The sequence below is a fragment of the Mauremys reevesii genome, linkage group 3 (genome assembly GCF_016161935.1).
Source record: "Mauremys reevesii isolate NIE-2019 linkage group 3, ASM1616193v1, whole genome shotgun sequence".
Classification (NCBI taxonomy): Eukaryota; Metazoa; Chordata; order Testudines; family Geoemydidae; genus Mauremys; species Mauremys reevesii.
The window spans coordinates 28528264-28600352 of record NC_052625.1 but is presented as its reverse complement, the minus strand read 5'-3'; the positions used below and the strand labels follow the sequence as shown (position 1 = coordinate 28600352).

The 72089-nt window shown below is 46.2% G+C and overlaps 1 pseudogene; it reads left to right on the top strand.

The window, feature by feature from the left end:
- Positions 1–16956: 16956 nt before the first annotated feature.
- On the top strand, positions 16957–58055 carry LOC120400529 (annotated as a pseudogene).
- Positions 58056–72089: the final 14034 nt, after the last annotated feature.

The following is a 72089-nucleotide window of genomic DNA, read 5'->3' as shown; positions in this document are numbered from 1 at the left end:
GTCAGCGATTTGCAGACTTTACAGCTGTGTGGGCACATTTAAGCCCCCCTTGTCTTGGTTGTTAGCTATTTTTCCTCAGTTAACTCGTTCTTCTTCCTTTTTCCTGTTTGGCTTCTTTTAACCTACAAAGGAAACTTAGCCTTCACTTATACATCTTTTTCTAACAATGAACACATATACATTGCCTTTATACAGTACATTAGTCTTATTATTTAAAGTTTGTCACATATATCCTTTCACTAAAATAACTTTTTCCAGAGCTTTGGGACAACAAGCTAGGATAAGCACACCCACTTTGAGTTTATTTCATACAACCTCTAGTCCAATAGTTCCCCACCATCCCCAGCCCTCTGGCTAGAAATCTGAGATAGCCAGAAGGATTCCATGTACAATATGGGGAGTGGGTTAACTTTCCATGTCCTTGCTTCCAAAAACTATTGGTATGCAAATTTTACTAACAATTTTCAATTAAAAGATTTGGCCAATAAAGTTTCTCTTTCTCTTACTTAAGGAAATGTATTAGACTTTAGTATATCACATTTTTCCCAATTTATCCAAGCACTTTGTATTCTAAGTTGAACAGAACCAGTATCTGCATTTCAATCTAACCCTTTCGCCTGATTCTAAACCAGACCATCCCATAAACAAAACAATTCTGGCCACGAGACAAACACCACAAGACAGAACATAAAACACAAAACATAATTTTTACTGTGCCATCAAAGGCATGATATGTTGAATGCTGTTCAGCTAGCATCAGTTTTCTCTGATTATCTGAAAGACAAAAACAGGGATCTACCCTTTCTGGGCAGTCAATCATCACTGAAAATATACAAGTACCTTCGTTGATTTCAGGTAAAACAGGGGAATTACCCCATATTTTCATATATATGTTTCATAGGCAGCTTAGGTCTCAGTGACTTCTACTTTATCAGTTAGATAACTTGCATCAATACAGATGCTTCCTGGCTTGCTTTTTACTTTTAATTCCTGCTTTTAAACACTGAAAGAAAACATCACCACTTATAGTGCCTTTAGAACCTAATAAGATTTCAATTACATAGCACTATATAAACATTTTTTAGATAATTCAACTAAATGGGTCATAACCAAATGATTGCAATCTAATAATTTCTTTGCCTGAATTTATTTACAAACATTTCAAAAACACCAAGAATTTTTCTCTTCAGCATTTTTACAAAGTTCAACTGCTATTCCCTTCAGCAACTACGGAGTTAACTTTTCATTCTGCCTTAAATCACTCACTTGTTTCTCCAACAACCACTTTTCTCAACTTAAATCACTATTCCAAGTATCCTCCTGGGTATTTGAAATTCCCATGTTTATACCTATTTACCCCTTTCTTCCACTAGACCCTCAAAAGTTTCCAACCCATTTTCCAATCTCTCCGTCTGTTGCCTGCCCGCCTGGGCCCGATCCTTCTTTTCTAGCTGAACCGTTCCTTCCATAGACACCAATTTGCTCCACTACCAGTATTAACTAAGGGGGGTTGGCTTCTCAACTAGCCCCCACCCTTCTGGTTTTTTCCCTAAAACATTTGAACTCACAAGACTACCCGAGTCCTCCCTTGTGAGGCTTGCCACCTGGGCAAAACGCATGGCCCACTGGTGTTTAATTATTTAATTTCCTCTTGTAGCAAACACACTGCTGTTATGACTGAGCACAAATAGTTAAATTTTGGCAAGTCCCTGAAGGACTGGTACTTGCTTAGCCAGGGCTTCCTTTTCTAACTGGAAATCCTGTCTCAAGGCCTGCAACTTGCTCTGGGCGCAGGTTTGAGTTGCTGCCTGGGTCATGATCTATGATCTTAATTGCTCAATTCTAATTATCAAGTACATATTTGTTCCTTTTTCCAACTACTCTATTGCCCAGTCCTGCTGCAACTGGGGGTAGAACCCCTTTCCAGTTCTCAGACTTACTGCAGCTGAGAGTAGGCTCACCTTTAATCATGTTCCTTAACATATAACACCAACAGTACCAAACAAAAGAAACACAAAATAACAAAGGTAAAACAGATAGATGGTGTAAATTCTATAGGGCTCCCCCATTCTCAATTGCTCACCAAACTGTGACAAATCTGTTACCAATTTATCTACTGCAGGACGTTAGGGGAAGGATAAAACACACCATATAACCAAACCCCAAAGCTTCATCAAAAATAACAAAACAACAATGGAGAGCATTGGGAACGCTCCACATCTCTCAAAAAATATAAATGCCCCAAACCTTAAGCCACTTTAATACTCACACATATCCAGACTGACCACGTCTGTATATAACATTCAGAGAAGGGGAATAGGTGGACGGGAGATTATTCTGTATACCGCTTATCCAGAATTTCCAACATGCTTCCACTCTTGGGAGAGCTGTTCTTTTACACCCTGGAATCTTCTGCAATGTCTCTTTCAGAGATTCCAGTTCAGGTCACCAAGCCATACCAGCTCTGGGATTGCAAAGACTGTTAAATCTCACTGAACAGTTAAGCTTTGCAAATGCAATCTCAGTTCTGTAACTTATATTACCTTTAATTTACCTCTGTCTATATTTCCCACGGCCAGCTGGGGCCAAAAGCAGTTTTTCTTTGTACTTAGCATAGTCTGCATTGATTCTTGACCTTATACGCAGAGCTGCTCTCTCTTTATCTCTGGGCTTAGCCGAGTTTCAAATTAACCCATTCCTAGACAAATTGCTCACACTGTGTCAGAGGCTTTTCCTTTGGTAATTAAAAGCTCCTCTGAGATATATGATCTTATCTAGATTGAAGGTACCTTCTAATGGACATTGTTTAGATGGATTTTCACGCGTGTAAAGATTCCAATTCTCTAAATACCTGCAGGTTTCAGGACCATAATGTACGTATATGTACTATGTTGGGGTACCCTTAGGGGGTGAGGTGGAATGTTTAGACTGTCCCTTCCCCCATTTTCCACTTACACACACAAAGAGGGTGCCCTGTCCGCGCTAGCGGCTCATAAACTAAGGATCTCTCCCTACAGGACACTCACACAGGAGAGACTAACGAGGATGACTGACTTTCCTACACCTCCCTTCAGCAAAGAGCGTCGGCTAGTCTCTGGGAGAGGAGCCGCTTACTCTGATTGCATCCAGTGAGATGATCAGACTGTCAGTAGCCCACATGGAAAGGAAGGGGGGGAGGGAAGATAGGTTCACACATTCCTAGACCCAGGCAGCTTCCTCGCCGGACGATGCCAGGCCGAGTCAGCCCACCGTAGGTCGGATCTCCTAAAGATCCACTAATTACCGGGCTTGCATTAGAATACTCCTGATCATTAGCATTTGCTTCACAGGGTAATCTGGGCGTCTTCCAGTAACGGACACTCACACTGGTATACACACACACACACACACACCAAGACCATTATTCCCGATGTAAGCAGAGTCAGGATGAGCCCTACCCTGACCTCAGCCAATGATTGGGCACAAGCACTGGGGCATATATTGGAAAAGATTGTGTTGGCCTATGCTACGTCAAACTCTTGTCGTAAGTTAAGGTTATTTGCTGGGGAAGAGGAGTTTGAACCCTGGTTGGAGCATACCACTGAAATGCTGCGGGAGTGGGCCGTACCTGATGTAGAAAAGCGAAGATGTCTAATAGAGAGCCTTAGTGGCCCAGCATTAGATGTACTTCGCACCCTGAAGCTCATTGACCCTAAGGTCAGTGTGAAGGACTGCCTAGAGGCCCTTGATAATACCTTTGGGAGCGTAGAGAGCCCTGAAGACAGTTACTGTAAATTCCTTGATTCCCGACAGGAAAGGGGTGAGAAAATTTCAGCCTATATACAGAGGCTGGAGAGACTGCTTCAGAGAGCTGTTATGAGGGGAGCAGTGACTGCTGAGCAGATGGATCAGACCAGACTGGCTCAAGTTGTAAGAGGGACTCGGTATCAGAACCCGATCCTACTTCATCTCCGACTAAGAGAACGGCAGGATCATCCCCCAAGTTACTCCCAGCTGATAAAGGAGGTCAGGGAAGAGGAAGAAAGGCAGGCTGCCAGCGAGTGTTGGGAAGCCCAAACATTGGAACCAGCCAGCACAACGCCACTGCAAATGGCCAGCGTACTGATGGTGAGCACTACAGAGGAACTTGCCCAACAAATGCAGGTCCTGACAGAACGGATAGCTGAGCTGCAAAGCACCATTGACCGAGCTAAGATTTCCAGGAATAAGGAGCCTCAAACTGTGACAATGGAGAAGTCAGTATCTAGAGCCACTGTCCCACCCCGGCGAAGGGGGAAAGGGCAATTCTTTTGCTATCGGTGTGGTCAGGATGGGCACAGTGCTACTAACTGCCATAAGGAAGAGAACCCCTCCTTAGTGTATGAAAAGCTGAGGAGCAGTTGGGAGAGACCCAGTAGCGGCCAGAAGGTCTGGGGACAGAGACCACCTAGACCTACAGGATTTGAAGATTCCCCCAAAAGAGACCGTCCAGCTGGGATCCCTGCAGGACTGATAGGGCCGCGAGCAGAGGTCATGGTGAGGATTGAAGGGGTGGAGTGTAAAGCCGTGCTTGACACTGGATCTCAAGTGACTATTATATTTCAGTCATTCTACCAACAGATGCTTAGGCACCTGCCTATACAGCCACTGACTGGCATTGGTCTGTGTGGCCTCAGCATGGATGAATACCCCTACCAAGGGTATGTCATAGTGCACCTGGAATTCCCAGAGGAGGTTGCTGGGGTAACGGAAGAGGTAGACACAGCTGCCTTAATATGCCCTGACCCTAAAGGGACCTCCGATGTGTCTGTGCTGATAGGGACCAACTCCAGTCTCTTCAAGGTGCTCGCGAATTACTGCAGACGACGGGCTGGAGACCAGTACCTGAGTACCCTGATGATCCATACGCTTTGTGCTGAAGCCTATAGGAAGATTGAGAGTGCTAAAACGGAGACATCTGAGCTACCGATTGGGGCACTGAAGTACATGGGCACAACCCCCTTAGTAGTGCCCGCAAGGACAGAGCAAGAGGTGCTTGTCATGAGTACCAGGCTGAAAGGCAGTAAAGGGGCATTAGCAATGATAGAGCAGCCAGTTGAAGGAGAGCTCCCGGAAGGAGTGCTGGTCCCCAGTGGAGTCATAACCCTACCTGCTGAAGCCCAGGAAAAGGTGACTATACTGATTGCTAATGAAACAAGTCGAGATGTTGTTGTGAAGCAAGGACAAAAGATAGCAGACCTCTTCGAGCCTGAATCAATTGTGAAACCCCAGTGCGAGACTCAAGTTCCGACAATAGACCCAGCAAAGTTTGACTTTGGAGATTCACCATTGTCGGAGGAGTGGAAAGATCGTCTGAGGAGGAAACTTTGTGAAAGACCCAAGGTGTTCTCACTGCATGAGTGGGATGTGGGATGTGCAAAAGGAGTAGAGCACAACATCAGACTACATGACTCCCGACCTTTCCGAGAGAGATCTAGGAGGCTTGCTCTCTCCGAGATGGAAGATGTGCGACAACATCTTCAAGAGCTGGCTGCAAATGGCATCATTACAGAGTCCCGCAGCTCATACGCCTCACCCATTGTGGTGGTCCGTAAAAAGAATGGGAAAATCCGGATGTGTATTGACTACCGCACCCTGAACCACCGTACAGTGGTTGATCAGTACACAATACCTCGAGTCCAAGATGCTTTAGACTGTTTACTGGGAAGCCAGTGGTTCTCTGTGTTGGATCTTCGGAGTGGATACTACCAGATCCCTCTGGGTGAAGAAGATAAGGAGAAGACAGCCTTCATCTGCCCATTAGGATTTTATCAGTTCGAACGCATGCCCCAAGGGATTTCTGGAGCACCTGCCACATTTCAACGTCTTATGGAGAAAGTTGTGGGAGACATGAATTTACTGCAAGTGTTAGTTTATTTGGATGACCTGATTGTGTTTGGAAGAACTTTGGAAGAGCATGAAGAAAGACTTCTTAAAGTGCTTGATAGGTTGGAGGATTATGGTTTGAAGCTTTCAATTGACAAATGCCAGTTCTGCAGGACCTCAGTGAAGTATGTGGGCCACATCGTGTCCCAAGAGGGTGTGAGCACTGATCCTGATAAAATAGAAGCACTCACTACATGGCCACGTCCAAGCAACTACAGAGAACTCAAGACTTTCCTTGGGTTTAGTGGCTACTACCGCAGATTTGTAAAAAACTATGCTACAATTGTAAAACCCCTCAATGATCTTACCAGGGGATATCAGTCCAGCAAGAACAAATCTAAGACCAGGAATAAAAGGCCTTCCGTGCAGAGACACTATGGCCCCTTCGAACCCTTTGGGCCACGGTGGAATGAGAGATGTGAAAAGGCTTTTCGAGAAATCATTACTTGCCTAACTCATGCCCCTGTCCTAGTCTTTGCTGACCCAAGCAAGCCATTTATCCTGCATACAGATGCCAGTTTGGAGGGTCTGGGAGCAGTACTGTACCAGGAAGCGGAAGGCACGCGTAAACCTGTAGCCTTTGCCAGCCGAGGACTGTCTGATAGTGAAACACGCTATCCCACCCACAAGCTGGAGTTCTTGGCCTTGAAATGGGCCATCACTGAGAAATTTCGAGACTACTTGTATGGTGCTCAGTTCCAGGTGTGGACAGACAACAACCCACTGACTTATGTGTTAACAAGTGCTAAACTGGATGCTACAGGGCAAAGATGGGTGGCCGCTTTGGCTAGCTATGACTTCAGCATTCAATACCGATCAGGGAGAAGCAATGTAGATGCAGATGCATTGTCCAGGCGTCCACAAGCACCAGGAGTTGCTGTGATACCCACGGATGGAGTGAGAGCTATTTGCAGTGTGAGTCGCCGAGAGCCAGAGGCCCATGAGAGCCTTCATGGATGCGTTGCTGAAGCTTTGGGACTGCCCCCTGAATGCGTGCCTTCTGCTTCAGTGAACTATATTGCTTTGGACCAATCTCCCTTGCCCGTGCTCAATGCGGCTGACTGGCAGGAAGCCCAGCTGCAAGATATTGACATTCGTGATACGCTACTTGCCAAAAGGGAGGGGCGAGGCCCAGCTGCGGTTGTCCCACCTACCCCAGAGGGCAAACTACTATTGAGAGAATGGACCAAGCTAAAACTGATTCAGGGAGTGCTACACCGTGTGACCACAGACCCTCTACAAAGGCAACGGAACCAACTAGTGCTGCCAAAAGAGTACAGAGGCCTGGCCATGAGGGCCCTTCATGATGACTTTGGACATTTAGGGATGGAGAGGACCCTGGAACTTATCCGAAGTAGGTTTTATTGGCCCCGGATGGCTGAAGATGTTCGCAGGAAATGTGAGACCTGCGCTCGATGTGTTCAAAGGAAAACTCTACCCACGAGGGCTGCATATCTGAAGAACATTACCAGCAACAAACCTCTGGAGCTCGTTTGCATTGATTTCTTGTCTTTAGAAGTGGACAAGAGGAATATTGGGAACATTCTGGTCATGACCGACCATTATACGCGATATGCGCAGGCATATCCCACACGTGATCAGAGGGCCACCACTGTCGCTTGGGTACTTTGGGAAAAATATTTCTCAGTTTATGGATTCCCAGCCCGGATACACTCGGATCAGGGACGAGACTTTGAGAGTCACCTTCTGAAGGAGGTGCTGAGGATAGCAGGAATTAAAAAGTCGAGGACAACGCCTTATCACCCGCAGGGTGACCCTCAGCCAGAGAGGTTCAACCGAACCCTGTTAGATATGTTAGGGACTTTGCGGCCAGAGCAGAAGGCAACCTGGAGCCAACATGTTGCATTTCTGGTGCACGCCTACAACGCCACCAAGAATGATGCTACGGGAGTCACCCCATATCTCTTGATGTTTGGGCGAGAACCAAGATTACCCATAGACCTGTGCTTTGGTGTATCAGAGGATGGTGATAGCTATGAAACCCATCAGCAATATGTATCCCGACTACGAGAAAAGCTGCGGGATGCTTACCACTTAGCTGCATCTGCAGCTCAGAAGAATGCAGATCGTAACAAACATCGATATGATGCTAGAGTACGTCCGCAAGAGCTCCAGCCAGGGGACAGAGTCCTGCTGCGAAATTTGGGTATTGCTGGCAAACACAAGATAGCTGACAGATGGAAGGCAATACCTTACTTGGTGATGGAAAAGCTAGGAGACCTGCCAGTCTACAAGATCAAACCTGAAGAGGGTCCAGGGCAGACAAAGACCGTGCATAGAAACCTTTTGCTCCCGGTGGGGGAATTGGTAGGCAGCCCTTATGAGATGGGCCACAACAGGGCAATTGGGCAGAACGAAGGTGCTGTACCAAAGCCACCTCCCAACGTGGACAGCCAGCTTCCTGCAGCTAACCTACCCCTACTCAGCACATCTGAGAGTGAGTCTGAGGAGGAAGACACAACCATGGTGTATCCTAGGATGAAGACAAGATTGCAGTCTCGATCAGGTGAATCAAAAGAGACTACCTCCTCTTCCGCCCTAAACCCTATGGCAGAAGTATTTAGGCCCATTCCTGACACTCCTGGAACCCCCGTGTAATGACTTACACAGATTATTGGACAGTGGCGACATACAGATGGAAGATGTCCCAAGCACCTTCGATCCTCCACGGTTAGAACTAGAAATGCAGGGGCCTATGCCAGTATCCGAGGGGAACTCACAGGAAACCTCCCCATCCGTCACTCAAGAGGATGTCCCCCCTACCACAGCAACAGAGTTTCTTCATAGGCGAGACAGAGTAATAAGACCAGTGAAACGGCTAACTTACGATGCACCTGGGGTGATTAGTGAGGAGCCAATACATTTAGCACACAGGTTTGTGAAAGCTAACGTGGGCTATCTGAGGCCCTTTGGAGGGGACCAGTAAGTTGGTATAGTAGGGAATGTGATTTGTCGGGACGACAAATTCTCGGCTGGGGGGAGGATGTAAGCAGAGTCAGGATGAGCCCTACCCTGACATCTGGTGGTACATTACGAGGAGTGGGCAAAGGAATTTTAGGAATGTGCATTTGCATTGGTAAACCCACTCCACTTAGCATAACACACAGCAGCATGGGAAGGTTATTTTCACACTGTGGAATCCCCAATTTCTTTGTTATTGGGGCAGGAAGGAAAAAAAGGGGCTGTTACCTTAATTATGTGAATGAGGAACTATGAGACTGCTTTATGACAGAAATGACTCAACCTACATTAAGTAGTACTTGCTAGACAAGGGACAGGGGTTCCAAAACCCAGTGAAGGGAGAGAGGCTGGGGACTGGTGTGTGTACCTGATGGTATGGGCCCCTTTTGAGGGCCTGGAACACCAATTGCACTTCCTCCTCTCTCCACTGTTAAAGAGCAGAGCTAATTTTGAATCCTTTAGGAGTCCATCTAGAGGCTGCTGACCTGAATTCATGTTGGGCCATGTGGCAGTGGGGCTCTCCTACTACAAGTTGAAATCACTAGGAGCTGAAATCACTAAAAGAGCTAAGCTTACTAAGCTGGGATCACTGAGTGCTGTGTTAAGTAGTGGGAGAGCCTGAAGATCTATCACCAAGCAGCTGGCAGAGCGGAGCAGTCTGCAGCACGTTGGAGCAGCCCATGGAACAGTGAGCAGTGTGGAGCGGTTTGTGGGGGACGGCTGACGTGGTTCACGGGTCTGCTGGAGGAGCGGCAAGGCTGGTGGAGTGGAGCCAGTCGTGGTGAAGGCTGCAGCAGAACTCCACGGAGAAGCGGGGCAGTCGGCCCTGGCCCACGTAAGGTGTCCCTAGCACCCTGTGTGTGTGACCCCCCCCCCCCCATTTCCACCCAGGCTGGTGGAAACTCTGCAGATAAACTTTTGAACTCTGGGGTGGCACTGACCGGAGACTGAGACTTTTGGGTTGTTGGACTTTGGGGTGATTGGACTTAAGACCCTAAGGACAGTGCCAAATGTACTTGGAGGTGGGTTTTTGCTTATGGTTTGTGTATAGTCCTGTTTGTGGTGTCTCTCCAACATGATGCCATGTTGTTTCCCTCCTTTATTAAAAGGATTTTGCTACACTCAGACTTCGTGCTTGCGAGTGGGGAAGTATTGCCTCCTAGAGGCGCCCGGGGGGGTGGTAGGTAATTGTCCCAGGTCACTGGGTGGGGGCTCGAGCCGGTTTTGCATTGTGTTATTGAAACGGAACCCCTGGATACTGAACCCGGCCCTTGTTGCTGCCAACTCAGAGGGGCAGAAGGGTTACACCTATTACCACGATGCATCTTATCTTGCTGCACAGTCAATAAATTCAGATGGCATGAGCCCAACAAAGACAGACATCCCCTCGGGCAGTTCTCCTCCCAGTGCAGCTCTGGGGCATATGATGGGGGATTTTTTACAAGAGCTCTCTATACAAACAGCTTCAGAAGCTACCTGTTCGCTGACAAAACAGAAGTAATTGAAGGATCATGTTGTAATTAAGTGATCCTTCTGGTGGCCACCTTTCCTGGCTCTCTAGTTGATATTGAGGCCAGTCAACTGTACAGAACCTTTTTAGTTTACTCTTAGTCATTGGATCCAAACCAAACACTTTCCAATTTGCTAGAATGCATTCTGGGGGCATACACCGTGCCCTGCCTGTACTCTATCCCTGCCCCATACCTATGGGAAGACATTGGGCGTCCCCAGGTCTTAACAGGCAAACAAAAGGTTAACAGCACTGGACTGTTCCTACCTTATCCACAGGACCGGTTCCTCACCGTCGCCCGCAGCTGCTTCTCCACTATCTGAGTGCGTTGCACCGTTGTGCCTTCCAAGGTCAGTCTGACGCGTCTCTGCCGAGGCCCCCGGTAAAAGCACCAGTGCGCGCTGGGCGTCGGCTGTGACTGTCGTCCACCAGCCATTGGAGGAGTCCGGGCAAGGCACAATTTTTGCCTCGAGCCCACCCAGGGACGCCAAAACTGTTGCCGGCCCAAAAGGCCTGAGGCAGCAAACAGTGGTTCGTTGCCCGGTGTGCTTCGTTCCAAATAACACACCAAGGTGGAGAATGCAGAAAAAGTTTATTTGAGCCCAAATAAAGGTGCAAGGGAGATATTACAATCTCAAATCCTGCACACAGACATAAGCTGTGTGTCTCTTCTTATACATGACTTCAGCCAGGCATCCTCATTACCCCCCACTATTCTCCTCCCCCCTTTACTCCCCTCCTATATAGTACACACATTGTATAGTTAACAATTAAATCATCCTTGACAGCAGACAATTCATCTTGTTAGTAACTTTTCAAGGCTGTTACCTTGGTTTACTTTCGGATTTATTACTTTGCCCCCCTCCCCTCCTCCTCCTCCTAAGCTAGATACAAACAGGCTTTCAGTGTTGCACTGATAAGGAGCAGTTACACATTCCATTCTCAATTCTAACCTGGGAGTTCAACTAAAGTTTAATATGGAGGCACTCTGGACAAGCATAAAATAACTTTGGTCCATTCAGGCCTAGTATAGATGCCTGATGACACCAACAACAGGAAGTATAAAAGCCCAGCCCCAGTGCTCAGTTGACCACTGGCTGCTGAAGAAGACAGACGCTGGTGCCCTAGCTCCCGCTGGGCCGAGCCTGCCCCGTGCTCGCCACCCTGAGGAGGACTGGCCGAGCCTGCCCCGTGCTCGCCACCCGGAGGAGCTGCCTGAGCTTCCCCTCGCCCAGTATACTGAGGAGCAGCCCGGCTTACCCAGCGCTCAGTACCCTGAGGAGCCCATGGTGTGGGACACTGCGGAAGACGCTGGGGATGCACAAGTACCAATGGAGGGGGAGATTGGAAGTGGCACGGGGGTAGCCGACCCTAGTCTGGCTGCAGCAGACCCCGAGCCAATGTCAGTGTGTTGCGGCCAGGATCCCCACTGACACAGCAGCTGACTGACTGCCGCTGTTAGGGCCCTGGGCTGGGACACAGTGGAGTGGGTGGGCCTGCGTCCCCCTTGCCACCACACTCACGGGTGGCAGTCTCCCACTCACCCCCAACGCTCAGGCGTAGGAGCCTGGACTTACCTTAGTGAACTGCTTGGTGCCCCACCCTGATCCAGGGCCTGGGCTTATATATTGTTTGTTTGCTCAGCCCCTGCCTAAGGGTCTGAGCCCTGAACTGCTTGTTGGCCCTGACCCAGGGCCTGGGCTTCTGTACTGAACTGTTGGTTTGCTCAGCCTCTGCCTGAGAACTTGAACTCTGACTTATAGTCGTTTGCTGCCCCGCCCTGACTGCAGGCCTGGGTTTAGGTACTGAACTGATTGTTTGCCCAGCCCCTACCTGAGGGTCGGAGCCTTGAGCTATAGTGCTGTCGCCCCGCCCTGAGTTAGGGCCCAGGCTAATTAGACTGATCTCCGGCTCAGCCCCGCCTGAGGGGCCGAGCCCCTGACTGTTCTTTGCCCTATCAGACAACGCCGCCGATCGCAGACGCATGTAGTGAGGCGACCTGGCTCCCAGCCACGCCTGAGAGGGCCGAGCCCCAACACTGGACGCTTACACTGCCTGACCATGGTGGAGCTGACCAATATGGGTCTTAGCCCCTTTGTAAGTATCTTGTTCAAATGCTTATGAATGTTTTGTTACTGTTTGGATGTAGTAAATTGCTTATTATTTAGGCTTTTAGACATGGTTAGAGCAATTATACTAATACCCTTTGGCCTTTGGATTTAATAACAAAAATTATGGTTATTGTCATTGTAATACCCTCCATAAATAATAATAATTCCAAACCTTCAGTCTGTATTTCCCAAGTACAATGACTTTGCACACTTAGTCCATGCTTGGTTAAACTCTTAATTCTTTGCCATTCCTCTGTTCGATTCTTTGGGTAGTTTTAAAACATGTTTGAAATCTTAGGGCCCCAATCTTGTAACTCTGTTCACATCATTAATTCAATTAGTTGCCAACCCTCCAGGATTGTCCTGGAATCTCCATGAATTAAAGATTAATTTTAATTAAATATATCATGTGATGAAACCTCCAGGAATATATCCAATCAAAAGTGGCAACCCTATATCCTACTGAAAGGTTTCAGCCATTACTGGGCCATTATTATTTTTTTCAGGTTTTATCTTTTTACATATCAAGCACAATGGAGCTGTCCACTGCACAGGTAACATTTGTGCAAGAGTTTGTGGATTGAACAAGCACAAACCTCAGCACTTTCCATTCCAGATACAAGAGTGCACTTTTTGGCCTGTTTTCACTAATAAAAAACCCTCACATCACAGATCACAGCAGATCTCCCATAAATTCCCCACAGAGGAGGACAAAGAGAGAGGAAAAAAAGAGACCCACGTGTAACAAATGCTAGTCACATCACTTAATGCACTTCCTGAACAGCGCTCAGATACTAGTGATGAGGGGAATGTAAGAGCCGGAATAGAATAAAATAGAATAGATTCCAAGGCCAGAACGGACCACTGTGATCATCTAGTCTGACCACCTGTGTTGCACAGTCCATAGAACTTCCCCAAAATAATTTCTAGGGCAGCTCTCTTGGAAAAACATCCAATCTTGATTTTGAAATTGCCAGTCAGTTATTCCAATAGTTAATTACCTCACTGTTAAAAACATATGCCTTATTTCCAGTCTGAATTTGTCTAGCTTCAGCTTCCAGCTATTAGATTATTTTATATTCCCCTATAAACAGTGATGAAGTCACCCCTTAACCTTCTCTTTGTTGAGCTAAAAAAAATTGAGCTCCCTCCTATCACTATAAGACATGTTTTCTAATGCTTTAATCATTCTTGTGACTCTTCTTTGAGCCCTCTCCAATTTAGTGGTGTCCTTGTTGAATTTTGATACCAGAACTGGACACAGTATTCCAGCAGTGGTAGCACAAGTGCCAAATAACCTCTCTACTCCTACTCGAGATTCAAGTATTTATGCCTCCAAGGATCGCATTAGTCCTTTTGGCCATAGCATCACATTGGGAGCTCAGGGTCAACTGATTATCCACTACAATCCCCAAATCTTTTTCAGAATCACGACTTTCCAGGATAGAGACCCCCATTCTGCAAGTATGGCCTACATTCTTGGTTTCTAAATGTATGCATTTACATTTAGTGGTATTAAAATGCATATTGTTTGCTTGCATGCAGTTAACCAAGTGATACAAATCACTCTGTATCAGTGACCCGTCCTCTTCATTATTTATTACTCCCCCAATTTTTGGGGCCTCTGCAAACTTTATCAGTGATTATTTTGTTTTCTTCTAGGTAATTGATAATAGTGTTAAATAGCATAGGGCCAAGAACCAATCTCTTCAGAACCCCACTGGAAACATATGTGTTTGATGATTTTCCAATTACAATTACACTGAGATCTATTAGTTAGCCAGTTTTTAATCCATTTGATGTGTGCCATGTAATTTTTATATCATTCTAGTTTTTTAAATCACGATGCCTTACAGGAATATAAACACTAATACCTTCATCAACCAATTTTGTAACTTTTTTGGATGAGATTATCAAGCGAATTTGACAGTGAATTTTCCATAAACCCATGTTGATTTGCATTAGTTATATTACTCTCCTATAATTCTTTATTTGAATCCTGCATGAGCCACTCCATTATCTTTCTGGGAATCAATGTCAGACTTACAAGCCTATAAATGACCCAGGTTATCCTCAAAAAAAACAGGAGTACTTGTGGCACCTACAGACTAACACGGCTGCTACTCTGAAACCAGGTTATCCTGTTTACCTTTTTAAAAAATAGGCACATTATCTTTCTTCCAGAACTTCCTGAGCATTTCAAGACTTACTAATAAAAAAAGAAAGCAACATTAATGGTCCAGTGAGCTCCTCAGCCAACTCTTATAAAACTCTTGGGTGCAAATTATCTGGATCTGATGATTTTTAAATATCTAACTTTAATAGCTGTTGTTTAACATCATCCTTAGTTACTGTTGGAGTGGAAAGTATATCATGTGATATGAATCCATCTTTTCCCCCAAATACAGAATGGAAATATTTATTGAACACTTCTGCTTTTTTTGTATTATTATTAATAATTCTACCATTTCCATCTAGCAATGTATTAATACCAATGTTAGGAATCTTTTTATTTCTAATATACTTTGAAAACTCCTTATTGTCCTTAGCTGTGCTGGCCATAGGTTTCTCCTTGCATCCCTTTTCTTCCCTTTTCAATGTTCTACAATTCATTGCTTCTGATTTATATTCATGACTATCTACTGCCCCTTTCTTCCACTTGTTACATTTTATGTATTCTATATAAAGTTGCTTTTACTGCTTACTGGTTGAATATTTTGTTCAAGTTATTCACCAATATCTACCCCTTTGCAATCTCAAGGTGTGTAAAGCAATACAGAATTTTCTCCTTTGTGTTAATTACCATAAAGCATTTTAATACATGTGATAATGCTACTTTAATCAATTACTAATGGCAATGAGTTATCTCAACTACACTGTATTTTAGTTTGCTGCTTAATGTTGGAGGAGTTCAAATTTACCATTTCAGAAGGGAGATCTATGTAAAACTTATTTAATATTTAGGTTTTGATGTTTTTCCTGAACAATATTTATAACACTTTTGCCTCTTCTTCACACTTAGTGTGTTGTGTATATTGACATTTTACCATCATACAAAAAGATGATAAATATATGGTTGATATTTTTCATTTGCCCTTAATGTAATTCAGATAATGAGCATGTTAGAATTTATTGCTTTTAAGTGAAAGAAAAATCTAGCTCTTCATAATTTTATCAAGATTTAATGCTACTTGGAAAAGATGTAGTTTTAAAAAACCCTGGACATTCTGTAAGTCAGATAATTGGCCATTCGTCTCATATTAGCATTTGTTCGACAGCATCAGATTAGATGATATAGCATTCCCACTGCCTCAAAGTACTCAGGGATGCATGGCTGTGAGGCCAGTGGAAACTCTGTGGAATCATCAAAATTCAGGGCTCAATCCTGCAAGTATACATTTAACTTGACACACTGAGTAGCGCCAATGCATAAAGTTAAAAATCTGAGTAAATCTTTGCAGGATCAGGGCCTCAGTGTGCCACTTTTTCTACATTGGTTTCTCATTCACATTAAACTTTCCAAACATCAAAAACCACATTCCAAGTGAAAAGCTGTCAGCAAATTCTGATTATTGAAAGAAACAAAGCAAGACCAGACTTACTAAAAGAATAAATATATTTCAGAAAATACTTTTTTCCCTTAGCCTTTCTTATTTGATAAGGTGTGTTGAGGCTCCTCTACCACATTTCAGCCCCCAAAGGAATTGCTGAAATTATAATCCAAATGAGGTACCTTACAGGATATGGTGACACAACCAACTCTGATATGACAAATACATTCCAATTATTTAGAAAATATCATTCATTCTTAACTAGATATGGTTTTAGGTTTAATATGTCCAGCTTTTTTAAAGATACTTTGGATGAAGAAAATACTATTCTGAAGAACTGTTCCTCATGAATTAATCAAAACATTCTATTTTACATAAAACCCAAGACCTTAATTTATCAGCACCATAAATATGTCAAAGGAAGCTGCAAGAACTCAGGAATGTTACAAATAATCAGCAGCTACAATTTCTTTCTTTAACAGATAGCCTAAATTATCATGAATTCTTGTGTACAGTATGCATGTGTATTAGCTAATGAATGCACATCAAAATCTGACATTTCCTACAAAGAAATTCACATTGACCTGTGCCACACTGAGAAAGATCCAGTTACTGTCCATTTGCATGTAAATAATGGGATTAGTATTTACATTTTGGAAAGTGTCCATAAACTTCAATGAATGTATTCTTTTGGTTTTCTGGGTTAGGTGACTTTCCGGGGACTTCAGTATGTATTGGATAAAGTTCAGAACCCTGCAAACCCCTACCCATAGGAATAAATTGACTTAAGTAGGACTAGTTCCATGCAGAAAGGTTTGCAGGATTACTCCATTCATACTAATATTTGTCTTTGTCACTCCTGCATTTACAGTTGGGAAATGGGAGATTTCATGTTATGATGATTTCTCCAAAGTGAGTAACATCTTTAGAACTGAATTTGCTAAGTGCTGAGCTTTCCCTACTTCCACTGAAATCCATTCTCAGAGTTTCTTGAGTGGGGCAATGCTCCTGTTGCAATGCAAGAAGAACTTCGATTTTTTTAACTGTTCATGTTTATTTAAAAAAAAGGTAAAACTTATTTATGATATTTTTCCACTCAATTTAGTGTTTTGTGTTTGCCTTTCTGTTACAGTGAAATCTCTCAAAGTGACTCTCTAGAAAGACTAGAAGCTTGTGCATTTGACAACCTTCCCAGCTTGTCTGAAATGTAAGCATCAGCTAAAAGGAGGACTTTGTTGGTGTCATTTATGACTTCAATAGTGCAAACAATGCAAAATAAGTGTTATTGGCCAAATTCTGCTCATTTAATTCCATGGGCTTTGGAACAGGTCTGTGGTGAGAATCACTTCTCTCCAAAGTACTGTATTAAATTGGAAACACATTGAAGTATTTAAAGCCCAAATGTTGCTAATGACCGCAACACACCTAAAGCAAGGGGATGGGGGGACGTTTTCCAGGCTTGCCGCAAAAAGGCAGTAGTGCTTTATGGTGGGGGGCGGTGGGGAGAAGGTCAGAAACTGCTGCAAAAAGGTGGGTGGTGGTCAGCTTTGCAGCACGGATTCACTCCTGGGGAACATAAGGGCAGAAGGCTTTAAAGGTGCAAGGCCTGGCATTGGAAACCCCTTTCTCCACTCAGCAGGCAAGGTAGCAGCAGGAAGCAGAGGATCCAGGCATGCTAGGAAGCATGGCTCCATTTGGTCACAGGAGGGTGAGAGTGGAGAGAAGGGGGGAAAGTTCCTCCTTCCCCAGACAGGGACAGGCACTGTCAGGGTAGAAACAGCTCACAGGGAGGCCGGGGTGTAGCCATGGATGGGCCTGCATGGGCCATGGCCCACCCACTTAGCATCCAGGCCCATCCCTGGCTCTGCTTGCCCCGCTCCACCCACCTGCCCGGCACTCCTATCAGGCCACAGTGTCGGGGCACCGTGGCCTGCCCCGCTCCACCCACCCATCCAGTGCTGCAGCCAGGGAGCGGGATCAGGGAACAAGGGCTTTCCCTACACTGCCCACCTGCCCAGTGCTCCTGCCAAGGGCAGTTACCAAGACAGGGTTTGGGGAAGCCCACTGTGGCGTATTAGATCACCCAGGGCAGCCTCATGGACTGGGGAGGGGGAATATTCCAGGGGAAGCAACCACACATGAAGGCTGTGTTTGCTGGTGGGATAGTCAGAAGCCATTTGCGGTAAGTGGTCAGTGAGATGGTTTCTGAGGTTGTTTCCACAGCATTGCAGAGCTTCTAACATGTATTGGGTCACCCAGAATCAGGATGTTCTTCTACATTGAGCCTAGGAGATGGGAGTGATGCTGATTCCAGGGGTGAGTGTGCTCTGCAACAGACAAAGGTCCGGGGGACAGGTGGCACAGGTGATATACTGCCTTGCAGTGTGGCAACAGGTGGTGATTGCAGGGTCCTCCAGGAGGTGCAGAGTCTGGACTCAAATTGTCCCTCTCAGAGTTTACTTGAGGGGGATGGGAGTGGGCCTTGCCAGGTAATAAATAGGCCAGGGCTAGGAATGGGAGTCCAAGAATCCATATCAGGCCCATCTGGAGGGTGCACCGTAGTGGGGACACTAATGGTGTTGCACAGCTGATGCAAGCTAATCTGCAATTGTTGCAACAACTTCAGGCATCTGTGAGTGAGGGGCTTGGCTTGGGCTTCAGGGGAGGCCCAGTGTGGGCATGAGTTTGGAAGTCAGGAGACAGGCAGGTGGGGCAGACCCACCAAAACGGTTGGGGGGCAGCAGTGTAGATGAAACCCCTGGGCACATTTTGACTCACTGGTTGTAAAGACATGTAACTTCCTGGAATAGAGTTGAGGGGGGACTGTGGGGAACAGGGCACCAAGGAGGTCATAGAATCATAGATTATTAGGGGCCACAAGAGATCATCTAGTCCAACCCCCTGCTCAAAGCAGGACCAATCCCCAAATGATCCCCTCAAGGATTGAACTCACAAACCGTGGGTTTAGGAGGCCAATGCTTAAACCACTGAGCTATCCCACCCCTGAGTCAGTCCTAAGTACAGTTACGCTGGGGTGACTGACCCTATGGGAGTTCACTTTCTCAATACAACTATGGATAAAATCCTGAGAGGGGAATATGTGGACATATTATCTCTGTTGTCCAGGGAAGTGTTGACAGAAAGTAAACTGGGACAGAGCAAGCAGAGTAGAGAGCTGCCCAAGTGGCCAAGGGTGCCTAGAACGTTGGTCCCCAACAGCACCCCAAGAGAATATCGATTAATACATCACCTTTCATACCCACAAGGTGGCTCCATTAACAGTGCAAGCCCCTGCGCTCTGTTGAACTGACACTGTGGAACCCATCTCATTTTCAGTTCAACAGGGCACAGGGGCTTGCACCAGGAGCTAGAGATGAACTTGAGGAGATGCTGCTGGCACTATGGAGCCATGACATATGAGGTTGGCAGTGGCATACAGAGCCTGGACTCCAGGCGCATGGCTCAGCTATGAAGAAAGTTGTAGAGTTCTTGCAATTTCAGGATCTGGAATGCTGGTCACCTATATAGCCTCTCATACACATAAAGCCCCCGACCCTGCAGTCAGATCCACGCAGTCTGACTACTGCTCCTCAGCTGGACTATCTTATCTCCAGAGAAGTCAATGGCACTGTAACAAATTCACACGAGCTCCGGAGAGCCCCATTAACTGAAGCCCAGCTTGAACAAAGAGGTCTAGTTGCATGCATCTGATTGCAGAATCAGAACAGAGTCATACACCCAAACTTCAGCTTCACAGCCCATCTCTCAGACTAATGTTTAGCCAAAAGGTCATTATTAATAGTATAAGTATATTTTAGAAGATAATAGATTGGCAGCAATAACTTCTTTAATGGTGTATAGAAGTGATTTCACCTTTCTCAAAGTAAAACAGTAACAGCTCTCCAGCTAGGTGCTATCCAATCGTGGCTGCCTGGGATCCTCAGAAATTTCAGTCTGGCATATGCTTAGGGCTTTGATCAGTTTATATTAACTAGAAGGATAAGTTACACTGAAGTCAATACTACAATTTTGACTTAAATAGGACTTTGTACAGATCCAAGATGGAGAATCCTAATGCAGAATAAACTTTAAAATATTACTATTTGTATTGCAATAGCACTTCGGAGCTCTAGTCATGATCCAGAGCCCCATTGTGCTAGGTGCTGTAAACACAGAACAAAAAGATGGTCTTTGCCCCAAAGACCTTATATGTACATGGCCCCAAACCAAATCACAGTAATGACCAGGAGGTCCAGGCACGGTAATCACAAGTTACTGAACTTTGTGAGTTAGGGAGCACATTTACATCATTAATTACTTTTGGCAACCGTAGCTTGATTTTATTTTCAATATTACTTTAGAACTAGCAGTCTGGTTGTAAAAACGTGACATTTTAGCAATGAGTTCCGCTATTGACTCTTTGTTGAGAGTGTCATCTGTTCATGTAGATCAGCAAAGTGCAGATTCTCCCTACTATTAAACTACTATTTATTAAACTACTAAAATATTTTCCTTCTTTATAAACTAATCACAAACACAAACAATCTGATACACATTGAGCATGGAGCATTCAGAAATCTTCCAACGCTAAAATACTTTAAAAAAAATACAGAGTTACAAGAAAAAAGGATTGTTTCCTAATTTTATTACATTACCATGCATGAAAGTATGTGCTACATTTACTGTAGCTTTAATAGGCAGTTAATCTATTGTGAGATCCTGTAATAGGCTTTACAGGATGCCTATTAATGCCAGGAAATTAACTCAGGTCAGACCATTAAGGGGCAAAGTTGTAGCAGGATCTACTAATTAGAGTATGTCTACACTACCAGAGTAGTTCGATTTAACTTAACTCGAATTTGTGGAATCGACCTTACAAAGTCAAACGTGTGTATCCACACTAAGGACAGTAATTTGACTTTGTGAGTCCACACTAATGGGGCAAGCGTCGACATTGGAAGCGGTGCACTGTGGGCAGCTATCCCACAGTTCCCGCAGTCCCCGCTGCCCATTGGAATGCTGAGGCGAGCCCCCAATGCCTGCTGGGGGGAAAAAATGTGTCGAGGGTGGTTTTGGGTAACTGTCGTCATTCAACCGTCACTCCCGCCCTCCCTTCGTGAAAGCGCCGGCGGGAAATCTCTTCGCGCACTTTTCTGGTCAGTGACAGCGGACGCCACAGCACTGCGAGCATGGAGCCCGCTGCGATCATTGCTGCACTTATGGCCATTGTCAACTCCTCGCACCTTATCGTCCACCTCTTCCACTGTCAGATGCTGAGAAATCGGGCGAGGAGGCTCCGGCAGCACGGTGAGGACATGAAGTGTGAGAGTGGCACAGACCTCTCACAGAGCACGGGACCCCGCGCTGTGGACATCATGGTGGCAATGGGTCATGTTCATGCTGTGGAACGGCGATTCTGGGCCCGGGAAACAAGCACGGACTGGTGGGACCGCATAGTGCTGCAGGTCTGGGATGAATCACAGTGGCTGTGAAACTTTCGCATGCGTAAGGGCACTTTCCTTGAACTCTGTGAATTGCTGTCCCCTGCCCTGAAGCGCAAGGACACCCGGATGCGAGCAGCCCTGAGTGTGCAGAAGCGAGTGGCCATAGCCCTCTGGAAACTTGCCACGCTAGACAGCTACCAGTCAGTAGCAAACCACTTTGGCGTGGGCAAATCTACCGTGGGGGTTGCTGTGATGCAAGTAGCTCACGCAATCATTGAGCTACTGCTCTCAAAGGTAGTGACCCTGGGAAACGTCCAGGTCGTCATAGATGGCTTCGCTGCGATGGGATTCCCAAACTGCGGTGGGGTTATAGATGGGACTCACATCCCTATCCTGGGACCAGCCCACCAGGCCAGCCAGTATATTAACCGAAAGGGCTACTTTTCAATGGTGCTGCAAGCACTGGTGGACCATAGGGGACGCTTTACCAACATCAACGTCGGGTGGCCGGGCAAGGTTCATGACACGCGTGTTTTCAGGAACTCTGGTCTGTTTAGACGCCTGCAGGAAGGTAGTTTCTTCCCGGACCACAAAATAACTGTTGGGGATGTGCAGATGCCTATAGTGATCCTCGGGGACCCAGCCTACCCGCTAATGCCCTGGCTCATGAAGCCCTATACAGGCGTCTTGGACAGTGACAAAGAACTCTTTAACTACCGGCTGAGCAAGTGCAGAATGGTGGTGGAGTGTGCTTTCGGATGTCTCAAGGGGAGATGGAGGAGCTTACTGACTCGCTTGGATCTCAGCGAAACCAATATCCCCATTGTTATTGCAGCTTGCTGTGTGCTCCACAATCTCTGTGAGAGCAAGGGGGAGACCTTTATGGCAGGATGGGAGGTTGAGGCAAATCGCCTGGCTGCTGATTATGCACAGCCGTGCGATTAGAAGAGCCCAGCGGGAAGCGCTGTGCATCTGGGAGACTTTGAAAGCTAGGTTCCTCAGCGAGCAGCGTGACCTGTGACTGTTCAGTTTCTTTACAGAGAAGCTGAACCTGGCCGTTTCTTTACCCAGTTACTGTTGACTATCCTCTGCAGTTACATACCCCGTTCACCCCGTTTCCCTCCTTCCAACACACGTTTAAAAATAAAATACATGGAACATTGTTAATTAACAACGTTTTCTCTATTAATGACTTCGCGTTAAAGGGTTGAAACTGGGACGCAGACTGTGGTGGGTAGGGTGTGTAGTGATGTAAAGACCGCTTCTAAACTCGAGGAATGATAGGCTCCTGCTCCTAGAGCGGTCTGCAGTGCCGGACTGGTTGTTTCAACGGAGCCTGCCATCCCTCCTTTTCGGGACTCTGTGTGTGGGGGCTATGTGACCTTTTGGCGGAGGAGGACGGTTACAGATTCCCCTGCTGCGTGGCTCTGTGGTCCAGGACAAGGACCGCTGCATAATATCTGTAAGCGCCCTCCCCCGCCACAAAGTCTCGTACCCCCCACCCACCCACACAGAACATGAAAACCACCTCCCAGACCGACCAGGGTGCCTACTGACTGCACTGTGTGTGTGACCTGCTGCTGATCCTGCCCCCATGTCTGAACCCTGGTAAAGGTGACTGTCCTATGCAATTACCAACCCCCTTCCCCCTTCCCCCCCCCCCCGCTTCAAACACAGTCTTCTGTACAAGAACATGACGGAAACAGTAATTAACAGGAAAGTATTTTTAATAATCAACTAGACAGTTAGGGGATGAAACTGGGATGGGGGCTTGGGTGAGGCAGGAAGGAAAGGACTTCTCAAAATTTAGGGAATGAGAGCCTTCCTGTAATTGAGCACTCTGCAGGGGTGGAGTGACAGTTTTCACAGCCCCTGGCGCCCCTCCTTCTTGTTACTTTGGGTGAGGGGGGTCTGGGACTTTGTGGCGGGGGAGGGCGGTTGCAGATACACTGCAGGGGGGCTCTGTCCTCCTGCCTGTGGTCCTGCAGAACATCCACAAGGCGCCGGAGCGTGTCCGTTTGCTCCCTCATTAGTCCAAGTAGTGTTTGAGTCACCTGCTGGTACTCTTGACGCCACCTGTCCTCCCGTTCGCTGTGTGAGCGCTGGTACTGAGAGAGGTTCTCCTTCCACTGGCTCTGCTGGGCCGCCTCAGCTCGGGAGCAGCCCATAAGTTCAGCGAACATCTCGTCCCGTGTCCTTTTCTTTCACCGCCTAATCTGCGCCAGCCTCTGTGAGGGGGATGCTGGGGCAGGTCGGGAGACAGTCGCAGCTGTGTGATGGGAAAAAGGGAGTGAATTCCTTACAAAGATATATTTTTGTGAACAATGAACATAGTCTAGTGTGTCTCTGTGAACAAGACCATGCACAGCACCTATCTCATGCGCACTCAGGACAAGTTCGAATTTTCGGCCTTCGCATTCATTGCCTGGGGTCTTGCACTGGAGATCAGACAAGCGGGGCAGGACAGCAGAATCCATGGAGCAGGCAGGCATGGTAAGCCGTAGACTTTTGGCTGCTTAAAACTTAATGTATAGCAGTGCCCTCCTGCTGCAGGCAATCCGGAAAGCATGAACTCTGCCCCTATTCCACCCCCTCGCGGCTGTCCCTGGGAAAGATCCCTGTATGCTGCCCCTTTGCAGCCTCCACCACGTGGCTGTAAACCGACGCTTATTGTTATGCAAAGGAACAGTGAAGCATTCCCAATACTAACATTACCCTAATTCAATGCAGGAGTCGCCGAGCGAGATCACCCTGAGGAGGATCACTGACAGCGATAGAGAGCGCATGCTGCGTGAAAGCCAGCACAAACCAGGGGCCTATGCTGCCATGCTCGTGGAGGCAATGCTCCCAGAGTACCTGATGATAACCTGGCATGGAAAAGTGTCCTACCACGGAGCACCCGATAAGGCAGCTCTCCCCAGGAACCTCATGCGTAGGCTTTCCGATTACCTCTAGGAGAGCTTCGTGGAGATCTCCCAAGAGGATTTCTGTTCTATCCCCATATATATTGACCTTCTTTTCACATAGTCCAGATTCCTGATCCATTAAAAATAAATGTTTACATGTTTAAAGCACTTACCGACTGATCCTTCCCCGATTCAGGGTCCGGGTTAACGGCCAGGAAGGGTTGGTAGGGGATCTCAGTGAGGGTGATGAAGAGATCCTGGCTGTCGGGGAAATCAGCGTTGTAAGCGCTGTCGACTGCCTCGTCCTCCACAAACCCTTCCTCATCTTCCCAGTCCGCGAACATCGCCGAGGAACTGCCCGTCGACAGTATCCCATCGTCAGAATCCACGGTCACTGGTGGGGCAGTGGTGGCAGACCCACCGAGAATGGCATGCAGTGCCTCATAGAAGCGGCATGTCTGGGGCTGGGATCTGGAGCATCCGTTTGCTGCTTTGAGTTTTTGGTAGCCTTGTCTCAGGTCCTTGATTTTCATGCGGCACTGCGTTGTATCCCGGTTGTATCCTCGGTCTGCCATGGCTTTGGAGACCTTCTCGTAGGTCTTTGCATTCCGTTTTTTGGAGCACAGCTCTGAAAGCACAGACTCATCACCCCACACAGCGATCAGATCCAAGACTTCCCGGTCAGTCCATGCTGGGGCCCTCTTTCTACTCTGAGATTGCATGGACTCCTCTGCTGGAGAGCTCTGCAGTGCTGCTGAGCTCGCCCCGATGTCCAACCAGGAATTGAGATTCAAACTGGCCAGACAGGAAAAGGAATTCAAATTTTCCCGGGGCTTTTCCTGTGTGGCTGGTCAGAGCATCCAAGCTCAGACTGCTGTCCAGAGCGTCAACAGAGTGGTGCAGTGTGGGATAGCTCCCGGAGCTATTAGCGTTGAATTCCATCCACACCTAGCCTAATTAGACATGGCCATGTCGAATTTAGCGCTACTCCCCTCGTCGGGGAGGAGTACAGAAATCGAACTAAAGAGACCTCTATGTCGAACTAAATAGCTTCATTGTGTGGACGGGTGCAGGGTTAATTTGAATTAACGCTGCTAAGTTCGACATAAACTCCTAGTGTAGGCCAGGCCTTAGTTTCATTATACATAAGCCTCTTATTTCTAGGCTAGAGCTCTTTAAAGGCATAGCAGTGTGCAAAAAGTGCACTAAAAGACTGTTCTATGTGTTCAATATACGGATGCCATATAGTCTGCTTTGAATTTTTAACTTTTAATCTGCCTTCATGTAATAAGTGAAAGGTAATTTAAAAGCAGGAAGTTTTCTCTCACCTTGTAATGCAATGTGAAATTTGTATCTACAAAGTTTGCTTTAGGTCATGCTCCATTGCTATAATCTCTGTGCCTATAAATGACAATGTTTCTTTTCTCTAGAGCAGTGTTTGCCAAACTTGGGATGCCGCTTGTGCAGGGAAAGCCCCCGGCAGGCCGGGCCGGTTTATTTACCTGCCCCATCTACAGGTCCGGCCGATCGTGGCTCCCAATGGCCATGGTTCACTGCTGCAGGCCAATGGGAGCTGCTGGAAGCAGTGCAGGCCCAGGGACGTACTGGTACATACTTAAAGTGCTTTCTCCATGAGATGAACTCCCAGAATTGTATTACAGTTCACAAGAATCTGCTTCTCTGGCAGTAATATTGTTTCTTAAATTGGCATCTTCAGAGGCAGGTAGGTCTAGGGATATCATTAGGAAACATAATTACACCATCCTCGGGGAGGTAAAAGGATTACTTACAAAATGCTGTAGGCTCAGTCCTGCATTACATGTACATACTAAATTCCCATTGACTTTGTACACTCAAGTTTAGTCTAAGAATGCAGGACTGGGGCCTCTGGTTAAATAAATAAGTGACATTGCACTCTATATGATTTTATAAAAATATGCTAATGAGTGAATATAATGTAACTGGAATATGCTTCATGCAAAAGGTCTCTTGTAAAGTATCATTACAAAGCTTATAATCTATGAGTGTGGTCATCCTATTTGTATAAAGATATCATTCTTGTATCTGAAACTAGAAATATGAAATAACTCTGAGGGCCTATTGTAATTATGCAAAGTTTGGGCCATTAATGGTTATCTGGCATCTTGATGGCTCCCATCAACCAGGACAATTGACTATGGATGGCTCTGTTTGAAGGCAAGCTTTCCTGTGAGTCAGATTGGGAGGAATGAAGGCTTGGGGTCTTACAGTGACATGTGATCATGTCACGTGAACTGGAATCCATCTTTAACCTAGTGCTTTTCCCTTGAGAAGGTAGGGTGGGAACCCAGAGGGACAAAGGATTCCCACCTTATGCAAAAGATATATAAAAGGGTTCAACAGAACAAAGAGGAGAGCCATCATGAAGAATCCCCTAGCTACCACCTGAGCTGGAACAAGAGCTGTACCAGGGGAAAGAATTGTGCCCAGATCTGGAAGGTATCCAGTCTGAGGTAAAAACTTACTGTCACATCTCGAAGGGTAAGATTATCTGTATTCAGTTGGATTAGAGATAGATTTGTGTGTTTTATTTTATTTTGCTTGGTGACTTACTTTGTTCTGTCTGTTACTACTTGGAACCACTTAAATCCTACTTTCTGTATTTAATAAAATCACTTTTTACTTATTAATTATGTGTTAATACCTTGGGGGGCAACCAGCTGTGCATCTCTCTCTATCAGTGTTACAGAGGGCGAACAATTTATGAGTTTACTTTGTATAAGCTTTATACAGGGTAAAATGGATTTATTTGGGGTTTACACCCCATTGAGAATTGGATATCTAAGTGTTAAAGACAAGAACACTTCTGTTAGCTGCTTTCAGTTATGCCTACAACTGTTAGGGGACGTGATTCAGACCTGGGTCTGGGTTTGCAGCAGGCTAGCGAGTCTGGCTCAAACCAGGCAAGGCACTGAAGTCCTAAGATGACGGGGCAGGAAAACAGCAGCAGAAGTAGTCTTGGCACATCAGGTGGCAGCTCCCAAGAGGGTTTCTATGATCCAACCCATCACAATAGGGAATAAGTACATACACAGATAGATACTTCTCAAACATACACTTTAATAAACCATCCTTGCAAAAACTTCCCTAATTTGTCAAGGCCAATGTTTTTTCTTTCTTTCTTTTAGGCGGCGGGGGCAAAGGATGACAGGCAAGGAAGCTATCATTCATCTTCAGGTGGCCTCTGTATATTCCTACTCTTGGATCTAGATCAGATGCACAATTTAGTAAAGCAGTGTTACAATCACTATTGAACTAGGCCTAACTACACCATCCAGAGGGAGGAGTACTTCTCACCCAACTGCTTTGAGGAGAATGTGCAGAAGCCTCTTGAAGAAGTGAGGATTACTCACCTGTAACTGGAGTTCTTCAAGATGAATTCTGCACATTCACATGCCCCATCCACATTCCCCTCTTCAAGAGTCCTAATTTCAATTTTATAGCTCAGCAGGTAACAGAAGAAGCTGCATGGGCATGGCATGCCACCCTCCTTTCTATAGTCTCACCCTCTGAACATTGGAGGCTGGGAAGGGAAGGGCAAGAGGCACAGGAGCGCTCCAACAAGCTATTAAAAGGTTCTATCTGTTCAGGCTGCAGCTGATGCACCACCAAGAGTGAGACTGTGCAGGGGGTTGTTACAGGATTGGGTGAGTGAGATTCTGTGGCCTGCATTGCTCAGGAGGTCAAACTAGATGATCATAATGGTCCCTTCTGACCTTAAAGTCTATGAGTCTATGAGTAACCTTCATCAGAATGGGTGAAATTTGATTACCTTGGAGGCTCACAAATTCCAGCTCTGTCAGACTAGTGAAGGAGTTGAATGATAGGGTTAAGGATTTTCCACTGAAGCTTCCCTGCCATCAGCCCACATATATGTACTTTAGTAAAGGAGATACAAAATATTAAGTAATCCTATTTTAGTGATCTCTTATCACAAAGGGAAGAGTTATCATACTGGCAGCTTCTTAACTGTAAAGTTAAAGCCTATCTGCCCATTAGCGCATCTTAGAGTTGTGGATTTGACAACTCTGCCTCTATAGTCCCTCCGCAGCCTATTTCCCCTCACTTTTTATTTTCCATGCTTTACCACATTAACAAAATTATTATTTTATTGCATTTATTTTGAGGATATTGCTTATAGGAAAGACACTATCCAAAATAAGGCCCTGATCTAGCACAGAACTTAAACACATGCTTAACTTTAACGACATGAGTAGTCTCATTGACTTCAGTGTTACTACTCACATTCTTAATAAAGTTTAGCGTATACTGAGTTAGCACATGACATTGGAATGTATTGTTTTCTGTGATTAGGTGTGTGGCTGCTCTTTTAACACGTTGTGTATCTTGCTTTTCCCACATTTGTTGGTTTCAAAATATTCATAGAATCATAGAAGATTAGAGTTGGAAGACCTCAGGAAGTCATTTAGTCCAACCCCCTTGTAGCAGGGTGGACCCTGCTCCGGCCCTGAGGGCTTTGAAAAGCAGCCTGGCAGGGGTTGAGAGCTGCGGCTGGAGGCTGGGCTGATTGGGAAAGTGGCTGCAGCTGGGGGCCACACCCCAAACTGAGGAGCAGGGCCTTATAAGAGGCAGGGAAGCCAGAGCACAAAGAGTCTCTCTCTGGCTTCAGAGAGGGATGGGCCTGGCTGCTTATGAGCGGAGGTGAAGTACCTGGGTGAAGCAGGGCTGGGAACAGGCTGAGGAGCTGGGGAAGCTCCAGCCTGGAAAGCCCCAGGCTGCGGCCTAGCAAAGGGCCATAGGTACTGTGGGTTGCAGAGGGCAGCCCAGGGGTAGGACGAAGCAGCAGGTCCAAACCCCTATTGCCTGTGATGAGTGGGCTGATACTGCAGTCTGCCCCAGGGTGTGGGGCTAGACCATGACTGTCAGTGGCCACTACTGAGGCAAAGTGGGGATAGCAGCGTGGGGGTTCCCCTGGGAGGGGGAGACCCAGTTATAGGAAAAGGGGCACCGGGTCCAGGAAGGGACGCCGGGGCCTGCGAACAGGCGGGTCACCAGCCTGCCGAGGGCGCTCCAGGGCAGAACTGCGGGAAATTCTGAGACCAACCAGCAGGAGGCGCAGCAGGGGTGAGTACCACCCGTTTACACCCCTGCTCAAAGCCGGGCCAACCCCAATTAAAGCCTGACCTTAAAAACCTCTAAGAATAGAGATTCCACCCTCCTAGATCACCACCCTCCTAGTGAAATAGTGTTTCCTAATATGCAACCTAGACCTCCCGCACTGCAACTTGAGACCATTGCTCCTTGTTCTGTCATCTGTCACCACTGAGAACAGCCTAGCTCCATCCTCTTTGGAACCCCCCTTCAAATAGTTGAAGGCTGCTATCAAATCTCCCCTCATTGTTCTTTTCTGCAGACTAAATAAGTCCAGTTCCCTCAGCCTCACCTCATAAGTCATGTGCCCCAAACCCCTGATCATTTTTGTTGCCCTCCACTGGACTCTCTCCAATTTGTTCACATCCTTTCTGTAGTGAGGGGCCCAAAACTGGACGCAATTCTCCAGATATGGCCTCACCAGTGTCGAATAGATCCCTTCCCTCGATCTGCTGGCAATGCTCCTACTAATGTGGCCCAATATGCCATTAGCCTTCTTGGCAACAAGGGCACACTATTGACTCATATCCAGCTTCTTGTCCACTATAATTCTCAGGTCTCTTTCTGCAGAACTGCTGCTCAACCAGTCGGTCCCCAGCCTGTAGCAGTGCATGGGATTCTTCTGTCCTGAGTGCAGGACTTGTCCTTGTTGAACATCATCATATTTCTTTTGGCCCAATCCTCCAATTTGTCTAGGTCACTCTGGACCCTCCCTACCCTCCAAAGTATCTACCTCCCCCCCACAACTTAGTGTCATCCGCAAACTTGCTGAGGGTGAAATCTATCCCATCATCCAGATCATTAATGAAGATGTTAAACAAAACCAGCCCCAGGACCGACCCCTGGGGCATTCCGCTTGATACCGGCTGCCAACAAGACATCGAGCCGTTGATCACTACCCATTGAGCCTGACAATCTAGCCAGCTTTCTATCCACCTTATAGTCCATTCATCCAGCCCATACTTTTTAAAACTTACTACAGCAGTTTATACAGATTTTGGATGATACAGAAAGACCTAGATGTCCTGGTTTATAAGCCATTTAGGTATGAAGCTGCACATAAAATGCAAGTGTAGTTATTATGATTAGATTAGATGTACAAGTTAGCTAACTGCATATATAAATGAGGTAATTACAGTGATTTGCTCATGCACATACTCTGTTTGCACTTGGGGTCTGGTACATGGCCCAGTGAAGACAAGGCTGACAGCTTATATGTTTAAAAATCAGGACCACTATCAACTCTGTCTATATTTGCCTCCTGATCTACATAAACTGGTATAATAATTTGTTTAATAAAAAAAAAATTGGTGCCTGTAGTATTAGTCACCTCCTGGTGGCCAGAGGTCACTCTGCAGCACACTGCCTAGGTTTCCCCTTTTTCAGAGCCTTTATTAATTCACAGTTCAAAGATGGTTCAAACAATCCTCACAAGAGGGTTACTATTTACTTAGATCTCTGACACATACTGGCCCTGCAGACTCCAAGCAGTCCAGTGTATTCTGATTAATCCAAAATAACACAAAATACAAACTCATTCTGTCTTGATCCCAGCTAGCCTTTACAGTCTCTCCAGGCCTCCCTTTCTGGAAACCTTTTTCTTCAGCTTCTGGCCCTGCCAACTCAGAGCCTCCTTACTACCTGCACTAGTTACAGACCTAGCTGCAATTGCCTGACCTTCCCCCACTTTACTGCAACTACCTGCTCTTCGTATCCTGGGAGCACCAGGTTCAACCCAGGTGTGGCTTATCCTGTAATCAGACTTAGTTTAGCTCCAGGCTCTCTAGCCCAGGGGGCAAGCCACCCTCAAGTTACAGTGCCACATGCTTAAAGGAGTTAAGGCATAATGAACAAATAGAAAATGTGCTGACACCAAGTGTTATTGTTCTATAATGAAAAGTTAGTACAGTCCCCTCCAACTGGCTGGTAATAAAAGGAATGATGCATGTATGCTTATGGGTAAGCTCAGAGGCACATTGCTCAAAGGAATGGACTCATTTCTGGCATAAACTTCTATTGATGCTAGCAAAGAATTGGGCCTATAGTTCTTAAATGCTCAGAATGGTGTTTGCTCTTTGTGTTTTCAGGCCACTATTGCATCTTGCTCCTGATTTCCACTCCCATTATAAAATTACTTTGAGAGCAACATGTCAAATGTTCTTAGGCAAAAACAGTGAAGTGCAAAATGCATGCAATTTTTATCCAGTCTAATTTAAAGAGGGGGAAAGCAATATACTCAACCATTTTAGAACCCACCACGAGGTAGATGAAATGGATCTGACTCAATAGGGAATGTTGAACTGGATCTTTAAGTAAAGTAAATCCAGCTTTAATAATTAAAATCTGTAGTGCAGTACTATAATCTGTCCTTTTTTCAAATCTTTTTTCCTTATATGTTGTTTTTATTCTCAGCAAACTCTGTACAAATGGATTTTAAGATATTCATAGCTGTCATAGATTTTCTCCCCCACTTGGAGCTTTTGGGTTCCAAGATGGGGACCTGCATGAGCTCCTCTAAACTAATCCTAGTCTAGATCTGGTCCTGCTGCCACCAGTTACATTTAAAGTGGATAACACACTGCCTGTTCCCCCAAAACTCTCCCTGGGGAACACAGATTCAATCTCCCTGAATCTCAACACAAAGGGAAGCAGCCCACTTCCCCCCTCCCTCTCTCTCCTAGCCTACTCTGGAGAGATACACACCGATTCAACTCCGTGAATCAAACCCAGGAGGAACTCACTCTTCCCCCCTCCCCTTCCCCTGAATTTCCACAAGAGAAGGAATTAACCAAGTCCAAAGAAAAGAAAAGAATTTATTAAAAGAACAAAAGAAAGTACACTATATCTGTAATACCAGGATGGAACAATACACAGAGTCTAACCTATAAACCTGGAGAGAATTCCCCCTCCCCGTTTCTTTCTCAGTAAAAGCAAAGTAACAGCAATAGAAATAAAGAGATTCCTTCAGTAAAACACACAACTGCAAATGTAGAAATAAACTTATAATACTAGTACGCCTTTCTAATACTCACTAGACTGAATAGATGAAAAGTATTGCAGAAACCTGGGAGGACTTGATTAAGATGTCTGGACTCCCTTAACTCCCAAGAGAGACTCAACTCAAAACAAAGAACACAGGAAAAAAAAGCTTCCCTCCACAGAGATTTGAAACTATCTTGTCCCTGATTGGTCCTCTGGTCAGGTGTTCCTCAGGTACTGCTTGTTAACCCTTTACAGGTAAAAGAGACCTTAACCCTTAACTAACTGTTTATGACAATAGCCATGCATTCAACAGGACAAAACTGAATCAATTGTGAGGATACATTTCCCCCCATTCATTAATGAACAGATACATTTATTTGACTGGTTTCAGAGTAGTAGCCGTGTTAGTCTGTATCTGCAAAAAGAACAGGAGTACTTGTGGCACCTTAGAGACTAACAAATTTATTTGAGCATAAGCTTTCGTGGGCTACAGCCCACTCCATCAGATGCATAGACTGGAACATACAGCAAGAAGATATTTATACATACAGAGAACATGAAAAGGTGGAAGTAGTCATACCAACTGTAAGAGGCCAATCAATTGAGATGAGCTATCATCAGTAGGAGAAAAACAACTTTTGAAGTGATAATCGAGATGACCCATAGAAGGTGTGAGGATACTTAACATGGGGAAATGGATTCAATTAGTGTAATGGCCCAACCATTCCCAGTCTCTGTTCAAACCTAAGTTAATTGTATATAATTTGCATATTAATTCAAGTTCAGCAGTCTCTCTTTGTGAAGGGTTAAAATCCATGTGCATTTTATATAACAACCTGGTATATGGATTGTGCCAGCTCTTTCTCAGACCCAAAGTCCCAAGTTTGGTCAAGAGACCAGAGGCCTACCAAATAGTGATCAGCTAACAGAAAGCTGGGGTAAACAGATAATCTTGTTTTGCTGAAATAGGCCTGGTCAGCGAATTGCCGGGTGTTGGAGCTAAGAACTAAATAATTGTGTCTTATTCAGAGTTGCAAATTGAACAAAGGATCCCTGTTGCTATTGTGTCAGTCTCTTCTGTAGGGAATATTCTTCCCACAGATCCAACCTTGAGTTTATGAAAAGTTGGCACATCAGTATAAGATATGGCATCCTTCCAAGGGACCAATGCCTGCCTTAAGACATAAAAGGAGACAATCTTTATTGCAATATACTTTCAGTGTTTCTTTGCTTTAACTCCTAGGAATGTACCTGTTGGACAATCAAAGGAGTTGCTCCATTCCTATGGACCCCAAATCAGAATTCAACATATATATTTTATACTAATAACATTTCATCAAAGTATTAATTAAATGTTAACTTGCTAACTTGAGACCATGGGCGGAGACATTATGTAACCTTTTAACCATTGGCTAATGTGCTATCTTGTCTTGCTGCAAAACCTATCCCGGGGGGTGGAACTGCCTAACCTGTCACTTACCCTCGCCCATGGAAAATCTATATATTCTATTGTAATCAATTGATTGACAGTGTCTCTGAGCCTAATAAGTCAGGTGACACTCCACCAGCGCTGTGTGTAATAAACTCCTATCCTTGACCTCCACACGGTGTGGATTTATGCCCTTCACTTTGGAGTCTGTTTTTGAAGTTTTTTTGTTGTAAAATTGCCACCCTCAAGTCTGTCACTGAATGGTTAGAGAGGCTGAAGTATTCTCCCACTGGTTTTTGATCGTTTTGATTCCTGATGTCAAATTTGTGTGCATTTATTCTTTTGCGTAGAGATTGTCCTGTTTGGCCAATGTATATGGCAGAGGGGCATTGCTGGCACATGATGGCATATATCACGTTGGTAGATGTGCAGGTGAACGAGCCCATGATGAGGTTCAACAAGGACAAGTACAGAGTCCTGTACTTAGGACAGAAGAATCCCATGCACTGCTACAGGCTGGCAACTGACTGGCTAAGTGGCAGTTCTGCTGAAAAGGACCTGGGATTACAATGGACAAGAAGCTGGATATGAATCAACAGTGTGCCCTTGTTGCCAAGGCTAATGGCATATTAGGCTACATTAGTAGGAGCATTGCCAGCAGATCGAGGGAAGGGATTATTCCCCTCTATTTGGCACTGGTGAGGCCACATCTGGAGTACTGCGTCCAGTTTTGGGCACCCCACTACAGAAAGGATGTGGGCAAATTGGAGAGAGTCCAGCAGAGGGCAACAAAAATTATTAGAGGCTGGGGCACATGACTCATGAAGAGAGGCTGAGGGAACTGGGCTTGTTTAGTCTGCAGAAGAGAAGAGTGAGGGAGAATTTTATAGCAGCCTTCAACTACCTGATGGGGATTCCAAAGAGGATGGAGCTAGGCTATTCTCAGTGCTGGCAGATGACAGAACAAGGAGCAATGATCTCAAATTGAAGTGGGGGAGGTCTAGGTTGGATATTAGGAAAAACTATTTCACTAGGAGGGTGGTGAGCACTGGAATGGGTTACCCAGGGAGGTGGTGGAATCTCCATCCTTAGAGGTTTTTAAGGCCCGGGTTGACAATGCTCTGGCTGGGATGATTTAGTTGGGGTTGGTCATGTTTTGAGCAGGGGGTTGACCTCCTGATGACCTCCTAGATGACCTCCTGAGGTCCCTTCCAACCCTAATCTTCTATGATTCTATGATTTTGAGAGAATCTCATCATTAGTTTAAAAAGAAATATATAAAGTTTCTAGGTTTCAAGGTTGTAATGAAAACTTTGAAAAAGTGACCCAAAATGTTCAAACTCCATAGAAGTCAAATAAAAGAACTCCAAATTATTACTTTTTTAAAACCTCATGATTTTTAAGGTAATCTCTTGATTTTGGGGCCTGACTCCTGGTGTTGGTAATAATGATATTTGCAATAGTTAAGGAAGTTAAAAAGCAAACCTCTCACCTCTATCACTGGTTCAAATTCAACCAAAATTGGTAGTGAGCAGAACTATTGTCAAATGAATGTAGTTTGATGGTCGAAGTGAAATGAATTATCAGTTGTGAAATCTGAGTATCTTCATGTTAGATGGCTACACCTGCAAATTTGCAGCGCTGCAGCAGGGTGTGAAAACACACCCTCCCCAGCGCTGCAAATTGCGGCGCTGCAAAGTGCCAGTGTGGTCAAAGCCCCAGTGCTGGGAGCGCAGCTCCCAGCGCTGTACGTTATTCCCCACAGGGAGGTGGAGTACGGACAGCGCTGGGAGAGCTCTCTCCCAGCGCTGGCGCTTTGACTACACTTAGCGCTTCAAAGCGCTGCCGCGGCAGTGCTTTGAAGTGCAAGAGTAGCCATAGCCTCAACAGCTAGGCCTGGTCTACACTAGGACTTTAATTTGAATTTAGAAGCGTTAATTCAAATTAACCGCGCACCCGTCCACACCACGAAGCCATTTAATTTGACATAGAGGGCTCTTTAGTTCGAATTCTGTACTCTTCCCCGACGAGGGGAGTAGCGCTAAATTCGACATGGCTATGTCGAATTAGGCTAGGTGTGGATGCAAATTGAACTTAGTAGCTCCGGGAGCTATCCCACAGTGCACCACTCTGTTGAAGCTCTGGACAGCAGTCCGAGCTTGGATGCTCTGACCAGCCACACAGGAAACGACCCGGGAAAATTTGAATTCCTTTTCCTGTCTGGCCAGTTTGAATCTCATGTCCTGGTTGGACATCGGGGCGAGCTCAGCAGCACCGGCAACGATGCAGAGCTCTCCAGCAGAGGAGTCCAGGCAATCGCAAAATAGAAAGAGGGCCCCAGCATGGACTGACCGGGAAGTCTTGGATCTGATCGCTGTGTGGGGCGATGAGTCTGTGCTTTCGGAGCTGCGCTCCAACAAATGGAATGCGAAGACCTACGAGAAGGTCTCCAAAGCCATGACAGACAGAGGATACAGCCGGGATGCAATGCAGTGCCGCGTGAAAGTCAAGGAGCTGAGACAAGGCTACCATAAAATCAAAGTGGCAAACGGACGCTCCGGAGCCCAGCCCCAGACATGCCACTTCTACAAGGCACTGCATGCCATTCTCGGTGGGTCTGCCACCACTGCCCCACCAGTGTGCGTGGACTCTGACGAAGGGATAGTGTCGACGGCCAGTTCCTCGGCGATGTTCGCATATGGGGAAGATGAGGAAGGAGATGAGGAGGGGGAGGCAGTCGACAGCGCTTACAACGCTGATTTCCCCAACAGCCAGGATCTCTTCATCACTGAGATCCCCTACCAACCCTCCGCAGCCGTTACCACGGACCCTGAATCAGGAGAAGGATCAGTGGGTAAGTGCTTTAAACATGTTAACATTTATTTCTTAAAAGAACAGGAAAATACACTAGGCAAACAGAAGGTCTATATACAGGGGAATGGAACAGGCATCTTCCGCGGAGATCTCCAGGAAGCTGTCCTGGAGGTAGTCGAAAAGCCTATGGAGGAGGTTCCTGGGGAGAGCTGGCTTATTGGGTGCTCCGAGGTAGCACACTTTTCCGCGCCACGCTCTCAGCTGGTACTCCGGGACCAGTGCCTTGACGAGCATCGCAGCATAGGGCCCTGGCTTCTGCTGGCTTTCATTCAGCATGCGCTCTCTCTCTCTCTGTGACACCCTCCTCAGGGTTATCTCGCGTGCAGACTCCTGCATGTAAGTAGAGTAATTTGTGTACTATTAGTATTGGTAGTTCTTCACTGTTCCTTAGAACAAGAAGTGTCACTTAAGAGCCACGTGCTGGAGGCTACAGAGTGGCAGCATACAGGGATCTTTTCCAAGGGAAAACCGCGAGGGGGTGGAACAGGGGCAGAGTTTTAGCTTTCAGGATTGCCTGCAGCAAGAGGACAGAGCTGGACATTCACTTTTAAGCAGCCAAAAGCCTTTGGCTTACCATGCCTGGCTGCTCCACGGATTCAGCTTTCCTGCCCCGCTTGTCTGGTCTGCAGTGCAATACCCCAGGCAATGAAAGCAAATGCAGATAAATCGAACTTTCCCTGAGTGAGTGCTCAGGAGATAGGTGCCGTCCATGGTCTGGTTCATAGACAATGAGTAGACTATGTTTCATTTTTGAGAAAATGTATTTTTGTAAGCAATTCACTCCCTTTTCCCCATCACACAGCTGCAACAGTATCCCGACCTGCTCCACCATGCCCCTCACAGAGGCTGGCGCAGATTAGGCGGCGTAAGAAAAGGACACGGGACGAGATGTTTGCTGAACTTATGGGCTGCTCCAGAGCAGAGGCGGACCAGCAGAGCCAGTGGAGGGAGAACCTCACACAGCAGCAGCGCTCACACAGCGAACGGGAGGACAGATGGCGTCAGGAGGACCAGCAGGCAACTCAAACGCTGCTTGGACTACTGAGGGAACAAACGGACATGCTCAGGCGCCTTGTGGATGTTCTGCAGGACCGCATGCAGGAGGACAGAGCCCCCCTGCACTGTGTCTGCAACCGCCCTCCCCCGCCGCACACTCCAATACCCACCTCACCCAGAATAACAAGAAGGAGGGGCACCAAGGGCCGTGAAAACTGTCACTGAACCACAGCGGACTGCTATATTACCCAAAAGTTCACAGTCCCTAGATTTTGAAAAGTTCTTACCTTTACTGTGTTGTCGAGTATTAAAAGTAGTTTGCTGTTAATTACTGTTTCTGTCATGTTTGTTTGCTGAAGACTTTCTGTGAATGGGGGAGAGGGGTTTGGTAATTGCATAGGACATTCACCATGAACAGGGTACAGACATGGGGGCAGGATCAACAACAGGTTACTCACTGAGTGCAGTCACTAGGCACCCTGGTCAGTCTGTGAGGTGTTTTTAATGTTCTGTTCATAGGCGGCAGGTGCCCTGCTCCAGGTATACTTGGAGGTGGGTCTCTCCCCCGGCCCTGCCTGGATCAGGCCCTGGCCCACGCGGGTCTCCCCCCGCCCTGTCAATTCCCTGCCTGGAGCAGGTCCCAGCGCCCACCTGCCACCCCTCCCCCGGTGTGTCGTCTCCCCCCCCGCCCCCCGCGCTGCGTCCCTACCTGACAGTAGAGCGGCTACCGGCAGAAAGCTGTCTGCTGCCCCAGGGTCCTAGCGCCTGCCATCCACAAATGGCAAGGCAGGTTGCCCTCACCCTGCCCTTCTACCGTAGCCCTGAGCCTCTACAATGCCCCAAACCCTCAGCCCCAGCCACAGCACGCAACACCCTACGCCTCCACCCCCTTCCCACACACCCCTCACCCCTTCCTACGCCCCCACCCCCAGCCCAGAGGCTGCACCCAAACTCCGTCCCAAAGCCTACACCCCTCACCCCTTCCTGCACACCCACCCGTAACCGTCCTCCCACCAGAGACCGCTGTAGGAGCAGTAGCCTATCATTCCTAGAGTCTAGAAGCAGTCTCTACATCACTGCACACCCTACCCACAACAGTCTGCGGTCCTGTTTCAACCCTTTAACACAAAATCATTATTAAAGAAAAGGTTTTTAAATAACAATGCTCCATTAACTTTATTTTTACATGTCTGTTGGAAGGGGGCAAACGGGGTGAACGGGGTATGAAACTGTAGAGGAGAGTCAACAGTAAATGGGTAAAGAAACATGGCCAGGTTCAGCTTCTCTTTAAAGCAACTGGACAGTCATAGGTTACCCTGCTCTCTGAGGAACCTAGCTTTCAAAGCGTCCCGGATGCACAGCGCTTCCCGCTGGGATCTTCTAATGGCACGGGTGTCTGGCTGAGCGTAATCAGCAGCCAGGCGATGTGCCTCAACCTCCCATCCCGCCATAAAGGCCTCCCCCTTGCTCTCACAGAGATTGTGGAGCACACAGCAAGCTGCAATAACAGTGGGGATATTGTTTTCGCTGAGATCTGAGCGAGTAAGCTCCGCCATCTCCCCTTGAGACGTCCGAAAGCACACTCCACCACCATTCTGCACTTGCTCAGCCGGTAGTTAAAGAGTTCTTTGTCACTGTCCAAGGCGCCTGTATAGGGCTTCATGAGCCAGGGCATTAGCGGGTAGGCTGGGTCCCCGAGGATCACTGTAGGCATCTGCACATCCCCAACAGTTATTTTGTGGTCCGGGAAGAAACTACCTGCCTTGAGGCGTTTAAACAGACCAGAGTTCCTGAACACACGTGCGTCATGAACCTTGCCCGGCCACCCGACGTTGATGTTGGTAAAGCGTCCCCTATGGTCCACCAGTGCTTACAGCACCATTGAAAAGTAGCCCTTTCGGTTAATGTACTGGCTGGCCTGGTGGTCTGGTCCCAGGATAGGGATGTGAATCCCATCTATAGCCCCACCGCAGTTTGGGAATCCCATCGCGGCGAATCCAGCTATGACGACCTGGACATTTCCCAGGGTCACTACCTTCGAGAGCAGTAGCTCAACGATTGCGTTGGCTACTTGCATCACAGCAACCCCCACGGTAGATTTGCCCACGCCAAAGTGGTTCACTACTGACCGGTAGCTGTCTGGCGTGGCAAGTTTCCAGAGGGCTATGGCCACTCGCTTCTGCACAGTCAGGGCTGCTCGCATGCGGGTGTCCTTGCGCTTCAGGGCAGGGGACAGCAAGTCACACAATTCAAGGAAAGTGCCCTTACGCATGCGAAAGTTTCGCAGCCACTGTGATTCATCCCAGACCTGCAGCACTATGCGGTCCCACCAGTCCGTGCTTGTTTCCCGGGCCCAGAATCGCCGTCCCATAGCATGAACATGACCCATTGCCACCATGATCTCCACGGCGCGGCGTCCCATGCTTTCTGAGAGGTCTGTGCCAGTCTGAGACTTCATGTCCTCACCGCGCTGCCGGAGCCTCCTCGCCCGATTTCTCTGCATCTGACTGTTGAAGAGGTGTACAAAAAGGTGCGAGGAGTTGACAACGGCCATAAGTGCAGCGATGATTGCAGCGGGCTCCATGATCGCAGTGGAGTGCTGTGGCGTCCGCGCTGTCACTTATAACAGGAAAAGTGCGCGAACTGATTTCCCGCCGGTGGGAGTGACGGTTGAATGCTGACAGTTACCAAGGACCACCCTTGACACAGTTTTCCCCCCAGCAGGCATTGGGGGCTATACCCAGAATTCCAATGGGCAGCGGGGAGTGCGGGGACTGTGGGATAGCTTCCCACAGTGCACCGCTTCCAAAGTCGACGCTTGCCCCGTCAATGTGGACTCACAAAGTCGAATTAGTGTCCTTAGTGTGGATACACAAATTCGACTTTGTAAGGTCGATTCCACAAATTCGACTTAAGTTGATTCGAAATAGTCTTGTAGTGTAGACATACCCCTAGATAGATAGGAAAAGAGACTCTCAGCAAGTACACAGTAAGAGCAGACCCCTCCCCCCACAAAAAAAGAAATTTTAAAAGATAAAAGTAAAGAGTAAACATATTCAATTCCACAGGATTCTAAAAACCAATATAAACCTCGGAAGAATACACAATGATTCTCTGAAGGGGGCCATTGGGTCTTGTATGTATCACACTGCTTTACTCTTCACTTTTACATAGGTTGCAAGTGAATTGTATTGTAACAAATGCAGTATCTAATTTCAGTAGAGAGACCATTAAATTTTGTTTCTTGATTGAGGAAGGACCTTGGATCTCTGACTTTCTGAGTTGAATACTCCATAGAGGTGTCATGCAATAGAATTAGATGGTAGTGAGCTCAGTGTTTGTACCATGATAGATATCTACCAACCAGTTCCAAGCAGCATTAGTATTGACCTCTGTTGCACCATATGCCCATAAGGAATTGTGGCTTCTGATGAATTTTTCTAAGTTCTCTCACCTCTGCATTTTGGATTCTGAGGCTACAAAGTAGTTTGGCTTTTGGGATGATGAGCATAATTTACTATTTCAGGTATATTTTTATTATTCCTTATTAAAAAAATAATAATTATATATAGGTTTGGAAGTATTAGATTTATATTAGTAAATGTCAGTTTCATCATACACATCGATTTCACCGTACACACAGATGAAAAAATATTCCCATCAATAATAATTAAAATTTACAGATAGGAAAAGTAAGAGAAATGCTGCTTGAGAACTTATTAGAATTTGATTTAAGGATATTTACTTTGTATATTTTGATATGAGATGTTGATAGTCTGTGGTTTAACAGTTATAAAGCTTTAACTATTTGAATCTCAACATCTACTGTCACTAAATAATTACTATCTGATCCCCCCATTGTCTGAGGGCCCCATAATTTCTTGCAACTGTGAAAATTTAAATTGATAAACATTAACAAATGCTTAACCTATAATTTCATACAACTGTAAAAATTTAAATAAATTACAGTCTTTAGAAATGCTTTAAAATAAATATTATTATGTTTCAAAAAATAAAAATAAAATTCTGCCAAGCCTAATTATATGTGCTAGCCAGGTACTGAAAAAAATTATAAAATCACATTATCATGCTTTATTGATCAGAGATGGAACTCAACAGAGTACACACAACTCAATGGACGTTTTCTGTACAATAGATAGTTTTGTAAAACGTGCATTCTGTATCATGCTTGCTTATTGTTTACTGGTGCTTTACAGTATGTGGCATATCTAATAATATTGTAGTATTTTTAGTCTTCTCTAAATTAGATTTATTTATTTATATATATTTTCTGCTAGAAGGTTAAGAGCTTGACCTTGCAAACTCTTACTTAGGCGAACAGTCTTTATTCCCATGAGTAGACCTATTGAGGTCAATGGGACTGTTTCCACAAGTAAGGATATCTTGTGTGAAAGAATTTTTGGGATTAGGCCTCAAATTCAGGACTTGTTGAGAGTTAGTAATTTTGAGACTAACAGAATCATGATTATCTACCAGCCATGGGATTTTGATTTTTATTTTTTTGAGGTATTTTATATGCATCAAAAGAAAAGAGAGATTTCTCATTATTCAAGGGATATTTCTTCAACATCATTGGAATATCTACCTACTTATGGACTGGAGGCCATTCAATTCTTAAATGCAATATCATCTTACTCTCTAAAGAGACTACCACCATTGGACAAATTTGTTAATTTTCTGGAAGCTGTTTTAACCTATCCCAACCACTGCTGTGATTTTAGAAACCTAAGGATGTAAGAGTAAGTGTAAATAGTATACTGTTGTATCACAGCAATTTGGAAATTCCAGAACAGTGTCTCTGCATTCCGACTTTCAAAAACTTTGATTACAAGTAGTCAAGTTCCAAAACAGTATGGGCCATATACAACCCTGGAATGAAATCAAGCACCCCATGATAGAAGACAATTGACATTTTCCCAGTTATGTCAGAGCTGAATTTGGCTTCATCTGTCTTATAGCCACCTAGTAACATAGTAAGAAGACCATTCTGATTGTGTTTAATATGTGGATTTTTCCAGTATCTCAATCAAAAGAGTCTTTAGCTCACTGAAAAAGTTTAATATGTTCAATTTCCATCACAATTTACTAGGATATTATCCTAAACAAAGGACTTCTTGTAACAGTCAGTCTTGGAGTTTATTTAATGATTATTAAAGTTTTGATCTGCTAAACAGGGTACACCTTCAAATAATCAACTATGCCCCCTATCCTTAAAATAAACCAACAGAATACAAGAGTACTCAAACCAATCACACTGCTTTAAATGAAAGCGACGTTATTACATGTGTGAGATCCTATTTATAACAAACAGCTGATTGGAGCTTGTGTGTTTATATAACACCAAGTAATGCAAAAGGTGAGAATATATATTATAGGTGGGGGTGGTAGCACTAACTATTCCTAAAATTGCCTGTCATGTCCCATCCCTGTTTTCAGTTGCTTATAATTTTGCCAAACTTTAACCATTTGGGCTGCAATTTTACACATCAGGTATCTGCCTTGGGCTGATTTTTTTTTTCTGGTCATGCCCCAGTCTGCCTCTCTGCCCCGCTTCTCATATCTCCCTGGCTACCCCACTACCCCACTTTTCCTTTCAACCCTCCACCCCGTACTGCTACTGCTTCCCTCTTCTCCTCTCCACTCCTCTCCACTCTCCCACCACATCCTGCTCTTAAAATCTCATGATTATGCCAATCTCATGATTTTTGAAGGCTTGCGGTTAGCAACACTCAGCCTGTAACTTTTTATGGAGTGCTCACAACACAGAGTAGCGTTCACAACCAGGAGCCGTTGATGTCAGACAGGAGAATTGGGAAGCATGAGACTTACTGAGCTACTGAGTTTTCTGGACAACAGTAAAGAATTTATTTTTTTTATGACAGGTGTAAGATTTTTCCCCCATAGATGTCCACAAAGTATTTACACACAGGAGTGGTGTAGCTAAACAGGAAACCCAAGCAAACATTTAGGGCTGGTCTACACTACAAAGTTAGGTTGGCTAACTACATGCTATGGGCTGTATGGTGTAATTAAGCTGACCTAAGCCCAGGTGTACACAGTGATAGGACAATGGCAGAATTCTCTTGACCTAGCTACTGCCTCTCAGGGTGGTGGATTACCTACAGCAATGGAAGAATCCCTTCTGTCACTGTAGTAAGTGTTGACACTCCAGTGGCGCAGTTGCAATGTAGCATTTCTAGTGTAGACATACCCTAAAAGCTTCCACAACTTGAATTATTTACTTTAGGACAATGATGCAGAAAAAAATGATATAACAGGTAAAAGAATTTGGGTTAATTGGACATAACTAGACCTGAGGCCAAACCTGCTCCCCTTATCAGATGAGTAATCTCACTGAAGTAATTTGCAAGGGCAAGCAAACAGGACCCACATCCAGACTGAAAACTCAACTCTTTTTTCCCCCTTTTCCCTTCAAACAAAATTCTTCACTTTTCATTTTTGACAACTTCGCCCAGCAATGTGACAGCACATTGAGGAAACCAACCAATGAAATGCTGTAAGTACTTCTATGCAAACTGATGCTGGCAACAACATGGTTGCAATCCCTCCCGCTATTCATGTGATTATTTTTCATACAAGTGAACTTAGTTTTAGGCCAGTTCAGTCATCGTCAGAGGGAGTGCAGATTGCAGAGGAAATTTTACTATTAAACTAGGATTTCCTGGGTCATAAGAACATAAGAACGGCCATACCGGGTCAGGCCAAAGGTCCATCTAGCCCAGTATCTGTCTACCCACAGTGGCCAATGCCAGGTGCCCCAGAGGGAGTGAATCTAACAGGCAATGATCAAGTGATCTCTCTCCTGCCATCCATCTCCATCCTCTGACAAACAGAGGCTAGGGACACCATTCTTACCCATCCTAGCTAATAGCCATTTATGGACTTAGCCACCATGAATTTATCCAGTTCCCTTTTAAACATTGTTATAGTCCTAGCCTTCACAACCTCCTCAGGTAAGGAGTTCCACAAGTTGACTGTGCGCTGCGTGAAGAAGAACTTCCTTTTATTTGTTTTAAACCTGCTGCCTATTAATTTCATTTGGTGACCCCTAGTTCTTGTATTATGGGAATAAGTAAATAACTTTTCCTTATCCACTTTCTCCACATCACTCATGATTTTATATACCTCTATCATATCCCCCTTAAGTCTTCTCTTTTCCAAGCTGAAGAGTCCTAGCCTCTTTAATCTTTCCTCATATGGGACCCTCTCTAACCCCCTAATCATTTTAGTTGCCCTTTTCTGAACCTTTTCTAGTGCTAGAATATCTTTTTTGAGGTGAGGAGACCACATCTGTACACAGTATTCAAGATGTGGGTGTACCATGGATTTATATAAGGGCAATAATATATTCTCAGTCTTATTCTCTATCCCCTTTTTAATGATTCCTAACATCCTGTTTGCTTTTTTGACCGCCTCTGCACACTATGTGGACATCTTCAGAGAACTATCCACAATGACTCCAAGATCTTTTTCCTGACTCGTTGTAGCTAAATTAGCCCCCATCATGTTGTATGTATAGTTGGGGTTATTTTTTCCAATGTGCATTACTTTACATTTATCCACGTTGAATTTCATTTGCCATTTTGTTGCCCAATCACTTAGTTTTGTGAGATCTTGACTGTGTACAGTCACATCTCGAATACTGTGTACAGATGTGGTCTCCTCACCTCAAAAAAGATATTCTAGCACTAGAAAAGGTTCACAAAACTAGGGGGAGGGATAGCTCAGTGGTTTGAGCATTGGCTTGTTGTTAAACCCACGGTTGTGAGTTCAATCCTTGAGGGGGCCACTGAGGGATCTGGTGCAAAAAATTGGTCCTGCTAGTGAAGGCAGGGGGCTGGACTTGATGACCTTTCAAGGTTCCTTCCAGTTCTAGGAGATTCATATATCTCCAATTATTATCTTTTTGAATGCGGTATTGGGATGCATTAGGCGAGGTATTTCTAGTAGAGATAAGGAAGTGCTAGTCCCGTTATATAAGGCGTTGGTGAGACCTCATTTGGAGTATTGTGTGCAGTTTTGGTCTCCCATGTTTAAGAAGGATGAATTCAAACTGGAACAGGTACAAAGAAGGGCCACTAGAATGGTCCGAGGAATGGAAGGCCTGTCATATGAAAGGAGACTTGAGGAGCTCGGTTTGTTTTCCTTAACCAAAAGACGGATAAGAGGAGATATGATTACACTCTTTAAATATATCAGAGGGATAAATACCAGGGAAGGAGAGGAATTATTTCAGCTCAGTGCTAATGTGGACACGAGGACAAACGGATATAAATTGTCAGTTAGGAAATTTAGGCTAGAAATTAGATGAAGGTTTCTAACTATCAGGGGAGTGCAATACTGGAACAGCCTACCGAGGGAAACAGTGGGGGCGAAGGACCTCCATGACTTTAAGACTAAGCTAGATAAGTTTATGGAGGAGATGGTATGATAGGATACCGGGCTTAGTCAATAGGTTAATTAAGTGCCACACTGGTAAATAGTACAATGGGTCAATGATATGTTATTCTTAACCTTTTTCCAGAGGGTATGGCTGGAGAGTCTTGCCTGCATGCTCGGGGTTCAGCTGACCGCCATATTTGGGGTCGGGAAGGAATTTTCCTCCAGGGTAGATTGGCTGTGGCCCTGGAGGTTTTTCGCCTTCCTCCGAAGCATGGGGCAGGGGTCGCTTGCTAATGGAGTGGGGAGATCGGCTAATGTGGCCTGCATCTTGCAGGAGGTCAGACTAGATGATCATATTGGTCCCTTCTGATCTATGATTCTATGATTCTATGATTCACAATCTGCTTTGGTCTTGTTTAAGATATGCTGTAGTGTCATGGCCTGTATTCATGCCAGTCTGTTTTCTGGATACTTTGAAGAATTTCACATCAGTGATGAAATATTTTAGAAAATGAAGAGCCTGTACTGAGAACCTAGCATGCCTGCAAATAATTGCAGACACAGATGATTGTACAATCCATACAGTGCCATAAATGTATATGGCCTTTCTCGGAGTAATAGAGTCACAAAATTCTCATTTTTACAAATAAACTAAAACACATTCTCTTCCTCTTCCATGCTAAGAGAAGCCAAAACACAGGACAATACAAGCCAAGACACAGGACAATAGTTCAGGTAATGAAAAAATCCAGGGATCTGTAAGTAAGTTGTAGAACAAATTGTGAATGTTTCAGATAGTCATCAAAATGCAGCTCCAACTTCATTTGCAGGTCAAGGCCTTGATTCAGGAAAGCACTTAAGCATGAACTTAAGCCTAAACTTAATTTCAAAGGTACTTAAGTTACATTGACATTAAAGCTAAGAATGTGCTAACCTGTGGTCCTGAATTGGGATTCTTTCATGCATCTGGGCCCAAATCACAGATTCCAGGGGATTTGCCTTTCAAATGCTGCTGATGGTACAGAAAATGCTAATTGGATGGTTTTGAAGCAATCAGTTGTTTGGAGAACTAAGCAAAGGGAAAACTGATTTTAACTATTTTGTTTTCATATTTAGACCTACCTCTATGATGTTACTGACCAAGGGAGTCTGAGAGAGATTTCTTTTCAAAGCTTTGAACCTTTTTTAGTTACTAATTTTGTTTAAAAAGGTAACTCAGACCTTGAACCTGTTCACTGCCTGTCAAGGTATATAAACACCCCATCCTCCTCTGGGGCATGGCAGGGTGTGATACCACCACGGTTGCAGTCTACCAGACTATCCTTTGGCTGAAAGCAGTACGGCCTAGAGACTGGCATCAGTACAACTGCCTCTGGGGTCATATGGCCTAGTGGCCAGAGTCAATATAACCGCCTTTGGGGTCAGGGCTGTGTGGCCATAGGGCATAGCCACAAGTGGGCCAGGTCGGCCATGGGCCTGGTGGGCCATGGCCCACCCACTTAGCATCCAGACCCACACCCCAGCCCCTGGCACTTCTTCTGAGGTTGGGTGGATGGAGCAGGGCATGCCCCCTCACCCCGACACCGTGCCAGTAACAGCAGCGGCGGCCAGGCGCCCCAGGCCCTTTTAAATCACCCAGGTGGGCCACAGGCTCCTAGGTGTGCACAACTGCTCCGGGACCTGCACTTTGGGTGTGTGATGTTGCACTCCATATGATTTTATGAAAATATGCTAATGAGTGTGAATATAATGTAACTGGAAGATGCTTCATGCAAAAGGTCTCTTGTAAGGTGTCATTGCAAAGATTATAATCTACTGAATGTGGTCATCCTATTTGTATAAATGTATCATTCTTGTATCTGAAACTAGAAATATGAAATATAACGGAGGTCCTATAGTCCCCAGGCTCAAAGCTGCGTACTTTAGTCCCCTGTTGTATTGTTGGTCCTGGGTTCACTGGGCTCATAACATGATTCCATGAATATCTCCAGGCCTTGGGCATCTTCGCTAAAGAGAACCTAACACACAGTGGGTAGTCCCCAGAACCTGTGTCTCTTGTGACTCCCAGTCCTCTCTCAGGAGGTCGAGTATGACCCAACGTTGTTTCCCATAGAGAAGCTCAAAGGGGGAGAACCCAATCGAGGCTTGGGGGACCTCCCACACAGTGAACAGTAGAGCAGGCAGCAATGAGTCCCAATGTCAGGGATCATCTTCTACAAACTTCTGGAGCATTGACTTGAGGGTTCTGTTAAAGCATTCAACTAACTCATCAATTTGTGTGGTACACTGAGGTCCTGAAGGTTCACACGTTCATGAGGCAGCATAACTTGACTATCAGTTTGGAGGACACATTGGTGCCCTGATCAGTTAAGATCTCCTTGGGTATCCCGACCCAAGTGAAAATCTTCACTAACTACGTCGCGATGTTAGAGGCTGTGGCCACACACAAGTGGATGGCCTCGGGGTAGGGTGTTGTGTAATCGACAAGTACAAGGATGAATCAGTTCCCTGTCTGGCTCTTCTCTAGTGGTCTGATGAGTTCCATGCCAACTCGTTTGAATGGTATGCTGACCACGGGGAGAGGCACAAGAGGGACCTGGGGTATCCCTTTCAGTCCAGTCCACTGGCACTCGGGGCAGGATACACAATAATCCTTTACCTCTTGGTGTATGCCCAGCCAAAAGAACTGGTGTCCTATCCTCTAGAGGTTCTTCTCTCTACCCAGATGTCCCGCCCAGGGTACTGCATGATCCAGCTGCAGGAGGCTCCGGCATAAACTCTGGGGTACCAAGATTGTCAGATAATTTCCTGTATTTGTGGTTCCCTGTACCACTCAGTAGAGGCAGTCTCCCTGGATCTCAAATCATGGTCCTTGTGGAGGGTGTGGCATATTGTCTCCTTCTTGGTCTAGGGTCGCCACCTGCTCCCAGGCTGGACTTAAAGGCGGGTCCTCCCTCTGTTCTTGGATGAAGTCCCTGTCATGCTCCAACTCCACCTGGGCATCTATGATAGGATGCTCTATACCTGGAGGGGACTTGATGGGTGGCTCAGGGGGTTTAGACAGCCCTTCTCTGGGGTTGGGTTCTGAGGGGTGACCAAAGAGTTCCCCCCTCATTGATCCTCCCTTCCCTTCTCCTGGATGTCGTTGGCCATGGTCTCACAGGATTTCCCCAAATTCCAGCCAGTATTACCCCAACGTCATGGGGTAGGCTAACCTGGGAGCTACACTGACTTGGAGGGTTTCTCCCCAGCTGTAGATCTCAAGTCTTACTCAGGTGGTTGGGTAAAGCCATATATCCCCATGGATGCTGTAGGTGTATCCTTGTCCCGGAGCGTTCAAGGTTGGGAATGAGTCCCTCCCAAATAATCGTCTGACTACAACCCAAGTCTAAGGGTACGTCTACACTACAGGATTATTCTGATTTTACATAAACCGTTTTTTTAAAACAGATTGTATAAAGTCGAGTGCACGCGGCCACACTAAGCACATTAATTCGGCGGTGTGCGTCCATGTACCGAGCTAGCATCGATTTCCGGAGCATTGCACTGTGGGTAGCTATCCCATAGCTATCCCATAGTTCCCGCAGTCTCCCCCGCTCATTGGAATTCTGGGTTGAGATCCCAGTGCCTGATGGGGCAAAAAACATTGTCGTGGGTGCTTCTGGGTACAGCCTCACCTCTCCCTCTGTGAAAGCAGCAGCAGCCAACCGTTTTGCACCTTTTTTCCTGGGTGAACTGTGCAGACGCCATAGCACAGCAAGCATGGACCCTGCTCAGCTCAAGACAGCAATCATGGACGTTTTAAAAACCTCGCGCATTCTCATGCACTCAATGCTGAACCGGGACCTGCAAAGCCAGGCAAGGAGGTGGCGGCTACGGCAGTGCGGCGATGAGAGTGATGAGGACATGGACACAGAATTCTGTCAAACTGCGGGCCCCTGCACTTTGGAGATCCTGCTGGTAATGGGGCAGGTTCTAGCCATTGAACACCGATTTGGGGCCCGGGAAACAAGCACAGACTGGTGGGACCGCATAGTTTTGCAGGTGTGGGACGATTCGCAGTGGCTGCGAAACTTTCGCATGTGGAAGGGCACTTTCATGGAACTTTGTGACTTGCTTTCCCCTGCCCTGAAGCACCAGAATACAAAGATGAGAGCAGCCCTCACAGTTGAGAAGCGAGTGGCAATAGCTCTCTGGAAGCTTGCAATGCCAGACAGCTACCGGTCAGTCAGGAATCAATTTGGAGTGGGCAAATCTACTGTGGGGGCTGCTGTGATGCAAGTAGCCAAAGCAATCACTAAGCTGCTGCTACGAAAGGTAGTGACTCTGGGAAATGTGCAGGTCATAGTGGATGGCTTTGCTGCAATGGGATTCCCTAACTGTGGGGGGGCGATAGATGGAACCCATATCCCTATCTTGGCACCGGAGCTCCAGGGCACCCACTACATAAACCGCAAGGGGTACTTTTCAATGGTGCTGCAAGCACTGGTGGATCACAAGGGACGTTTCACCAACATCCACGTGGGATGGCCAGGAAGGATTCATGACGCTCGCGTCTTCAGGAACACTACTCTGTTTAAACGGCTGCAGCAAGGGAATTACTTCCCAGACCAGAAAATAACAGTTGGGGATGTTGGAATGCCTGTCGTTATTCTGGGGGACCCAGCCTACCCCTTGATGCCATGGCTCATGAAGCCATACACAGGCAGCCTGGACAGTAGTCAGGAGCTGTTCAACTACAGGCTGAGCAAGTGCAGAATGGTGGTAGAATGTGCATCTTGGACGTTTAAAGGTGCGCTGGCGCACATTACTGACTCGCTCAGACCTCAGCCAAACCAATGTCCCCATTGTTATTGCTGCTTGCTGTGTGCTCCACAACCTCTGTAAGAGTAAGGAGGAGACCTTTATGGCAGGGTAGGAGGCTGAGGCAAATCACCTGGCTGCTGATTACACACAGCCAGACACCAGGGAGATTAGAAGAGCACACCAGGAAGCGGTGCGCATTAGAGAAGCTTTGAAAACCAGTTTCATCACTGGCCAGGGTACAGTCTGACTGTTGTGTTTCTTTCTCCTTGATGAAACCCTCCCCCCTTGATTGACTCATTCACTGTAAGCCACCCCTCCCCCCCTCGATCACAGCTTGCTTTCTAAGGAAATAAAGTCACTCATTTAAAAATCATGTATTCTTTATTACTTAATTATAAAAAGAGTGAGAGAACTGACAAGGTAGCCTGGATGGGGTTTCGGAGGAGAATAGTAGGGAAGTAAAAGGCCACTATAAAAATTTCATAATTTCATAATAATGAGAGCCTTTTGGTTGGGCTGTCCACTGGGGTGGAGTGGGCGGGTGCACGGAGCCTACCCCCATGAGTTCTTACTGGTCTGGCGGGTGAGGAGGCTAAGGAACATGGTGAGGGAGGGTGGTTAAACAGGGGCTGCAGCAGCACTCTGTTATCCTGCTGCCATTCCTGAAGCACCACCATATGCCAGAGCATGTCAGTTTGATCATGCAGCAGCCCCAGAGTTGCATCTCACCACCGCTGATCTTCCTGCCGCCACCTCTCATCTCTAGCATCTCTCCTTTCATCTCGAGCATCTCTCCTGTCCTCACATTCATCCCTTCTATCCTCACATTGGTCCCTCCTGTCCTCACGGTCACTGGCATCTTTCCTGTACTTTGCTACCACGTCCTTCCACTCATTCAGATGCGCTCTTTCATTGCGGGTCACTTCCATGATTTCCGAAAACATTTCTTCTCGCGCCTTTTTTTTCTGCCACCTTATCTGAGATAGCCTTCGGGATGGAGTAGGGATGCTTGAAAAATTTGCAGCTGCATGAGGGAGGGAAAAAAGGGAGAGAAGTATTTTAAAAGATACATTTTAGAGAACAATGGTCATACTCTTTCATGGTGAACAACACTATTCACCTTACATAGCACATGTGTTTTCACTACAAGGTCTCATTTTGCTTCTTAATATTGAGTGCCTGCGGCTTTGGTGTTACAGATCACAGACGCAGGTCCGGGCATCAGAATTCTGCTTGCATGCGGCCATGGTAAGCCATTGTCTTTCGTCTTCTGCAGCCTTCATCTATCCAGCGCCCTCCTTTCCCAAATAGCAAGCAAAGCCCATTGAGTGCTGCTTCTTTCCTGTTAACGTGCAGCAGCAGAAACCACCCCGTGGCTGGTATCATGGAAGATCACTGCTAAACACCCCCCTTTCCACCACCACCACCCCCAACCGCGTGGCTGGTAGCAGGAAAGATCCCTGCTAGCCAAACGCAGAAAAGCGCAGTGCCAATCACGCCCTCCCCCCTTCCCCCCACTTGGCTACCTGCAGAGAAGGATTTCTTTTAAGCAACAGGCAAACAGCTCAGTAGGAATGGCCATCTCTGTCCCTTTACTTAAATTCCTGAATTTCAACCAGGTTACCATGAACGATATCACTCTCCTGAGGATAACACAGCATGATAAAGAACAGATGTTGCTTGAATGACAGCAATCACCGGGACCATACGCAGCTAGGCTTTGTCATGCAATGATACCAAATTACTTGCTACATGCATGGCGTGGTCAAGTGTCCTACCATGGAGGACAGAATAAAGCAGCGCTGCCCAGAAACCTTCTGCAAAGGCTTTTGGACTACCTCCAGGAGAGCTTCATGGAGATGTCCCTGGAGGATTTCCACTCAATCCCCAGACATGTTAACAGACTTTTCCAGTAACTGTACTGGCCGTGAATGCATCCCAAGTCCTCAGGCCAAATTAATCATTTAAAAATGTTTGCTTTTAACCATGTCTTATATTTACAAGGTACACTCACCAGAGTTCCCTTCCATGGCTTCATTGTCTGGGATAGTTGCTTGGGAGGGCTGGGAGGGTAATTCCGTCAGGGTGAGAAAAAGCTCCTGGCTGTTGGGGAGAACGGAGTGCTGTGTGCTCTCTACAAGCTCATCCTCCTCTTCCTCCTCCTCTTCCCCATCCGCAGAATCCCTCAGCCATGGCTGCAATTACCACCCCCACCTCAGAATCCATGGACAGGGGTGGGGTAGTGGTGGTGGACCCCCCTAGAATTGCATGCAGCTCAGCGTAGAAGCGGCATGTTTTCGGCCCTACCCCGGACCTTCCGTTTGCTTCTTTGGTTTTCTGGTAGGCTTGTCTGAGCTCTTTAACTTTCACACGGCACTGTACTGAGTCCCTGGGGTGGTCTCTCTGCATCATGGCCTTGGAAATTTTTTCAAAGGTTTTTCATTTCGTCTTTTGGAACGGAGTTCTGTTAGCACGGAATCCTCTCCCCATACAGCGATCAGATCCAGTACCTCCCGTGCGGTCCATGCTTGGAGCTCTTTTTCGATTCTCAGGAGGCTGCATTGTTACCTGTGCTGATGAGCTCTGCGTGGTCACCTGTGCTGATGAGCTCTCCACGCTGGCCAAACAGGAAATGAAATTCAAAAGTTTGCGGGGCTTTTCCTGTCTACCTGGCCAGTGCATCTGAGTTCAGATGGCTTTCCAGAGCGGTCACAGTGGTGCACTGTGGGATAGCTCCCGGAGGCCAATACCGTCGATTTGCGGCCACACTAACCCTAATCCTACATGGCAATACTGATTTGAACGCTAGTCCCCTCGTCGGGGAGGAGTACTGATATCGGTATTAAGAGCCCTTTATATCAATATAAAGGGCTTCGTTGTGTGGATGGGTGCAGCGTAAAATCGGTTTAACGCTGCTAAATTTGGTATAAACGCGTAGTATAGACCAGGCCTAAGGCTGTTATGGAGATTCCTTCCACTAGAACTGGGACTACAAGTTTTTCTGGACCTTTCCTCTGGGCTCGAGGGCTCGCTATGGAGACTTGCCCATAACTACAATCCATGTAGGGGCAGTCCTCCCCGAAAGTCTCCCTCTTAGCCACACTCCCAGCAGTGGTCTCTTGGGTTCCCCCAGTCCCAGGTCCACCTTCAGTGGGCTCTGTCCCTCCTGAGGGTCTTTTTCCCTGTTGGTCCAGGTCTGGCTCACTGGACGCTGGCATTCGAGGGGAGGGTGGTTGGGAGAGGGGTCAGAATTCCCCTGGGTCCATCTTGCAGAGGAACTCCCCCAGCCAGCCCGTCCCTCCTCCTCTGGCTCCCAGATTTCCATGGCCGCGCCTCCAACCCGTTGGCTGCCAAGTAGTCGTCCATCCATTCTATGGCCTCTGCCAGTGTTGTTGGTCAATGTCGCTGCACCCTCTCTTTCTCTACACTTGGGAGGATCTGGGTGAACTGTTCAAGAACAATGACCTCTGCTACTTGGGCCCCTGGCTATTTCTCTGGCTCCAATCATTGCCAGGCATTATCCAGCAGGCATTGGGCTACCACCCAATGGCACCCAGGGTACCACCTGGCGGGTACCTTTCTTGCTGGAAGCGCCAGCAATACATGTCAAGGTTAATTCCTGCCTACTCCATAATGGCAGCCACTTTTATACACTAGTGCATCCTGTGGGTTCAACCACCGGTAGGCTGCCTGGGCTGACCCCATCAGATAGGGAGCTAACAGTGTAGCCCCGTGCTCTGGGTGCCACTTGGCAGCGGTGACTACTCATTCAAATGTCACCAGAAATGCCTCGGGGTCATCATTGGGTCTCATTTTTGACAGTCATATTGGCATACTGGTGGGTAGGGCTGGGGTTCGGCATGCCCATCAGGTGCATCAGGGTGGCCATTTGCTGGATCAGGCGTTCTTGTTGGGTCTGGTTTGCACTGCCAGCTCCTTAATCATTTGTTGCTGCTGGGCCGTGATTTGTTGCAACAGCTGTGTCTGGTGTTGCTGCCATTGGGTAGCCCATTGCTGTTGACTTTCCAACAGTCATTTCAGAATGTTGTCGGTCTCCATCTTGGGCAGAAAGACAAGTAGGCAGGCGAAGGAGGATTACGCTGCTAACAAATTCCTCCTGGGGCCTTTCAGCAAGGACCGTCTTTGCCCATGTTCTCCACCATGTGTCGAGGGGCAGGGTGGGGTTTGAGATCTCCATGCTTGCAGTCTACCAGACTGTCCTTCAGCTGAAAGCAGCATGGCCTAGAGGCCAGAGTCAATACAACTACCCCTGGGGTCATGGCTGAGTGTGGCCTAGTGGCTGGCAGCAATATAACTGTCACTAGGGTCAGGGCTGTGTGGCCTAGCAGCTGGTGCCAGGGGAGCAGGCTGCAACCTCGGGGAGGGTGGCGGTTCTGGTGGGGTACCTGGACCCTCCCTCTCCACTGGGTCCCAGCCCGGGGCACTGTCGATGACACATGTGGTTGTCACCCAGTCAGCGGGCTATCCAACTGCAACATGCTCAGGTGGTAGATACCACTCCCTCAGCCTCCCTGGGCCACTTCCTAACACAATTCCTGAGGTAGCAGCCAGTACACCATTGGGACCCCCAGGTTCCCTTGTTGCGGTATCTTTCTAGAAGTCCAGCTCCTGGTCCTTTGCTGAAGGTAGCAGGTCACCAGTCTGGTCTCCAGGTTCTCGGGCTCCTGCAGTCCACGGCTGTAGCAACCCCTGGCCTAGAGCCTCTACCAAGCATCCCCTCACCTTGGTGGTCAGTCTAGAATAAGCTGGGCTGCTCCATTTTATACTAAGGTAGCAGTTGGAGCATGTCCACTATGGTCTCAGGGGCGGGACTTCTGCTGCCCATGACATGGGGTTAACTCCCTCTTGCCCAGTGCAAGATATGCACATCCCATCACACTGCCCTTTCCATGGCACCTGCTGTGGTGCCACCATCCATGGAATGTTAGCACTTACCATACCCAATATCTGCATCAGCAGAGCAGATGCATCTTATCTGCAATTCAGATATGGTCAAAGAGTTAAAAATCAAACCACTGGTCCACAGAAAATACTCTCCAGTATTGGTTCTTGAAAAATAAATTCTACAATAAAATAACCCTAAAGGCCTGTGCTAAGAGCGGGACTCCGGGGTTGCGGGGCTCTAGCCAGGGTAGCGGGGCCTCCGGGCTCCGGCCGGGAGATCGGGGTTGCGGGGGTCCAGCCGGGAGAGCGGTGCTGCGGGGTTGCGCGGCTCTGGCCAGGGTAGCGGGGCCGTGGGACTTGCCGCGCTCAGCTGGGGGAGCGGGACTGCCGGGTTGCAGGGCTCTGGCCGGGGTGGCGGGGCCGTGGGTCTCCAGCCGGGGGAGCGGGGCTGCAGGACTTGCTGGGCTCCGGCTGGGGGAGCGGGACTGCGGGGTTGCAGGGCTCCGGCTGGGAGAGCGGGGCTACGGGGTTGCCGGGCTCTGGCCGGGAGAATAGAGCTGCGGGGCTCTGGCCGGGGTAGCGGGGCAGCGGGACTTGCTGCGCTCGGCTGGGGGAGTGGGACTGGGGTTGCGTGGCTCCGGCAGCCAGAGCAGGGCTGCAGGGTTCCTGCCTGGGGAGCGGGGCCAAAAGGCAAAAGCTGACATTAACATTGTTTCAGTCTGTGTGTTACTTGACATCGTATATTCAGTGTCACCATAGAAGGGAAGGATTCTTCATAGACAGAAATTTGCCTGGGCATCAGTAGAGAATGTTAAGTAAAATTTGCTTTAAAAATTAAACCCGGCACTTTGTCATCTTGTGTCATCATTTTTATTTCTTAGCTTTCAGCTATTTAAGTGAACTCTAAAACTTTCATACTGACTGTTTACTATCTGACATTGTATCTCTCTAATCTCCTTCATAACCATCATTGACTTTTTTCCATTTTAATACTATCCCATAGTATCAGAGACAGTGAGAAAAATAGCAAATAAAGGTACATGACTATCTTTCTGTCTCTATAGAGAATGATAGATATACATGTATCTGTCTCACATAGAGAGATGTGACGTATTTCCTGCAGCCACGGCTGGCTTTAGGAAGTGCGGGGCCCAATTCGAACAGTTTTGACGGGCCTCCAGCAGGGATGACTAAAAAAAAAAAAAACACATGTAAAAAAACATGTGGGGTTTGTACTCACTGGACAGTGCTCTGAGTCTTCGGCGGCACTTAGGCGACGGGTCCTTCACTCGCTCCAGGTCCTCGGCAGCACTGAAGGACTTGCCACCGAAGACCCAGAGCAAGTGAAGGACCCACCACCGAAGTGCCACCAAAGACCCAGAGCGCCGCCAGGTGAGTAAAAATTAAAAAGGCTCCTCTAGCCAAGGAAGGGATTCTCACTTAGGCGCGGGGCCCAATTCGGGGGAATTGGTGGAATAGGCCTAAAGCCGGCCCTGTTTAGGAGTCAGCAGTTACATGAAGATCAGTATTTGTTTACCCATGGATAATGAAATGTCTCTTTCCCAAGCCTACTTATTGATTGTCTTAGTGTTAAATGTTGTCTTTATCATCATTTGTGCTTGCTATATTAAAATTCATAAAGCAGTTCAAAATCCAGAACTGGTGGCTACAAACAAAGATACCAAGATTGCAAAGAGAATGGCAATATTGATCTTCACAGATTTTACTTGCATGGTACCTATCTAATTTTTTGCCTTTAAAGTACCTCTCATCACAGTGACAAACTCCCAGGATTTTGCTTGTTTTGTTTTATCCAGTCAACTCCTACATTAACCCATTCCTGTACCCAATTTTCACAAAGGCTTTTTGAAGGGATTTCTTTCTACTGCTGAGCAAGCTTGGTTGCTATAGGAGTCAAGCAGAGCTTTGAAGAGTGAACTGTTTCTCTGCTTATACATCCAACTGTAAAAACACCACCTCATCCACTGGCCAAAATAAAACCTCTCAAGCACTGCTTCATTTGGCAATTTTAAATTACCAATATCCAGCTGTACATGATAAGCTTGTAAAGGAGAGATAGATAGCTCAGTAGTTTGAGCATTGGCCTCCTAAACCGAGGGTTGTGAGTTCAATGCTTGAAAAGGTCACTTATGGCTCTGGGGCAAAAATCAGTATTTGGTCCTGCTGAGGAAGGCAGGGGGCTGGATTTAATGACTTTTTTTGAGGGGGGAGGGATAGCTCCAGAGTTGAAAGTAAGCCGGTACAGCGTACAGGCAAGAGCCAGTACACCGTGCCGGACTGCACCAGCTTTTGATGCGGAGATTTAAAGGGCTCTGGGCTCCCCGCCGCAGCTGGCAGCCCAGAGCCCTTTAACCCCCCTGCCCGCGGCTCTGGCGGCCGGCTGGGGCTGGATTTAAAGGGCTCTTGGCTGGCGCAGCTGCGATCAGCCCAGAGCCCTTTAAACCCCCTGCCCGCGGCTCCGGCGGCCAGGCTGGGGCCGGATTTAAAGGGCTCTGGGCTGCCGCAGCGGCAGGAGCTCTTGGCCCTTTAAATACCTGCCCCAGCCCCGCAAAGCTCAGGGTTCCCCATGGCAGCCGGAGCCCCGGGCCCTTTGTCTGGGGATTAGTCCCGCTTTGAGCAAGGAGTTGGACTAGATGACCTTCCAACTCTGATCTTCTATGATTTAAAGTTAAACTGTAGTATCAGTAAACTTATCACCATATGATAAATTACACTTATACCATCAAACCTAGGGATTTAGGTGTTCATTTATGTTATTGTATGTACAAATAATAAGTATATACTGTAATTCTTATTCAAGACAATTGTTCTGAGATTCAGAATTATGATTCCATTATTTACAGTAGTAATCATAGAAACAAAAAGTGGTTGTGACGGGTTGGATCACAGAAACTCCCCTGGGATCTGCCAACTCATGTGCCAAGACTACCTCTGCTCCTGTTTTCCCTGCCAGCTCAGGACTCCAGCACCCTGTCTTGCTGAGCCAGACACTCCCATCTGCTCCAACAAAGACCCAGGGTCTGAATTACTTGCCCCAAAACTGCAGGTTTACCTGAAAGCAGCTAACAGAAGTGTGCTTGTCTTTAACACCCAGATGTCCAACTCCCAATGGAGTCTAAACCCAAATACATTTGTTTTACCCTGTATAAAGCTTATGCAGGGTAAACTCATAAATTGTTCGCCCTCTATAACACTGATAGAGATGCACAGCTGTTTGCTCCCCCAGGTATTAATACATACTCTGAGTTAATAAGTAAAAAGTGATTTTATTAAATACAGAAAGTAGGAATTAAGTGGTTCCAAGTAGTAACAGACAGAACAAAGTAAGTCACCAAGCAAAATAAAATAAAACACACAAATCTATGTCTAATCCAACTGAATACAGATAATCTCACCCTTAGAGATGCGTCAGTAAGTTTTTTCCTCAGACTGGACACCTTCCAGGCCTGAGCACAATTCTTTCCCCTGGTACAGTTCTTGTTCCAGCTCAGATGGTAGCTAGGGGATTCTTCATGATGGTTCCTCTCTCTCTTTGTTCTGTTCCACACCTGTATATGTCTTTTGCATAACGCCAAAATCCTTTGTCCCTCTGGGTTTCCACCCCGGCACACTGGAAAAGCACCAGGTTAAAGATGGATTCCAGTTCACGTGACATGATCACATGTCACTGTAAGATCCCAAGCCTTCATTCCTCCCAGTCTGACTCAGAGGAAGGCTTGCCTGCAAACAGAGCCATCCAGTCAATTGTCCTGTTGATGGGAGCCATTAAGATTCCAAACCACCATTAATGGCCCACACTTTGCATAATTACAATAGACCCTCAGAGTTATATTTCATATTTCTAGTTTCAGATACAAGAGTGATACCTTTATACAAATAGGATGACCACACTCAGTAGATTATAAGCTTTGTAATGATACTTTACAAGAGACCTTTTGCATGAAGCATATTCCAGTTACATTATATTCACTCATTAGCATATTTTTATAAAATCATATAGGCTGTAATGTCACAGTGGTTATTTGATTAAATTCTTCTTCTTTATGGGTCCAGTGGGCAGAGTTGCAATTTTGCCATAATTTAGTGCATTTCCAAGGTGCTCTTCAAGTTAATGTGCAATTCTACTCAGAACTATAACTAAAAACAGCACCTTCCTCCTCACATCTGCTTCCCAGGGATATTTAAAGTCCTATCCTCTGACTTTGCTGACAAAAAAGTTTTGAATTCTATTTGTTGTATTGATACTGCCAGGGGCGGCTCTACAAAGTAGGCTGCCCCAAGCAGCGCGGAGCGCTGCGCCGCCCTTCCCCAGTCCCGCGGCGGGTCCCCTCTTCCCGCGGCTCCGGCATCCTGGGGAGAGCGGCATTTGGCTCCGGTGGAGCTCCCGCCGGCATGCCTGCGGCAGGTCCACCGGAGCCCGGGACGAGCGGACCTGCCGCAGTCATGCCTGCGGGAGCTCAACCGGAGCCGCGGGAAGACGGGACCCGCCGCAGGCATGACTCCGGCAGGTCCGCTCGTCCCGGGCTCCGGTGGACCTGCCGCAGGCATGCCGGCGGGAGCTCCACCGGAGCCAAATGACGCCCTCCCCAGGACGCCGCCCCAAGCGGGCGCTTGGCCCGCTGGTGCCTAGAGCCGCCCCTGGATACTGCAGGGCTAAGAGAAAGGGAGCTGAATTTTATGGCTTTTTGTGCTTCATCACCAGAATGTTCCAGTTATAGAGCTAGTTACACCTATTTATACCAGTTGGAAGCAACAAGCTTGTACAGATGTCATTGAGGACAAAATTTAACCTGCAGAAACTTTTTACTAGTGATAACATAGGAGGGCAGCACCCAGCTGGACTTTCAATCACAGGTTAAGTTTGCAGGGCTGGGAGTTACTTTAAAAAAAACCCATATACTGAGTATATTTGATCTGGAAATCATTTGACACACAATAGTTGTGAAACCCAAGAGTGCCATTTAGAAAGGCATTTTCAGATTATAAATATGTATTTTATACGTGAGTGTGGGAAGAATGAGAGAATTGCATTTAAGCTGTGGAGGCTGCTCCTGGCAGCAGAGTGGCCATTACCTACCCAGTTTGGAGCCAGATAACTTATGATCTTGAACTGCTGCTTTAACTCACAATCCTGTTCTGTTTCCAACTTACTAAGCAGAGTAGTGTCTTTTCAGTAACTATATTTTACAATAGTACTCTACTTGCCATTCGTTAAGAAGATCTGTTCCTAAATTAGGCAAAGCTTGAGTATTCTTTTGTCCCTGTAGTAAATTCATACCATTCATGCCAACACTCTGTCAGCTTTGCCCTGCTCACTTGCCTTAAATAGCTGCCCGTGCAGACGACAAAAGTTGGGAATGTAGATGTGATGGATTCTCCCTGGGATTCCACCAACTAGGGTACCACTGAGCCCCCTGGCCCACCAGTTTGGGCTCCACTCACCCTGTAATGTTGTGACAAACTGCAGACATGCTCCTAGTCTCATATGTTCACCAGCACACAGGTGGGGACACACCCAGCTATAGTAACATGCAGACAGGCTTTCTGACCAGCCCCTGCATGGGAAGGCTATACAACTAGGCCACTTCTCAGCTTCTCAGGCACAAACTCTCCTCTGGAGGGTAAACCTAAAATTATACCATCTTCTGCTGCACAGAGAACTGTACAGCTTAAGCTCATTAAATTCATCTGCTCCCTCAATGTGGAGGAAGATATGCAACAGCTTTCTCCCCAAGTTATGATTTCCACAAAGTGGTTTGTGATAAAGCAAAAAACAAATGCATTAACTACAAAAGATAGATTGTAAGTGATTAGAAGTGCTAGCAAACAGATTAAAGCAGTATCAGAGGGGTAGCCATGTTAGTCTGGATCTGTAAAAGCAGCAGAGTCCTGTGGCACCTTATAGACTAACAGACGTTTAGAGCATGAGCTTTCGTGGGTGAATACCCACTTCATCGGATGCATGTCATGGCACGAAAGCTCATGCTCCAAACGTCTGTTAGTCTATAAGGTGCCACAGGACTCTTTGCTGCTTTTACAGATTAAAGCAGGTTACCTAGCAAATAAACAAAAATGCAATCTAAGCTATACTATACTAAAGAGATTGGATATGAGTAGCAAATTCTCACTTTAAATGATTTAAGCCAGTTACCTGTAGCTTAAAAAACCCAGGTATTCCTTACACTGGCTAGAAATCCCTCTAGCCTCTAGCCTGGGTCCAACCCTTCTCCCCACCCCCCACCCCCAGTTCAGTCCTTGTTCCTTGGGTCTTTCAGAGCATCACTCTCCTGCCTTAAATAGCTTTTGCATAAGGCAGGAACTCTTTGTCTCCAAGCTTGGTTCCCATGCCGGGTCAGTGGAAAAACACTGGTATTCCAAGATGGAGTCCAGTATCAAGTGACTTGGTCACATGTCCCTGTAGAGTTACACCAGCCATGACTTGGAGACTGTTTGTAGTGTCCTCAGGAAAGCTCCCCAGGAAGGCTCCCTACTGGGAGATTAGCTTCTTCTAAAAACTATTATTCTCCCTAATGGCCCTTCCCAGCCAGCCATCTAGACTGATTGCATTCTGCCTAGTGAGCATTCCCCAGGTATAAACACATTTGTAATAGATGCATAGACAATATTCCTAAATTCAGATACCAAAATGATACATACATACAAATAGGATAATCAATCATAACCTTTTCAATGGTATCTCACATGGTCTATTTGTATAAAATACACCATAGTTATGCCATAATCGTATCACAATAATATCTCTATGAAGAATATGGGGCGTAGTGCCACAGTAGACCTGTGCATTCTTAGTAGCATCTTGTAGGCCAAGTTCTCTACCCAGGGGCGGCTCTAGAAAGTAGGCTGCCCCAAGCAGCGCGGAGCGCTGCGCCGCCCTTCCCCGGTCCCGCGGCGGGTCCCCTCTTCCCGCGGCTCCGGTTGAGCTCCTGCCGGCATGCCTGCGGCAGGTCCACCGGAGCCCGGGACGAGCGGACCTGCCGCAATCATGCCTGCGGGAGCTCAACCGGAGCCGCGGGAAGACGGGACCCACCGCAGTCATGCCTGCGGCAGGTCCGCTCGTCCCGGGCTCCGGTGGACCTGCCGCAGGCATGCCGGCGGGAGCTCAACCGGAGCCAAATGCCGCCCCCCCGGGAAACGGCCGCCCCAAGCGCCTGCTTGGCGCGCTGGTGTCTAGAGCCGCCCCTGTCTCTACCCTGAGTGACAAGCCGCAGCCAGTGCACATCCCCTGAAAGGGAAGATGGGGAGGCAGAAAACACATTTGTAGGGGGAGGGGGTCTGTTGCCCTGCATTCTCAGAGCTATGCTCGGAGAAAGATCCATTGGCCTAGCATACAGAGGCCTCTATGGCTGGGGGCATGGTTAGTGGCTCTGCTAGCCAAGCTCACACTCCTACATGTAGAAAGGGGTGCACAGCAGCTGCTACTGCAGCCCAAGTATCTGCAGTCTGTCCAAGCCCCTGAAAGCCCATTTACATAGGCTGTGCACAGGGACCAGTGTTTGTGGCTTTGTATCAAATAAATGCAAGTAGTTCAAGCTCTAAACCTACCAATGTATAGTGCACAGCAGAAAATGTGTATAATGGATCCCTTACATTGCTTTTTTATTTGGAAATGCAACTGATGTTTTCTATTCTTGCACCAGTTTTAGTATATGACAGTCAAAACTTCTAAGACATACTGGCCAGATCCACACCTGATGTAATGTGTAGCTCTCTTGAAGTCACTGGAGCCATCATGATTTACATCATTTGAAAAACTAATCCCATTGACTCCATAACAACATATTGCAACCACAGACAAACAATTCTTTTTGGTAATCAAGACATATAATAGGGTTGACAGAAGACAGAAAGGGTATTTTATTTAAATAAAATATAAACTCTATTCTTTTTTTCCTCCTCAGTTCAGACCTTGACTATCATACCTTTGGCATTATAACAAAGCTAAATCCCTGATTCTAATGTACATCTCTCAGTTCTAGTGGATGGCACTGCTTATTATTTTTGCTTTGGGTTAATGATAATATAATTTTTTAATTGAATTTTGGTTTAAGATTGTTATTTGCAATTAATACTCTTATAGTTGTCTAACCCTATCATAGCCTGGGCTAGGTTTGCATAAACAAGCATAGCTGCATTCATAAACACATTGAGGATGAAAGCAATAGCATAAAGTGAGAGAGAGTTGAAAGATCATTGTTTAGCAACCAGTCAGAATTGCCAGCTGGTGTATCTCTCTGTGTACAGAGCATAAAGCTCCTGGGTTTGGTGCTGAGAGGAACTGGAAGACTCTAGACAGATTGAAGCTATTAAAGGAACTGAAGAAACTCAGAACTGGAACAATCTTGGCTGTGTTGAGTAATGATTGGCGCCTGGGAATCAAGAGCCAATTCTTTTTTTCAAATTCAAACTGGAAGTGCCGTGCTTGAATATGCCTTAGCCAGGGGAGTTCATTAAATCAGCAAAAGACCTGGTACATGCCAAAACCAGTCTGGATCTGGGACTCTATAACTAACTGATTATTTATATTTATAAGCTCTTTTCCTGTTGAAGTGCAGTGTAAAATGCAACATTCATAGAATCATAGAACCACAGAATATTAAGGTTGGAAGAGATCTCAGGAGGTCATCTAGTCCAACTCCCTACTCAAAGATACTTGAGGACACTTACACTTATTGCCTGCTGGATACTTATGGGCTACCAGAGAATTCTAAATGTAGGAGAACTCAGTTAGAAATGGATAATGGCTGGTTTCAGTATTATCCTGCAAAAAATTGTAATCTAAATAGTTGTGTACAAGTATTAGAAGTGTGTGAATCATTCATTTTTTACCTACTGTAAATTGGGTCAAATATGCTTTTCAGAAAATGATTGCTGGTTAAAATAATGTACAGGAGTTCTTCTGTACATGAAATGAGAGTGTAAATAAAACAGGAACTCTTAAAAAGAGTCAAGATTAATGCTAAAATTCTCATCTAAATTACACTTGTTATTCTATCTCACTACTTCTTGGTAAACTTTCGTTTTGTGTGCTGTAAAGATTTAGACACTCACCTACTGAAGTATCTTCAATGCTATTAAAAGTATCTACAGTGGAGATATAAGAGAAGCAAGCATGTGTGCTGGTATGAATTATGGATAGAACTGCTACTATAGATCTCTCCCCATCACATCTATACATGAAATATGATGCTTGCAAAACTGTGAAGATAAGAGATCAAAAACATTAAGACAGCAAACTGCTCAGATATCAAACACATACTAGTCTGTGATGTGAATGGTAATTTTTTGATTCTATATACATTTTGATAAGGAACAATTCTCTCTATACAAAAACTCTGAGTTAAGACAATGCTGATTGAAATTGTTAATTGTAATTATCTTATTCAAATACCTGAGTTTTTTCTACTTGTCTACAAGAATGTTAGTGACAAAACACTATGCAGCTTCTTGGCCTGTACAAGGGGGAAAAACCTATTTAGAAGTAAATCCTACCCACAGCAGAATCAATTTGAACAGTCCATGCAGAAGGAATTTGAACAGTCCATGCAGAAAGTCCACATCTCCTCTGTGCTACACACAGGTCTTCAAGGACACTAAGGGCACTACTGTAATATGGTTTTTGTAGGGGTAGCCTGGTGGGACAATTCTATCCCCAAGCCCCTGTTTACTCAGCAATAGAGATGGGTTTGTGAGACCTAGTTTTAAAATGAATTCCATAGGAAAATTATGGCCAAGGGTCTGGCAATGTGGCAGTTATCCCCCAACTGGTCCTGATTGGGTGGCTTAGTTATGATTAAGTGGCCCCAGCTATGAAAGGGTCAGGGAGGACTACGTAAAGAGAGATGAGACTCAGCCCTGGGGAGGAGACTTGACTGTGTTCCCTTAAGCCTTTTTTTTATTATGAGATCCAGATTTTCACCAGACTAACACCTGACTGTCACACTGTCTGGAGTGGCTCGCGCCCATGAGTGCCTACCTAAGGGCAGGTTGTCAAAAACAGGGCAGACACACCAAACTGGTGGTATGTTCTATAATTAGATTGCACTAAGCCAGTAAGAAATGTGAATTCCTGGATAATGGTAACAATCTTACCATGGAGTCTACAGACAGTCCTCTTAGCCCCTCTAGCCTATCTTGCCACCCAGACAAACTGGACTTATTAATAAATGGTCATACACATAAAAAATCATACCAGATTCAGGTTGCTTCCAGTCCCAAGAGGCCAGTCACTTACCTCACATCAACTGGTACCCTAGATCTTACACCAAAGCCAATACTTGTAGCCAATCCTGTAATAAAATTATCTAAAGCTTTATTAACTAGGGAAAAGGAATAAGTTATTTACGGAGTTGTCGTGATCTGTCAGTTCAAAGTAACTGTCAGGGCAGACCCAGGGTAATCCCTGAGGATTTCTGGCTTCAGTTTGGTGTCTCTAGCCCTGATAGAGTTCATACAGCCAAAAAGATGAAAATCTCACACCAACTATTTTTAGGGCTGTCAAGTGATTAAAAAAATTAATCATGATTAATAGCATGATTAATTGTGCTGTTAAAGAACAATACGGCACCATTTATTTAAATATTTTTAGATGTTTTCTACATTTTCAAATATATTGATTTCAATTAAAACATAGAATACAAAGGGTACAGTGTTCACTTGTTATTTATTTTTATTACAAATATTTGCATTGTAAAAAACAATAGTATTTTTCAATTCACCTAATACAAGTACTGTAGTGCAATCTCTTTATCATGAAAGTTGAACATACAAATGTAGAATTATGTAACAAAAAATAACTGCACTCAAAAACAAAACAATGTAAAACTATAGAGCCTACAAGTCCATTCAGTCCTTTCAGCCAATCACTCAGACAAACTAGTTTGTTTAAATTTGCAGGAGATAATTCTGCCCGCTTCTTGTTTACAATGTCACCTGAAAGTGAGAAAAATGCATTTGCATATTTGTGTGCCAGATGCACTAAAAATTCATATGTCCCTTCATACTTCACCCACCATTCCAGGAGATGTGCGTTCATGCTGATGACAAGTTCTGCTCGATAATGATCCAAAGCAGTGTGAACTGACGCATGTTCATTTTAATTGTCTTGAGTCAGATGCTACCAGCAAAAGGCTTTTTCGGTGGTTTGAGTAGTTTCCGCATCAGAGTGTTACTCTTTTAGGACTTCTGAAAGCATGCTCCACACCTCATCTCCCTCAGGCATTTCAGATTCTTAAACCTTGGGTCAAGTTCTTCAGCTATCTTTAGAAATCTCACATTGGAATCTTCTTTGCGTTTTGTCAAATCTGTGGTGAAAGTGTTCTTAAAATGAACAACATGTGTTGGGTCATTATCTGGGACTGCTATAACATGAATACAGAAAAAACAGAGCAGGACACACACAATCCTCCCCCAAGGAATTCAGTCACAAATTTAATTAACACATTTTTTTTTAACAAGCATCATCAGCATGGAAGCATGTCCTCTGGAATGGTGAGAGAAGCATGAAGGGGCATACAAATGTTTACCATATCTGGCAATACCTTGCAATGCCAGCTACAAAATTTCCAGGCAAACACCTGTTATCACTTCCAGGTAGTATCAGCTCCCATAAATGTAAGCAAACATATTTGTCTCAGGGATTGGCTGAACAAGAAGTAGGACTGAATGAAATTGTAGACTCTAAAGTTTTACATTGTTTTGTTTTTGAGTGAAATTATGTAACAAAAAAAAATCTATATTTGTAAATTGCACTTTCACAATAAAGAGATTGCACTACAGTACTTGAATTAGGAGAATTGAAAAATAGTATTTTTGTCTATCATTTTTACTGTGCAAATATTTGAAATAAAAAATAATATAAAGTGAGCACTGTACACTTTGTGTTGTAATTTAAAACAAAATATTTGCAAATATAGAAAAACATCCAAAAATATGTAATAAATTTCAATTGATATTCTATTCTTTAACAGTGCAATTAAAATGGTGATTAATCATGATTAATTTTTTCAGTTAATCGTGTGAGTTAACTGCGATTAATCGACAGCCATTCAAAGCAATGGGACAAGGCCTTCTATACTACTCCTCCATGGATGCAATAGCACCATTAACTAATCCTTTGTATTGTTATGTTCCTTGATGGCCTATCTGGTTTCGACAGTCCTTTTGGATGGGCAGTGGAGGAGGGGCAATTCCTGTGCCTGAGTTCACATGCTCAGAGCAAACATTTTCAAAGTTATAAAGCATAATTTACATATTTTCTTATAGCATGGAATGCAGACATTGCAAGTGGGATTAATGCCTGCTGCAATTTACAAGCATTTCAGAGTCTAAATATTAAAAAAATTCTCATAAGATTGATACCTGTTTTTAGCAAAACTAACATACAGGTGACCTGGTCTGATCTTGAGCAATGAATTTGTTAGTTCTTATGTTATGTCTGCAGACTGAGCAAGAGCTGCCATCTGGCTTGCCAGCATCGCACTGGCCCCCCTTATTTCTGCCATCTCAGGCTGGAATGTGGCAAATTAAGACTAGATGGGGCTAACTGAACAGACTGGGCTAGCCCCAGGCCTCCTTGCTCTTAAAAGGGGCAAGCCACCCTAAAACACCTATCCATACAGGAGGTGTCTTCAAATCTTTATCAGTTAGTAGTAGGTTTGTATCTTGGCACACAAAGGTTTACATCTCTCATGCATTTTTATCCAAACTATATCCTCTTTATAGGACTGACAGCTCATGGCAAATATGAAGTTTTAATGAGAAGCAGATTTATGAAGCTGAGAATAAATATCTGAAAAACATTTAACTGGGTTGAGAGGTAAATTTTAAAAAATAATAATATTTGAGCTCACAGTAATGCACAAAACATCATCTTAAAGGCTGTCGCACACCTATCCCATTAAAATTACTGGAGGCTGAAAACTGTGGCTTATAATGCAAATGCTTTCTCAACCATAGTTTTACTTTCCCAATTCTATTGCTTATTGTTTCTGAACTCAGAGTTTTATCAATTTTGTGCTAACCTCTGTGTGTGTGTATGGATGTAAGCACATTACAGAACAGGGGTAATGTGCTCATCTTTCCATTATATATGCTCATGTATGCCATTACAACTTCCATATTGAAATGTCAGCAGAATAAGGTCAGAACTACTCAGATCAGTACATCCATCTGAATGTACTGAACTTGACAAGACTATATGTTCATGCATATAAGTAGGAGGATTCATACAGTAAGAAGTTTAACCCACCCCTGCATAGCTTCCCCAAATGTGTATTTTTAAAAATTTCTTTGGGAACTGTGACAAAGTTCCTCCTCTGCTTTGGTGGGTCCTGCACTTTCTGGTGGATTTGCTTGCCTCAGAGATTCATGGCAGCCTTCAATTTGGCCACTTTCACTAGTGACTCAACCTGCCATTCACTCAGCTAACTTCATCACTGGCCAGCATGGGAAAAGGGAGGAGAACAAACCCCGCAGTCTTTATTGTCCCACCTAGTGGGTCGGGGACAGACCAGATCCCTTCTCCAAATTAGACCTTCCCCTCTGATATGACTCTTAGTCTAGGTCAACTCCTCCTGTGTCAAATGGGGAGTTCGGGAGGAACCCAGGCCCACCCTCTACTCTGGGTTCCAGTCCAGGGCCCTGTGGATAGCAGCTGTCTGCAACATCTCCTGAACCAGCTGCATGACAGGTACAACACCCTGGGCTATTTCCCCATGGTCTCCCTCCAGCACCTTCTTTATCCTTACCCCGGGACCTTTCTCCTGATGCCTGATAACGCTTGTACTCCTCAGTCTTCCAGAAGCATGCCCTCTTGCTCCTAGCACCTTGCACGCACCAGACCAACTGAACAGAGGTCTTTTTTTTTTAACCAGGTGCCCTGATTAGCCTGTCAGCCTTAATTGGTTCTAGTAGATTCCTAATTGGCTCCAGGTGTCCTAATTAAGCTGCCGGCTTTAATTGGAGCTAGTAAATTCCTGATTGTTCTGGAACTGCCCCTGTTATCTTACCTAGGGAAAAGGGACCTGCTTAATCTGGAGCTTCTGTCTCTATCTTCAATCACTCTCCTGTAGCCCTCTGGAGTGGAGGGAGAGAGGAAGGGGGCTGCTGCTGGTGGTCGTGGTGCTGGTAGGCCCTGGGCTCTCGCTGCTGCTGCTCCAGCTACTCCAGAGCTGCTCTCCCTACTCCCCAGCCCACCACTGCTCCCGCTTGGGACCTAGGGGCACCTCCCACAGCGCACCCAGATGAGCAGGATGGTCCCACCTGTGGAGGAGGGTGCAGCGGGGGTACCGCTGGGCACGGGAGAGGGCCTGCTGCAGGAAGAGTCTTTCCTCCCTCGTGCTGCCTCACTGCTACCTCCCCAATTCCCCTTGCCATTGCCTTTCCCTCATGATCCAACCCCAGCTAGCCAGCCTACAGATAACACCATGGAAGGCTGGGTCCTTGTACAGGGGAAGTGGGGCAAGCAGGAGGCTTGGGCGCAGCACCTCCTTTCTGATGTGGAGGATGCAGAGCCCCCCATAAGACCAGGAAGGGAGCCATAGACACTGAGCCTTCTTGCCTTGCCCCCAAGTGGGTTCCATCCGCCAGAGCCGGCTGGGGAAGACATGGCAGCAATGGGGGGGCAGCACTACCTCTCCTCCAAAGTCCCTCCTTGAGGGGACCTGTGATGGAGCCCCTCCTGCCTCCTTTCCACCTGAGCCCACTACAAGCTCTGAGGCAAGCATCACTTCAGGTGCCGGCGGGGAGGTCCCTGGGGCGGTGAGTGACTTCTCCATATTCGAGGAGATCAAGGCCCTGGGTCTGACCCTGCTCATGATCCCTATTCCACTCCTCTCCTTTACCCTGCTGATCAGTGCTGTAAGGAGGGCAAGGTGAGTGAGGCACTTGCATCAGGCACGCAAAGCTGAGGGGCACAGAAAAGCCCCGGAGCATCCCTGCTGGAACAAAAGCTGTGCGCAGCTCTCCCGGCTGCTGCTGCCTATGGCAGGGGTCTCCAAACTTCGGCCCGGGCTTCCATTTGTCCGGCCCTCCAACCAACAGGGGAGAAGCGAACTGCTGAGTAGGCACGCAGAGCACACAGGGGGAGGGGCCACCGGCAGCAGCTCACGCGGGGCGGCAGCACAGCTGAGCTGTGCAGAAGGGTGAGTACCTCTGGGAGCCAGTGTCCCCCCAAAAGGGGAGCCAACTTAGGGGAGAGTCATTGCTGCAGCCGAGCAGGAACAGAAGGAAGCAAACAGGCAGGCTGCAGCTGAGTAGGCACAGCAGCTCATGCGGGTGAGGGAGGGGTAGCTCAGCTGAGCTGTGCAGAGGGGTGAGTGCCCCCGGGAGCCAGTGTCCTCCCAAAAGGGGAGCCAACTTAGGGGAGAGTTGCTGCTGCAGCCGAGCAGGCACGGACCCCTGCCTTAGAGTAAAAATACAAGCCAGATGCTTAATTACATCGCCAATAAATGGAGTAAAGAAAATGGAAATTAACAATTTCATCATGGTTAAATTTTAACTACAGTACTAATAGAACCAAACAGTATTTGTATGATACAAATGTGAGTTTTTAGAAATAAAATAAAAAAAAGTGAAATGATTTTTAATGTATTGACAAATATTTTGTGTGATTTCACAGTACCTGCATCGATTAACTTTTATATCTGATTTAGAATTTAATGCAACACTGACACAGTAGAGTACTGTTGTTTTTTAATGATTTTGCATATATTTGCATATATTTAATTTCTTTCACAGTCACTTTGGCCCGTGAAGCCCCTTCAAAAATCTAATATGGCCCTCACCTCATAAAGTTTGGAGACACCTGGCCTATGGCAACAGATGCAGCAGGAGGCTGAGGCAGCCGGCTGCTGCACGTCAGAAGGAGGAGGGGGAGGGGAAGCGGGAGAGGCACACAAGTGCTTCTCAGCCCTCCCCTCCCCCAGCACCCACCTGGAGGAGATGCCGCGGGGGCTTCCACTCGGAGAAAGGATCATCTGCAGTGGACCTCACTCACCTGAGCAGCCCCTGGGGCTTCGGTGAGTGTTTGGACCCTGTGATCTGCACCCCCCCATCCCCACTACCACTCCTGCAA